At 33.3% G+C, this 72,089-nt stretch overlaps 1 pseudogene across 1 annotated transcript; it reads right to left on the bottom strand.

The window, feature by feature from the left end:
* Positions 1 to 35,171: 35,171 nt before the first annotated feature.
* Positions 35,172 to 37,548, bottom strand: LOC149559440 (L-type lectin-domain containing receptor kinase IX.1 pseudogene; annotated as a pseudogene). Its single transcript, XR_016365152.1, has one exon. The product of XR_016365152.1 is annotated as an L-type lectin-domain containing receptor kinase IX.1 pseudogene (transcript).
* Between the last annotated feature and the right edge of the window lie 34,541 nt (positions 37,549 to 72,089).

The raw sequence follows: 72,089 nt of genomic DNA, 5'->3' as shown, positions 1-72,089 counted from the left end.
AGGATGAACCTATATCTCTCCAATTTCTTCAAGAAGCTTTCTAAGCCATAAAGCTTGTGTACCAGCTAAAGTGACCGCAACATATTTTCCTTCTGTAGAAGAGAGAGCAACCATACTTTGCTTCTTTGAACTCCATGTGATTAAACCAAAACCCAAAGAAAAACAGTTACTAGATGTAGATTTTCAGTCATCCAAACTACCTCCCCAATTTGAATCACTAAAGCCAACAAGCTCAAACTTATTAGAAGAATAGTGAATGCCAAAATCTACTGTGCTTTTCACATACCTCAAAATTCTCTTGGTTGCCTTCATATGTTCCTCTGATGGATTTTTCATATACCTTGAAACCAATGAAACTGAATAAGCAATATCAAGCCTTGTGTGAGTTAAAAACATCAAACTCCCTACAATTCTCTTGTATGATGTCTCATCAATAATTTCAGCACCTCTCTACATAATGCAACTCCATGAGCAATTAGAGTGGATAGAGGTTTACAATCAACCATATGAAATTTCTTCAACATATCTTTTGCATACTTTTCTTAACAAATAAAAATTTCATCTTTACCTTGATAAACATCCATACCGAAGAAATACTTCATGAGACCTAAATATTTCATTTCAAACTCATTCATCATAGCAACTTTGAATTCATATTTCATCTTTGAACTACTACCCATATATAGAAAATCATCAACATACAAACTCACAATGAGAATATCATTACCTTCTTGTTTGTAGTAAAGGGTAGGTTCACTCTTACTTCTTTGAAAGCCATTTTGCTGAAAATATCCATCAATTCTTTCATACCATACACGTGGTACTTGCTTGAGGCCATAAAAATCATTCTTCAACTTGTAGACATGATCTCCTTTGCCTTGAATCTCAAAATCTTGTGGCTGTCTGTCCCACATATACCTCTTCTTCTAAGTACCCATTCAAGAAGGAACTTTTCACATCCATGTGACGAATACTCCATTTCTTTTGAGCAACAAGAGAGATTATCATCCTAATAGTTTCTTGTCTTGCTACTAGTGCAAAAGTTTCTTCATAATTAATGCCATACCTTTGAGTGAAACCTTTAGCAACCAATCTTTCCTTGCGTCTTTCAACACTCCCATCACTATTGTACTTGGTTTTGTACACCCATTTTGTACCAATATTCTTCTTATTATTTGGAAGATCGACAAGCTCCCATGTCTTATTCCTATGAATGGAATCCATCTCTTCATTCATTTCTTGCATCCAAACATCATTAGCACATGCATCTTCAAAACATGATGGCTCAAAATCAGCTTTAGCAAGTAATGCAAAATTTACTATCTCACTTATTGGATCTTCTTCATGTGCTTGATTTTGACACCTCTCATAGATATCACTCAATCTTCTTAGCATTCTTGGAGGACTTGAGGATGGACTTACTCTTGGGATTGGCGAGGGGTTTCTAAGTGGGCTTGGTGATCTTGAAATAGAACCATTAGCTAGCTATGCATTATCATTATCAGCAATAACATCATAATCCAAAACTGATTTTGGCTTTTCAACATGGTTTTTTTTGATGACCATAAACTCCCTCTTCATCAAAAATCACATCTCTTGAAACAAAAATCTTATTAGTAATAGGATTGAATAATATGTAAGGTTTTCTTTCCTCACTATAGCCCACAAAAATACATGATTCACTTTTAGCATCTAGCTTTTGTCTATTCTGATTAGGGATGCAAACATAAGCTAAACAACCAAAGACTTTAAAATGATTTACATTAGGCCTTTTCTCATACCATGCTTCATATTAAGTCATCTTGTCTAGGGCACTTGTAGGACTCCTATTGAGAATATATATAGCTGTAGCAACTGAATCAACCCAATAAGAATTGTTCAAACCCTTGGTTTGTAACATGCTCCTTGCCATTTCTACCATAGTATGGTTCTTCCTTTCAACCACTCCATTTTTTTGGGGTGTGTATGTAGTTGTGAGTTGTCTTTTGATCTCATTCATCTCACAAAAAAATTGAAAATCTTTTGAGCAAAACTCTCCTCCACGATCTGTTCTCAAATATTTGATTATGTTTCCTTTCTCATTCTCTAAATGAGCTTTAAATCTCTTGAATGTATTAAAGTCTTCATTCTTATTCTTCAAAAAATATACCCAACACATACATGAGTAATCATCAATAAAAGTAATGAAATATGATGACTTACCCAAGCTTTGTGTTTGCATTGGACCACAAATATCTAAATGAATAAGATGCAATGGGTGTTGGGCCCTTCATGCATTTCCTTTTGGAAATGATTCTCTTGTATGCTTCCCTTTTTCACATCCTTCAAAAATCTATTTATGCTCTTCAACCTTAGGCATTCCAAGAACCAATGCATTTGATGTTAGTATCTTCAAACTATTGAAATTCAAATGGCCATACCTGAGATGCCACAACCAACTTTTATCCTCATATGCCATATTAAAAAGCTGATTTTTATTTTCACCAAACTTCAAAGGAAACATCCTATTCTTTGTCATAGGAACAATTGCAATCACTTTATTTCTCTGATTCTTATCATAGATAGTACATTTCATGTTCTCAAATACCACTCTATAATTCTTCTCACATAGTTGCCCAACACTCAATAAATTATGCTTCAATTTTGGAGTATAATAAATATCTTGAACACTTTTTGTACCTTCCTTTGTTTGAACATCCATGGTTCTTTTGACCACAACATCCACTGTATTGTTATTACCAAGAATAATATTGGATCTATAACTATCGTCAAGCTTTGAAAATATTTCCTTGTTACCAGACATATGGTTAGAGCATCCAGAATCCAAATACCAAACATCATTCACATTACTTTGACCTTTTTCATAACACAAGAATAAATTACTTGAGGAAGGATTCTCATCTTTTTGAGCATAATTTGCATTGTTGTTACCTAATTTCAATCTACACTCTCTCTCAAAATGTCCATACTTATTGCAATGATAGCATTGGATGTTCCTTTTATCAAATCTGCCTCTACCTCTTTCTCCCTGAGTGCCTCCGTTGCCTCTAGATCCACTTGAATTTTTTTAATTTTGAACCCTTCCTAAGCCTTTGTTGTTGTTACTACTGCTTCTAGCACCATCATTCTTTGAAATTTGCAATTGGGAAGCAAAAGCCTTCTCATTAACACTGGTAGATGTGTCCCTTATTCTATCCTCATGTGATATGAGAGATCCAACCAACTCATCATACTCCATGGTAGCTAAATTTTTGCTTTCTTCCATGACAATTGCTATAGTATTCCATCTTGGGGTTAGAGATCTTAATATCATTTTACATGCTCTTGAGTCATAGGTTCACCTAAAGTGGAAATTTTATGAGTCGCGTCTTTCACTCTCACACAGAAATCTCCCACATTCTCTGTTTCCTTCATTTTCAAGTTCTCATATTCTCTTTTTAAGATTTGTAGCTGCACAACCTTGATCTGATCATTGCCATGACAAGCATCTTTTACAGTCCTCCAAGCCTCTTTTGCTATTTGTGCATCAACAATTCAGGGAAACAAGCTTTTCTCAAGAGCCATTTGAATGTGAAACAATGCCATTGCATTCTTCTTCTCAGCTTCTTTCTTCAATCTCCTATCATTAGGTTGAAGAGTATTCCAATTTGTAGGATCTTCATATCTAGATTCAACTATCTCCCAATAATCTTTCCCAATCAAAAAAGTTTTCATCTTGATTGACCAATATTGGTAATCAAATCCATCGAACTCTAGGATTTGCAAATTGTTTTCCATGCTGCTATCTTCCAAACACCTTGTGCTCTGATACCAAATGTAGAATATGAACACCTGCACAATCTGATTTATAATAGTAAAGAAGATAAACAAACAAATAAAAAAACCTTCAAATACAATTTGTATGAAGAAATAGAGTATGCTCTGTTTTAGAGCAAAATCAAACAAGTAACTTTTATTATAATATCAGCTCTTTCTAATATAACATACTAACCCATATATCAGATTAAATTGATTTTTAAAAGCATTACTAACACATGCTTCCCCTAAAACCTAATGTGAATAGACATGGAGTTAAAGAAAACTTAACATAGAGAATGACAACCTAAACTATAGGGAACAAAATTTCTTATTAAATAAAAACAAATACTGAGTTAGATGATCACATGCCATAATAGAGACTAGAGGAATCTAAGAAACTATATTATTCTATTGTAATATCCTACCATAAATCATGCATTGATACATGGATGTCAACATCTATTTCCTTATTCAAAGCAAATAAAACTAAGTCTAAAAAAATCTACCAAATGTGCCAAGAGACAGTGGAACTAATGATTGCAAAAATGGTGGAATCATGGAGCTGGTTGTTTAAATAGTGAGTTTGGAGTGAATCTTGGCATCAATCTTCAATATCAACCTTCGAGATTTTGGCATCTTGTACCTTTGGCCATGGAATTTTTTGAGCAACTGAATCTAAAGCCAAAATTAGTGAGTTTCTTTTTCCCTTCATGGAAGATTGAAATCCTTGCTGCATCTATTTCCTTAGGGCCCATTTGGCAAGTGGAATAGGTATACCTATTTCGGGTTTGTTATTCTAAGAATACAAAAATGGAATATGTATTTCCATTCTCTGTTTGGTTCACCCAAAATTTGATAGGGAATATGTATAACCTATGTTTGGTTGTGCAAAAGTGGAATTGGAATAAGGTTAATTTTTATTGTTATTTAATATTTTTTTAATTATACATTTGAATGAGTTAGATTACTTTTAAGATTTTTTTTAAATATGTTTTTCAATTTTAAGATTTAAGTCACAAAGATCACATATACTCTCCAACATGAGAACCTTATGGCCTTTTCATTTGTGAAATGGCTATGTAGCTGATGAAATGGTTGGTTAATGTCATTTTTAAATTATTTAAAAATTACTAGAACACTTCTATTGTAATTTTAAATAATAACAAATGGTAGATTTGGTTGGCTGCATAGGTGTTACCTATCATTTGTGCAAAACCTATAATATAATAAATATTATTAAGCTAATAAATAAATTATTTAAATGATTTTTTGAAAGATCATTAGTCATCATAATTTTTGTAAATAAGATTCAAACTTCATTAGCACATTATAGTAAGTAATTATATTAAAATAATGAAATCCTTAGCCAAATTCTTCTATTAATAAAATATTTTTAAAAACACCATTTTTCCATTAAATTTAACATGAAAACTTTTTGTTCCTTATGAAAAATAAAATCCTCCATTAAATTCTTTTAAATAAAAAATCATTCTTTCCAATGTAACAAATTCTTAATGAAAACTCAACTCTCCAAAATAAGGAAACATGAAGAAACAAGTTAAAATATGTAATTGTTTTTCTTAATTAGTCAGTCAATTGAAATAGTAATGAAACTAGTATAATTTATTCATCATTTTAATAGAATTAGTCACCACAATATGATAAAAAACAAGTTCCAAACAAGAAAATAGTGAAATCGTTATTAAATATGTCCACCATTTATATTCAAAATCATAAAATAAATTAGAATAGTTGCTTTGGATTTTAACTACAATTACGAATATGGTCCCAAAAGACTAGTACGATTGGAACAATTATAATTCCCAACATGCCTCAAAGAAACATGTTTTCACTCTCTTGGATCTTGTACAACTTGCAATCAGTACTTTCATGTGCTACGGATTTAGCTACGATAGATGTTGGGGGAACCTGATCGACCCACTAAAAGAAATTACAACCACTATCCCCCTACAGTACAAATTCTAAATTAGTAGTGTCCAGAACAATTAGTTGGTACAAAAATGTAAGTTCATACAACAAAAAATAGTAATAACCTTTCTTGCATTTGGACAACAATAGAATTTATGTGCGAGGTCTTCACTACTACATGGCCAGTGCCACACTCACACATTAGCAAATTTAAATCCATCAAACCTGTATAAAATATGAACAAATACAAATAAAATGAAATAGTCAATTAGCAAGATATATTATTTTATATACATTCATTATAGAAGAATCCAATTTATAAAATGATAATGACCTCAACTAAGTCTTTTATGTGATCATTTCAGCTAAATCCTTTCTAAATTATCATTCATCTTAAGGGAACTTCTCTTCACATTTCAATATTCAGAAAAAAACCATGTGGTCTTCAATCCTTTCCAATTGCTCGGCATAATCCGCATAATCCCACTCTTCAAATTTAGGCTATTTATTTAATAATTATTGGTGATCCAAGTAAAGCATTTGGGAAGCACATGTAGCCATTGGGGGAGTCCTTATGAATGTTGAATTAGAACACATTTAACTTGGAGTGCATAAAAGAAGAAACTACAAGAATGGCAAGAATCAAGAGAAAATGGAAATTGCAGGAAGTGAAGGTAGTTAGAAGAAAAAGATATGAGTCATAAGTATTATAATAAGGATAGTGAGGATAAATGGTTGAAGAATGAAATTTAGAGGAGATCCATAGCCATTACCATATGAGTAAATTATCTTGCGAAAACTTATAATCTCAAACAATCTCTATAGAACTGAAGGTTTCTTGTCTCAATTCAAATTATGTAAAACCCCAAAACTTGACCACTAAATTTTTTGTTCTATACAAATTTGTCCAAACTTGTTGACATGTCTTTAGATTTTAACCAAATTTTAAAAATATCTGCAATAGCCAAATAATGGCAGTCATGACCCAACATATAAGATCTCAAATCAAGAGAGTTAGACAAAAAAACTATTTATTTTTGAGCTAAACATCAGTGAGAACAATTATCTAAGATTCTAAATGAGTACATAAACTATGATATGTTCTAAGACCATTTAACACAACAATACAAAATCCGTATGCCTTATGGGATTGAGGTTGATCAGAACAAATGACTATTCAAGTAAAATATTATATGTAATTATGCAATTGTGAATGATATTATGTAGGAAGATGGATAAGGAATACTCATAGAGTTTTAACTTAATAAAAAATTCAATGCTTGCCAAACAAAAAAATAAAACTCTCGCTATACAAAAGGATTCTCAGCCAGATTATCCTGAAAGGTAGAAGAGAGAGGAATTTGAACTTGATGTATTCAAGGTTAAGAGCTATACTGCCTACATCTACAAAGGTAACTACAAAACAAAAACTCACTTTTATTACTTGGGGTTTAAATAAACTTTTTCTTTTCTTATATTCTGATGATAGAAGTGTAATATAGATGAAAAATATTTATACAATCAAATTCAAAACATTCATATAGATTATTAGAAATCTGATAGCTTTAAACTTGTTTTCCTTCTGCTATTATGATATATGGCTTATGTAGGCTACTGAGGATGATTCAAGATCTAAAGAGGTTTTAGATCAAAAGGGCTGCTGCAGTTCATCTTTAATGGCTGATATCAGTAAGTTGCAAAAAAGGTCTCTTCATCAAGTGTGCAATTGTAGTACTATACAATATTTCCCAATGCCCATTCAATTTTATAGATTGGAAATCAACCACTGACATGTTCTTTGTTCCTTCTTTGACGCTTTCAATGCTCCCAAATAAGCAACAAAAAGAGAAGGTGGTGAGGTTCTTTAATCTCTTCAATGCCCATCTTCTTCTCTAAAACATATCTTTTTTATTTAGGGTTTTAGCCATTTTGGGGCTCTAAATACTATCCAAAAACTATAGTAGAATACCAGAAGATATGGAAGAGACACTAGTACAAAAACAACAATATGTGACTAAAAAAACCACTAAAATTTGTATATATGTGACTGAAATCAGTCACGTGACTAATAGTAGTTGATATCTAGTCATTTATAACACTACTAAATGTACTACTAAACTATTTTAGTCACATATTTGATCTGTGATTTTGATCATCGATTTAGTCACATATTTAATGGTATACTTATTAGTATATTTAATCACATATTTAGTCATATATTTGATAGTTGATTTAGTCACATATATAGTAGTATATTTAGTAGCATATTTAATAACATATTTAGTATATTTATCATATATTTAGTAGTGTATTTAGTAGCATATTTAATAGTATATTTGGTCACATATTTCATAGCATACTCAATAGCATATTTAGTCACATATTTGGTAGTGTACTTAGTAGCATATTAAATAGTATATTTGCTAATATATTTAGTAGCATATTCAATAGCATATTTAATCACATATTTGGTAATGTATTTAGTAGCATATTCAATAGCATATTTAGTCACATATTTGGTAGTGTATTTGTTCATAATAGAGTATGATGGAATCGAACCACCATCCTCCTGCTTCTAAAGCAGGCACTCTTTCATTGAGCTAGCACCCTTTAAAGAAAACATAATAAATTATTATTTGTTTAATTTGATTCTCAATATAATACCCAAAGGTTATGGACCTATATTTCTTGAAATAGAGGCAATAAGTCAACATCCAATCAAGTTGATAGTTTAAAGGCTCCTTTCATTTAAAAAAATAATTCTAGTTTGTCAAACTTAAATCACGCAAAGGAAAAGGGAACTAGAGTAATGGGTTTTAAATTTAAAAATCTATTGTTTAAATTTTATTTAAATTCATATTTAAAAGTTGCTACATTACACAAGCACTTTAAACAAAAATAGAGAAACCACCAAGATGTATACACCAAACTTGTGGACAACCCTTTCTCTTAGAAAACCAAAACATATAATAGCTTTCATTAAAGAAATGGTTACCAACTTAAATTACATAAGTGAACACCAAATCCAATATACTAAGACACAAAACTAAAATTGAGCACCAACTCAACAATAAAACATTTATATATCAGACATGAGGTCCAACATCAAGTAAACATCATAAATATAGTAGAATTAGTATTCATTTACTCCCAGTTGATTGCTCCAATGGAATACATTTTTTTAATACTAGAGAGTTAAAACTAGAAAAAAAAAATGTCGAAAGTTTTACATCGTAAAAAGCTTTGATCTTTCATCCTTTTTTGTATGACCACCCTGTTTAACTCTCTTTTGTGACCCAACTAGCATTTCCCTTATATATTATTTCTTGAGAGGTTGTATTGGCCATTTGATTTGTTTTTCTATTCATTGGGCCTAATTATATACTTTTTTGAGCTTTCTTTATAATCAAAGCATCCCCATTGTCTTTGAGGAATTCTAGTTTCTTATTGTTTTCTATATATGCACAAACAATTATATATTAAAGTTTAAAATCTCATTCACAACTTCTTTGACTCAATTTCCCCCTTTGTTGTTGATATTTTATATCATTTTGAAAACCGGCCAATAATCCTACCAACTTAAAGGTAACAAAAGTTTGCGCACATGTGAGCTTTCGAGTTTAGACACATGAAATTTGGGGATGAGATCTCCTATTTGTAGCATCACCCACTCATAGCTCCATGTGAAAAGCTTTTCATGTAGAGCCAAAGTGCGTCTAATGTCAATACCAGCAGTCACATTAGAAAGTTTACCAACATTAATTTTAATAAAAATATTAAATTATTTTTAATAAATTTTTGTTTAAAAAAAAATACTACAAATTATTTTATTTTCCTCTACTATTTATATATTTTAAAAATTTGGGGTAACCCATCGAAAGCAATAGTTACAAAATGCTTTTGTTGATGAGGCAACCTCCAAGATGCCATTGGGTCATTATGCTTGTAAGATTTGTGCTAACAAGTTGTAGTTGTGGAGTGTTTGACAGCTTAAAAGGTTGTTTAGCAATCTAATAATTATGTGGATATGTTATTGTATTTGTAAAAAATTTAATTATATAAAGATTTGGTGTCATTAATTTTTTTGTCATTTTTTTCCCCTTGCTTAGCTTCATATAAATTTGTTAAGAACACACTTGAATTCAAACCTTGCGACTTATGGGAAATGCAAGGCTAAGCTAATGGGACCAATATTTAATTTGTTGTAAAAATAAGAATAATCTGACTGGCTTACATGGTCTGAAGCATTTAATCAATGAGATCTTCACAAATTCAGACATGTGACATGAAATAATAAAAAAAGGAAAGAAAAGTATAAGGTTTTTTATTGCTAGATAGCTTTTCTTTGTCCCATTTGTGTTCCTTTTTCTTGACCTTTTCTTGAAGGTGTGCAATATACTCATCAAATATCTCTCGATGGAAGCTTTCATCACTAATTGCCCTGAATATTCATTTCCAAAATTATTTATAACTAATTATAGTGGATTCACATAAAAACTAGCTTTTATCACTTGCACTAGATTATTCCTTAAATGGTTGCTCTTTTATCTGTACTCTTGGACAACTTCAAGCAAAAGTATACATTCCTCCCATTTTGAGGAAGCATCAATTTCTTGAAATGAAAAAAATATATAATCAATCATCAAAGAAGTAAATAAAAATTCAATCATGATACATATTTTTTATGTATAGATATTCTGAGAAAACTTCTACATGGAAAACATATGTGGAGATTGAATGAGTTTCCTTTCATTCCATAGAATATTTGGAACCTTCCAAAGGAAAAATATTATCTTAGAATCACAGATATTTGAAAACAAGGGAAGTCATAGAGAAAAATGGATAGTAAGGCCAATGCCTAAAAATTTTCCATGACAAACTCTAATCCAACAACACACTCAATATATTGGGGATCCTTTCAAAATATATAGTATGACCAAAAATGCATAGGATTCTAATATTGTAGGATTTGCAATGCTAAAGACAATTTAGATAGGTTATACTTGTAAATGATCATATTCATTAGCTATATGTGCACCACAATGCCTAGAACATGAAATGAAGGCCTATTTAGAACATTTTACTGCACTCACCAAGTATTAAACAAATACCTCACACAAGAGTTCTAATCCAAGTAGAAAAAAATGAAGCCTATTGGCGTATTCACTAGAATCGATGAGTTTTGTCCCAAACTTGTGAATTTGTTCTTGTTACCAATTCCACATAGATGTGTGACTCCAAATTTTAAGATTCACTACACAAAAAGCGCTCACTAAAAAGTAAAATTGGCATCAAGCAAAAAATTTGAAAACTTTTAAATTTCTTCAAAATGATCTACAAGCACCACAATGGAGATTTCGTAGGAAATGTTACACTTGCTATTTCTTTTCCTTCTTTTTCCTCTTTCTCTATTCTAACTGACTCCATACATATTTCCAATTTTATTTTTCTTTATTTAAAGAACAGATTCATAGAACAAGAGAACAAATGTGGCAAACATGGAGATGAGAATAAAATCTCTTATTATCCTCTTAAGTTTTCCCTCCTTTTCTGGTTCCATTTAATTATTTCTTTATCTTTAATCTCAAATATCCACCTTTCATTTTCTTCCCTCTTTTTTTAATGTTTAGTTTTCCTTTTTTTGATTTTCTAAAATACTTACTATCTTCAGCTTTTTTCCCCATCTATATTATGATGGTCGTAAACTTCCCTAGTGTGAACCACAATTGAAAGATCCAAGTTGTAAGCATGACATTCATGGTGATAGGGATAGAGGAAGTGGTCTATTATTATTGCAAAGCCAAACATAATGGAAGAGACATTAATTGTTGAAAGATTTGCATTGCCCATATCCTTGGCCAATATCTTTCTTTGTGTGTGCATGTTGGTGTAGGGGCACCAAGATCATCCTACGAAGACACCAAAACATACCATGAAGACCAGAGGAGTGAGTATGACAAGGAGATATCCAAGCAATAAAAATGGACTAGAATTAAAAGCTATAATGGTTTTCATTGCCGAACACTGTAATCAAATGTATTTATTTTCTAATGTCCTAAAAGGACTAAATTTAATGTTGGTCATGTCCTCAAAGGACTAAGAATTTAGTTATAATGGACTAATGTTGTCCAAGTTTCAATAATGTTTTAATAATGTTTCTAGGAGTCTAAGATAGGTATGGATGGGTCTAGGCAGTAGCTAACAATAAGAAAAGGATTATATATCCAAATGAAGCCATTTTTTTTTGTTTGAAAATTCAAAAATTCAAAAACAAATAGCTATGAATGTATGTGGGAGGGAGTTAGTGTTTAGAATGTTTTTAGGCTTAAAATAAGCCTCAAACCATTAAGAGTTGGTTATGATAGGTAGGGGAGGTCTATTACTAGACCAATACATCCATTGTATGGGCAGTGAAGCCTGGGGCATGTACAAACTGATAAAAAACAATAGCAAAGCATACATTTTTCTACAAAACTAAGTATTAGATCTCTGCAAACTGAACAAGTTTCATTTTGGAGGGATAGACATATATAAAAAGTTTATTCTATTCATTGTGATGATTTAGAAGTTCTCTATTATTTATTATTGCCTTGAATCCACTTTATATACCCTGTGTTAAGTATTTAGTTGCTTGGTGTTAATTCACAGGCAGGGGTTTTGTGTTTTTCTATAACAGTTTGAGCCTTTACAAGAAATGGCCTTCCCATGAAATCCAACGACCCAAAATTCATGGGAAGTAATATTCTAACATGTATTATATCACACTAACACGTTTTGTGTAGGAATAGTGCCAACAATAGTGACTATTGTGAAACAGAAAAATCATATTGAATTTGATGGGTCAAGTATAGCAGTTGATAAACTAATTGAACAAGGGGTGTCTGTTATGATATGGATCATCATATAATGATCAATTAATGGTGAAACATCTATCAGTTGGTTTTGGAAGTGATCAGATATAGTGGATTTGAGAAACCCTTGTACTGAGGGTTTGGGGAGTGAAAATTTGGGTTTTTAGGGTTCCTAAAGTGCTAAGGCTTATTTCTCTTAGGTTTATTCATTTTTTCCTATTATAAGTCTTCACTGATGATTTGGAGTGATAAGGGTATAAGGAAGATATAGATACTTTGATAATTCAAAGTTTTATGCCATTTTGAAGGTCACTGTGTTGGAATAGTCAAACCTAGCTCAAAGAAGTCTATATAATAGTTTTGATATGTTTTAGTACTTTGAAAAGGGTTTCCAAAAGTGCCATTACCTTGTCAAGTTATTTGGAAAAATGTCAAGTGTTTTAGGTTTTTATGTTGTTGCAGGGCTACTAGTTTGTCAATTAGGTCTCCTAAGGTGCATTGGATGAATTTGGCATTGGGAGTTGGGTCTAGCCAAGTGGATGGTTAAATCTAATTGAATACACATTATACAACTCATAAAAGTCTTGTTAACCCTTGGTTAAGTCTTTTTCATGTTTAGAGTCATTTGGAGTCATATGGGGTTTGCAGGTGCTTTGGGCAACTTGGGTAACTTGCTGCTTGAAGAAGTTGGAAGTGGAGTTAGTCTTGTGAATTCAAAGGTGTGGAGATCAGTGTGTTAAACCTTTTACAAGTTTATTCCTTGATAGAATATTGAGTGGGTTCGGTCTTTGTTTCAGTTAACCTTGAGGAAGATATAAGGGCATTATTACAAATAAAGGGAAAATCAATTCCTCATGCATCCAATCAATGGTTGACCATTGACTTCTACATCACATGTCCCTGCCTAAAGTTGGGTGAGAGGTGTAAGCTCAAGTGGAAAGCTTTTAGGAACAACATAATATTAGAAAGAGGTAAAGCGGGGCCATGTGGTAGGAAGGTATTTCTTAGACTTCAAATCCTATGAAGTTTGGAGTGATGTCTGAAGTCAAAAAACCCAAAATGTCTTTACAATTGAGACCTCCAAAACAACACAATGGGACCTCAGTAACACATAATCCATCAAAACCCTTCTTTTGTGCCACTTTATAAACTCTTCTAAAACCCTAGCACCTAAATCATGGTTTCTAACCCTCTTGAAGAAATTTTGACAGGCATTAGCATTTACAAAGAATGCTTTTTTAGAATTCCTTAGGGCCCATTTATTTCATGGAATTACAGAATGCTAAGAATCCCAAACATTGGAATTTTCCAACTCGTGAAGTTTTAAATATGGAAGATGGATTTTGGAATATGGTTGGAATAGTTTGATTCACTTGGAAGATGAGTGAGAAACATTTGGTTCACCTGGAAGATTGAGAAGCTCATCCTATCATCAACCAAAAAACTAACCCCCTGACATTCCTTCTCCAATCCCTTGGCATTCACATCCTGATTGGAGTGTCTTGTCTAATCATGGTGGGTAACAAAAATCTAGAACAAAAAATGGTTGTGTTTTAGACAGTTAACCCCCATATTTCTACCTCCTCAAAGGCCCCCACTGCCCTTGAGATACCCAAAAAATATGTCTCACCTTCACCCTCACCCTCTTTGAGGTCTACAAATGGTCATTCTTAGAAAAACATGCAAGTCCACTCTGTGATTCCTCTCCAAAAAAACTCAGCTTTATCTCCTTTTGTGGAGCTCACAAATGACATAAAATTTCAAGCCTTTTCTTGTATCCTTCTCCCCATGTTATCATCTCATCTAGCATTTATTGAAATTGGATCCTCCCAGAAGAATCCTAATCCCAAACCCCAGTACAACAATGAAGCAGAAGAGAACGATTCTGCCAAGGATCTATCGTTATTGATAGTGGCTGAAAATGGGAATTAATCAATCCCCAAATCACCTGTTCCTCCTCCAGTTTTGAAAATGGGAACTAAAATATTTTACGCAGTACTCCTATTCCCTCCCAATATGCCATGTCTTCATGCTTTCCTTGAATTTTCCTTGAACACACTTCTTTATCTACCTATTGATGCTTGGTAACTCTCTAATTCTAATACCCCACTTATTGAAGCATTTGATCTTTTGCTTCATCAATGTGTTCTTTCTTCTATCTAATTTCTCCCCTTTCCTCTATCTAATTTCTTCTCTACAACCAGTTTTGGGTAATAATGCAGCTCCATGTTCTTTAGTCTTCTTAAATAGATTAGCTTTTCGTACCTAGCTTCAGCTTCAATAAGTTGGTTTGAAATTAGTATGGCGATAAGTAAGTTAGTTTCTCTTTGATTTTCATTCTTCACACAGGACAGTAGAAGACCACTAGTAATTGACACATATTTTTATCAATGTACACAACAAAAAAAACATTAGAACAATGTCTAAGCCAAATGCTTCATAGTAAAATTAATATACATGGATACAACTCATTGCTTTCTTGCCTCAAAACCATTTACTAAGAGTGGGAAAGGGTGATAGAATTCTTTCCATCCTGATAATTCTTTCTTGGCCATAAATTCTCCATAAAGCTCAAGTGAAAAGAAGAGAAAACAAAGCTACAGAAAATTCAAAGTCTATGGAAAACTATAATATTCTATTTTTTTTAGATTCATCACATTCGTATAATTAATCTTAATCCTTGACATTTTGTAGTGGAGAACAATAGCATTACTTTGACTATCATTTTGTTTGTGGAGGTTCAATATCCAGGCCTCGTAAAATGCTCCAAGTTCAGTGGAAGAGTGCCCATGGGTTTTATATTTTAGACTGTCCCTATAAAATACATTTTATTATTATTAGAATGTTGTTCTTGACATAGATAATGTAGGACACATCAACAAAAAATTGATAAATGGCAAGAGGAGATACAACTACTTTGCATAATTGATTCCATTAATGAAGACATGAGTGCCCACCTCAATGATGCTCAATATCTTTTTCACGCTACATGTATGGACTGATCACTCCTTCCATTATCAAATTGGTAGTCAATAATGATGTTTTATAGTAATAGAGTTTCTCAATCCATGGTGGATCTATGATGCTAGATGTATTGGTACCACTGAGAAAACACACACAAGATATCTAGCAAAGGCTTTCACATCTCCATTTTTCCATGTTGCAGACCTTAAATTCTTGTAATTGTGCCTATACCAAGACGTGCCGAAACTAAAACTAGTTAATTTTACGGTAGCAAGACTTGGTATATTCAAAATGCTAGAGGGTATGTTTTGTGTTTCATTTTCTTATTAAAGAACTTTATACCCCACACATGTTTACTATATTATTGGTATTAAGCTATTGTATGATTGATGGATTCCTGTTGAATCACTATTCATGAAATAGAGATCAATGAATTTGATTCAAAAACCACACACTTAGAACTGTATGGTATAAATTAGGATAGAGTTGCAGATAATATAATAGAATAATAGAATTAGGCTCACCAGAGGTTCACTTTGATCCTGCAAACAATATGCTCATCCTCTTTTCTATTGTAATAAGCTTGATAATTCTATTTTGTGACTTGAAATCTTTGAATTAGCACTAACCAACATATTATTTTCAAGTTCACATCCATCAAAAAAACTAATATGTAAATCAAACTTTGACTTGCCTTTTGAAAGCTCAAAAGATAGTGCATGTATTACTGCATCTCCTTTGACTTGTGTTCTTCACATCTAACAAGTGTTGCCTTTTCCTCTTTGACTTTATTATTAACATCTAATGTGAAAATGTGATTGAATTTGTGGAAAAGCCACATATAGCAGTGAAAAATTGGACGAGGGCACAAATTCACAAATGCTAATGAAAATACTATTTATCATGACAATGATATGTGATATTAAAAGAGAGTGATATATGTCAAAGTTGAAAACAAATTGCTTGTATTAATGTAGGCCTTGTGTGGGCTCAATAAGAAAATGCAATTATTGACTAGTGTAAAAGATGAACCCTACAACCTTTGTCTGCTTTCTTGCAAGTTGTGGAGAATGAAAGCTTTGGAGCAGGGTATGGATGTGTTGTGCACCAATTGGTGCAATTGTGTGCTCAAATTGCTTGTATTAATGTAGCATTGTAGAATATATACCACAATTATAAGAATTATTTGTGTTCTATGTGTATGCAGCCATTCATGTTTAGAGGGTGAGGATTGTTATTTAAATCACATGAAATGGCCTTAATTGCAACCCTACAATGCATGACCTATATCCAACGACCTTTATTTAGCTTCTTGCCTATGCTGAGTAACTCAAAGGACATCCTCAGCTTAATCATCAAGATGCTAATCAAACCCATGGTAGTTGAGGTTGAGCTTCTTTCATATGCCGAGTATCTCATAGAACATCTTAAACTTAATCATTAAGATGCTAGTCAACTAGTGGTTAGTTGCATGGGTGTGTTTATATGTTTCTGAGTATTTGACATTGCCTTATTTGGCCAAGTGGTGTAAGGTTCAAATGATATATTATTACATTCGCAAGCACAAGAGGATTAGTGTTTAAAGGATGAGGGTTGCTATTTAAATAACACATGCAATGACCTCTTTTGCATGACCCCTATAACTGATCACTACGTGCATGGCTGAGCTTCTTGCTTATGCTGAGCAACTCAAAGGACATCCTAAACATAATCAGTAAGAAGCTAATCAAACCTATGTGGTAGTTGATGTGGTTGAGCTTCTTGCCTATGCTAAGTACTCAAAGGACATCCTAAGCTTAATCATTAAGATGCTAATCAAACCCATGGCAGTGGGGGTTGAGTTTCTTGCTTATGTAGAGTAACTCAAAGGACATCTTTAACTTAATCATTAAAATTCCATTCAAACCTGTGGTTGTTGCGCAACATGTTTTTTAGGTTTTCGAGTATTTGGCATTGCTTAATTGGGTAGGTGATGTAAGGTTCAAAGGCTAAATCATTACATCCACAAGCACAAGAGGATTCATGTTTAGAGGATGAGGGTTGATATTTAAATCAAACATGAAGTGACCTTTATTGCATGGCCCCTATGTCAAGTAACTCATTGTGTGCATGGTTGTGGATAGCCCCTATGCTAAGTAACTCATTATGTGCATGGTTGTGCTTTTTTCCTATGTTGAGTAACTCAAATGGACATCCTAAACTTCATCAGTAAGATGTGTGATCAAATCTGTCAAATCTGTGGTAGTTGTGGGGGTTGAGCTTCTTGTGTATGATGAGTAACTCAAATGACATCATAAAATTCTAATCAAATTCATGGTAGTTACGGGGGTTGAGCTTCTTGTGTATGCTGAGTAACTCAAATAACATCTTAAACTTAAATCATTAAGATGCTAATCAAATTTGTGGTATTTGTGGGGGTGTTTTTAGTTTTTTGAGTATTTTACCAACCTTAGTTGGGTAGCTGAGGTAAGGTTAAATGATATTATTACATCCATAAGCACAAGAGAGCTATGATATATTACCAAGAGATTGACTGGGTAGATGAAAGTAGGGTATTTCTAGATTGATGACATTTGCGTAGTAGTGCTGAGTAGGAAAAATGTTTTTTCCTCTGCTACCATAGAAGATGGCATTTTTTCACTTGATTATGCATCCATAAGCCGATTTCCATATTGCAATAAAAATATTCTCCATAACTTTTGCAAGAGGGTCTAGAAAAATGTATACACTTTCGTCATTTTAAAAAGGGAAAATGTTTTTTTAAAAATATTATTAGAGAATTAATGAGGTAACTCAAATTTCTAGAAAGCTAAATCTGGTTGTGTTTTTATTTTTGGTTTTGATAAGAGCAACATTTTTTCATAAACTTGTTGTAGGTAATTATGCTTAGGGTTGTTCATTTGAAATATAATTGTTTTTTTTTGGATTTGATTGTGTATTTTTTTAAGCGTCAACATTTTGGATCACACTCTGTGATCAATGTTTTGAATTAAAATCTTCAATTTGGAATTGTGAAGGTTATGCAATGCTTTCATCTATTGCAGAATGAAGAACCCAGGTTATATCATTCATATTACTAGCTATCTGGTAGTCTAAAACAAAACTTATCTTTTCAACAAACTCCACTATGCCAACCTTTCCTTGAAGAAGATCACTGCAAACCTTTGTAAGACCTTAAAGAAGAGAGTTCAACTTGCAATTTGGATAGAAGACAACCAAGGCATGATGGAATAAGGATTTTTGTTCATAGATAATCATGTATTTGAGTTGATTTTTCATTATAAGCATTAAATGGAATGTTGAATGGTGATCTTGATAAAGATGTTGATTAAAACTTAGATGAACAAAGAACCTAATGTAGATTGATAGAGTGATACCTCTATACTAATACTTCCCACCCTTAATGTCATGAATATTTTCCCAATGCATTTCAATTCATTTTATAATTTATGATTTCATTTCTTCTATCTAGAACTATAATATAATATGTTTTACTCCATTAACAATGTTATCATTATTTTCATGTTAAGTTTACTATTTGTGCATAATTTTTCTCTAATCTTTTTGTTGCATCACATGTTGTGGTTTTATGTTCAATATCATCTCAATACAAGTCATATATGGTTAAAAATATGGCTAAATCTAGTTTTGGTATTTTTTGGTTTTTTTTTGAAGGAGATAATGCTATTTTCCTAAAAATGGGTATGAAATCCTCCCAGGAAAAACAATGAACACATACAAATGCATATCCTTCGCTTTAACCATGGCACTAGATTGAAATTTAGTAGAGTGATACACATAGATATTTTCTTTGGTTCCTCCAATGTGCAGATCATTTGGTTAAGTTTTTCCAATGAAACATTGATGGCATAACACTGCTATAGCAGTGATGAGATTGTTAAAATATGGAGGAGTCTAACTTTGTGGATTTAGAGACTATTGAAATTTGTATTAAAAAGAGTAGAAACTATGTTAGAGGTAATCAGATTTATTTTTAGTCCCATTTTTTTTATACTCATGGCTTGATTAGGAGGTTGCATCATTGTAAATATTAATGAATTAGTCACATATTGAATGAATCACAAACACTAAGAAAATACACTATATAGCCCAGATAGGGCATCAATTTAAACCATTTAAACTAATATTAATCTGATCTGAAAGAGAAAAGGGAACCTAAGGCTAGTGCTTGAGAGAGAAATAGGAACATATTAATTACCTTGAAGATCCAATCAAAGAATAATGGAGATGAATGAAATCCCTGGCCAATATATCGTGAATCCTTCAGTCTTGAGAAAGAAAAGGGAATAAATTGATTACCTTGAAGATTGAATTGAAATGTAGTGTAGATAAATAGAATATGTTGCCTCCCAATACTTTAACTACTCTACCCACCGAGCAATATTAAGCCTTCCACTATTGCCTCTCATTGATGTATGTGTTGTTGTTGCAATATGTTGTATGTTTGGCTAAATTAAAGCTCTTTGCAAATTTTAAGCTTTGTTTTGTGTCTCAACAAACCCTTGATTGCACATGTAGGAAGAAAAATTAGGGAAATTTGGCTTGCGCAGGAGGAAAAATTGATTTTTTTTGGCTTTTGACATTATTGGGAAACCAAGATGAATATCATTTTTTTAATTTTTATTGGGATTTAATTAATTTAATAATAAGATTCATTATTTAATAACTTTTAATTGATTAATTTTTGCAATATTTCCATCAGGATTCAATTCTTTAGTTTTTGAGTCAAACTCAATTTTTTTTCATCAATTAGTTGATTAATTTTTTTCTCATCAATTATTTTTAATTTTGAATTAATTAGTAACTATGATAAATAATTTATTTAATTTTAGGTGATCTATTTTATATACAAATTGGTGCTTTTTTTTTAGTTTATAAAAAATATTAAATAAGTTTTTGCAATCACTTCTTTGTTGAGAATTTTGTTCACAAATAATATCATTCGTTAATTGACCTACTAATTATTCATCTCATGTATTATATAATTGCATGCAAAAACATCAAAATTTAGCCTAAATAAACTTCCAAAACTCTTCATGTGCACAATACATCATGGGATGATCTTATTCCTAATGTCATAGGGTCAACTATTATTTTTCTTAATTTACCTTGTCAACCTCCTAGACTATATAACCATTCTACACAAAGGTTTATATTAGGTATGATCTCTTATGTAAAGTACCCATTAATTACACACGTGTGCTAAAAGCTATTATATTTAAAGATATTGCGGAAATACATGTTTGATGAAAGCTATACAATTATAAGTATTGATCATGGTAGGTTAAATTTGACCATGTTCTACTTGAAAATTGATTCTTTAGACATTTAATCTTGTGATTTTAATAGGTGACCAAATTAGTCACTTTTTTGATCACCTATAACTACAAATTGCAAAGAAATAGTGATATGTGACCAAATTTGTCACTTGTTTGATCGCCTATTATAAAGAAATAGTGATGTGTGATCAATTTTAGTCACATGACTAAAATTTTAGTCGCGTGACCAGAATTTTCAATCACCTAGTCACATATCACCCAAAAATGTACTAGTGAGATACTAATATATTATAAGGATGATTTCTTTACTGCTATTTTTAAAATTATGATGTGTTGATTAACAGATACATTATTTCATTAATAGATTGCAAGTTGGAAGTGAATGAAATTATTGGAAAGTTCCACATTGTTGCTGAGAAATTAGAATGACTTTTCTTCCTCTAGTACTTCACATATGTTAGAGAAAATAAATTAAATGTAGATCAAACTTCTTGGTGTCTACATTCCAATTTAGGAAAAAAATTATTTCATTGTATTGTGAAATGTAAAATAATCGCTTTAGTCAGTCTTTAGCCTATCAGCTAGTCAAAGTTCAGATAGCATACAACATCATAAAAAAAATGTTGGAGAGCTGTGAATTGCCACTCAGGCATAAGAAGAGTACACATGCCACAAATGACAAGAAATACTCATTCTAGTACTTTTATAAACACAAAGGCCATCACAATTTTATATAGAAATCTAGGCCATCATCCCAAACACGAAGAATTCATGATAACTCTAAAAAGACCAATATAGAAAACCTCTAAACAAGGAAATATGTAGATCAATACAGAAATCAAACAAAAAGTTCATCATTCTGAAAACACAATACATAATAGATAATTTCTATTTACAAATTCTGAAATAGAGCAGAGTATTAAAACACGAACAAAACGTTGAAGTATAAATGTTACCAAAGTGCTCAAAAAAATGTGAACACTCAATATAGAGTGCTAAATAGTTCTAAAAAAGACTGAAGATAATATAAAATACTATTTTCCTTATCCTTGAGAATATTACAATCCTCCAAATTTATATCTAATATAATCTTCCCTCGCTGTGTCATCAATCTCTAAGAACCAAATAACCCTCATTGGTTCTTGCATAAAATTATCAAATGCGATAGTTATAGTTTGTTGACTGATTCCAAGGATGGCTTTCAAGGGAGCAAACAAATCTGCAACTTCTTTCGTAGTATCCTTTTTATCAAATTTGATGGTGTGCGGCTATTTGATTCCCTCCTATATCTCATGAATGCTTTCAGATATTACATCCAAAGAAGCGTCCATGCTTGCCTTCTGCCTCTTTGGCCTCCTTGTCATTGGTGTTGAAGGAATGCTTCTAGCAGATGTAGTGGACTGATTTGACTGAAGGAAATCTTCATCCAAATCAGTAGCACCATTCACAAATGTATTCAAATCATCATTATCATTTAGATCAATAGAATCATCATAAAGGTTACCATCTTCAACATCTTGTGGTGTTCCAGCTACACTTCCTTCCGCGATGTCATTTCCCACTGTGACAGCTAGATCATTAAAATAGTTGAATGGCTATCTCCTATACACTTTTACAGTTTTGAATTCTTTTCTCTATACACATTGCCAAAATTAAATAATTAGATATTTTTATGACATTAGTATTGAAAAAAACTTTGAAGAGGACATTACCTTTAGAAGTTTATCCCACACGCTATCCTTAGCATTCATACATTGAGTTACCTCATTCCAAGAAAAGCCACTAGTATTTCATAACTCATTCATTATTCTATACCCTATCTTCCATGTTTTCAACTTATTTCTAAAATTTTCCTTTCCAAGGTTCAATTTCAATTCTTGATTGAATCTCCTCTCGATAACACTCCATGCTTCTCTACAAAAACCTCCTTCACCTTTCCTTCCTAGGTTGACTTTCTCAAGGAGAAAATCCAATAGTTTTCTCTCCATTTCTTTAGTCCATACAACTTTTGGATTTCTACAAGAAGTAGAAGTAGGAGTAGAAATAGGTGTAGCAACAGGGGTAGCAATGGGGGGCATATTAACCTCCTCATGTATGCTTGTCAAAAGATTTGTGAAAGACATATTGTTGCAATAAGTAGCTATTATATTGCTGGAAAACATCTATAAAATAAAAGTGCACATTGTATATATTGTTTAAGTCATATTAGAAAATAAAATGTAATGAAAATGTAAACAAATAAACAACAAAATGCAAAAGCAGTTCACTGAAAATCACAGACAACTTTTCAAAAACAATGGCCGAGGAGAATAAAACTGGGTGTTGGACCATCTGACAATATTGCTGAAGCAGATACAAATGCAATAAGCTTTAGTAGCATGTGTTGACCAGGGTCCTACTATTTCCCACATTCTAATGTTTAAAGGACATTACAATTAAAAAATCCAGTGCTACCAAGAAATTCAGTGGTGCCAAAAAATTTAGTGCTGCCTAGAAAAGTTAAATCGAAATGAAGCTAAATATAAAAGGTACTTGGATGGACTAGGGTTGAAAATTGTGGAGACTGAACAAGATGGGAATTGTATGTTCAGGGCTCTTGTAGATCAGCTGCGTTTTGACCAAGAACTGCATATGGCATTCTATCAGATGGTGGTGAACTACATGATGACACATCCTAAGGATTTTCAATGTTTTAGTGAAGGAAACAATGGAGGTTTCCAAGAATATTGTCAAAAAATGTCACTTGATGGAGTATGGGGTGATAATTTGGAGCTTCATGCAACTTCACTTATGTTTAAGGTCAATATTCATATCTATGTGTTGAAAGATGGGAGAGCAGAGATCACCAAGATGGAAAATTTTCATGGTTCAAATGCATCTACCATACATTTATCATATCATAATGGCAACCATTACAATAGCCTGTGTTTCAAGACTAAAGAAGAAGATCTTGCTCAACATGTGACAACAGAGTTAGCATCTTACCCTACAATGGAGAAATATAATCAAAAAATTTTGAGGTTAGTTTTGAAAGAAATAATGGGAACTGCAACTGTTGAGGAAGCTATAGTTTCCCTACAACTACACAATTGGAATCCAAATGAATCAATAAAATATCTATTGCAGACTGCAGTAGAAAGACTTGCAAAAGGTCTTGTGAAAGAGAAGCTGAGTATAGATTGCCCACCATTGTTATCATCACTATATGAAGAGGAACATGATGAGGATATTGTAAGATTGGCTAAGGCCCAAGCTATAGAAATGGTGAAATCTCCAAGAATTCAAGATGCTTTGAAACTGCTTAATGGGGATTTAGATGGAGAATAGGAGACTGGTGAAGAGATATAAAAGGAAAGAAAAAAAGATGTGGAAAAGATATTTGAGAAATTCAAGCAACATTTTGACTTTGCAAGGGACAATTCAATAAAAGATATGTTCGATAATATGATGCCTGATCCCACAAGTGCCTTTTAGACAACAATGGGAGAAAATTAATTCAATTTAGAGTTCAAGGTTGTGGAAGATGATGAGGCCAAATAAGAATTGAAGGCCAATGAGTGTGGAGGATCTGCTCTCTATGTAATGAAGGCATCATAGCTAGTATTGTTCTTAATTTCTATATTTTGTTTTGATACTACATTACATGATCTTGGAAAGAGTTGAATGAGCTTGGTTTTGAAAAGACATCAAGACTTTGTATGATATTCAGTTACTCTTCAAACTTCTCTGGTGATAAAACAAGAGTGCTTATTCCTCCATTTTTCCATATATTTCTTAGCGACCTTTTAACTTAGATATAAGTTTACCTACATGTTCCTATTCCTTTTGTATAGATATAGTCAGAGGACCCCTCTTGGGTTTCCACTTTTCTTTTCATTTTGTTTTGGGCATATATTTTCATGGCTTTGTCAAGTTTATAATATATTACAATTAAAAACTTTAGTGCTACCAAAAAAATCATTTTCTTGGATTTACCTTTTCTTGTATTCTTCTAGCCTGGGCTAAACTTGAAGTAGGCATAGGCAAGGAGCTCTACTATGAAATAATTAGAAGAGGATGCATGGGATGTATTTGGTTTTAGAGAATGCCATGCATCTATCCCATCTCTTGGATTTTGAACAAGCTTTCGACCAGAGGTACTTAAGCTTCATGGCATGACTATTTTGGATTGATTAGGGCTACCTAACAACTTCAACTTATATGATGGGCACCCCATCAAAAACTTATATTTTCATGCATTAAACTCACTACCAAGGTTTTCCAAGTTGGACATGGGTATTTTGCAAATCCCAATGCCTACTTTTCGAGTTGATAAAGAGTTCCTAAGATGAGATTGTGTGTGTAGTATAGGAGATGATAATTGGTTTCATCAGTTTTCTTAGCTGGGTAATTGCACAAGTGCCTCACATTATCACAAATTTCAAGGAGAAGTCTATAGAAGGTAGGTCCCTTATGTTTCTAATAACATGGGTTACAGGGAAAGCAATTCTTTCAATTTCCACTTGATTTTCTTTCTTCTTGCTAGAAGAAAATAATAGAATTTGGTTGGTGTTGTTTTTCAAATTATGAGTACAACATAAATAAATAAATAAATCAAAATACTTTGTACCACCAAAAAAATGTAGGTGTAAGGATAGGAAAGAGTCTAGGTTGGCCATACAATTGTGGACTATGGTTGCTTTGGATGTAACAACTAAGGCAATATCCAAGCAAAACATCACTAATTCAAGATTTATTGGATATTATAAAGCTTTGAGCATAGAATTGCGCATAGATTTTCAAATACAAAATAAATTAGATATCTCAAATTATTGTGAATGCCTTAGAGATGGATGATGTCACAAGATAGTGTGCAACATACAATTTAGGGGTGGAAAAATAACAACCATGATTGGATTAGTTGCCAAATATGTTTGGTTGTCCTATAGATATGTCCAATGGTCCCTGATTTTAACACATTGTAAATTGCATGCCCAAGGTTAATGAAGTTTGACTTGACTAGTCCCTATGAGGCATTCTTTGCTATGCAATTATCATGGAGAAAATTTTGAGTCTGAAGGTCATATATGCCAACTTGTGAAATCTTAAAATTCTTAGCAATAGATGGACTTACAAAAATATTTTTATAATTAACGTTACCAAATTCAAGATAAACCTGCAAATAAAAAATTACAGCCTAGAAATTATCGCTCTCCCTTAATTGGACAATTGGAGTAGGTATTATAGGGAGGATAAGAAACAGATCTGAAAAGGATAGTTGTTTGCAGTGATTGAATGACAGGCTGGTTAAGTAGAAAAGTAGATTTGATTTGCGTTGTTGGGCTAGTTAAGTGATTGAATAACTTATTATGCTTAACATGATCTATGGTTTTTTTGTTACAAAACTTAATAGCTTGATATAGTAAACAATGGAGATTCAAAGTCCTTGGATTGATTTACAATGACAAAGTTTCTAAACAAAACAATCGGTAACTAAGATTAGAAATAAAAACTAAATAATAAACTGAAGACTAATTAAGCTGGCCATTAAAGAAACAATACACATCATACAAATAAGTGAACCATATGCAGTACTGCAATAAGAAATCAATATTGAAATAGCTTTATAGAATGTTGAATCACTGTCATAGTTTTGCATAATGCTGAATCACATATCAAAATGAATGAACGTTGTATAGAAAGTGTCAATGCAGTTTTCTAGCTATTCAAAATTGAAGTAGAATGTATCAATGCAAGTAAAATGATCAACTAATGTCGATATCTATAGTCCTCCCACATCTTTTCTGCTATTTCATCTTGAAATTTATTTCAATCATCTCTATCTCTTTGAGTCATCCCAAAAGTCTCAAGAATTGGGACATTTATCCCTCTATGATCAACATCCTCTTTAATTTCCACATCGGGTGGAACACTGTCCTCTATCGTAATGAAATTGAGTAGTATGCAACATGCTAACACGATCTTTGTTTGAGTCATGATACTATAAGATGTCACATGCCTCAAGATAGGACAACATTGCTTCAAAATACCAAATGTGTGCTCAATCACATTCCTAAGAGAGGAGTGTCGATGGTTAAATAGCTCATGGGCATTGTTGATCGGGTTTTCTCTGGAAAAATATTTTAGGTGGTATCGTGTACACTTATAAGGGGCAAGAAATCTAGGAACATTTGGATAGCTAGCATCAACTAAATAGAATTTTCCTATACAAAAGAACAATAAGTATTATGATTGAAATAACATAAACAATATGGTTTATAATAATGACTATATAATCATTAGAAATATGATTTAATATACCAGGGGGTGCTATTAGTGGATCTTCTCTTGATAGAGCTGAAGCAAGAACACGACTATATGCAACTAAACCTTCCCAACCAGCAAGAACATATTAAAACTTGTAGCCAAAGGAACAAACACCCATTACATTTTGTGATAGCTTGCCTTTTCTATTGTAGTATTTTGCTTGGTTGTCCACATCAATGGTAACTGGTATATGGGTCCCATCAATTGCTCCAACACAATCCTAGAACACCCAAAATATTATAGTCAAATATGTAACGATATACTCAAGCAACAAAGTAAATGTCAGTAGGAGATTTACCTTAAAGTACAGATCAAAACGGTCCTTCTGAAGAATTTATGGAGGGGTAGTTGAAGAAGGGGGAAAAAGTAATCACCATGGAGAAATATTATTACCTTCAAGACCTTGTGGAAGTGGCGACTCACAGTGTCTCCTGAGTGACCAAAGTTATGGCCAATCTTACAATTCCTTAGATTGTGGCCAAGGGTATGTAGGAACATGACTAGTTGTTCAAGTCCAATTTCATGTTTATCATATCTTTAATGATCCCTCTCTCCCTTAGAATATTGGCGAGTTTGGAGAAAGCTCCTCTAGTCATGTGTATTTGGGCATGGAAATTCATGTCATTAGAATATATAATACATTAAAGAAAGGAGAAGCAACTCTTCTTCACTTGCATCGTTGTCTTCTAGCATCTTCGTAAGATGCTACTGTGAGTACTACATCTTCCTAACAATGCTTCCGTAAACTTTTTTATCAATAGTAGGATCCATTGAATGCCCTATAAACACATATATAGATTTAATTTAGATTGAAACACATTCTTTGTGAGTAATAAATCTGATACACAACTAGTTTGGTGATATAATTCATATTATTGAAATGTATGAGGATTGGACTATGCATAGGATGTTTTGGAGAGACAACTTTCTTCACCATCGAATATTCATATTGTAAAAAAACCTTTAGAGGAGTAAGAAGACCCTATAAAAGTTCAAACCCTTGTTGAGACTGCAAACATGGAGAAAGAAATGACCCACATAACTGTTTGTCACTAATTGGACAGTAAAATAGAGTATGGAGACTAAGGCATTCATAAGACAATCTTGGAACATTAACCAATGGAAGGTAAATGATGAAAAGGTCAGTGAAAAATAATTCCAACTCCAAGTGACAACACCCAGTGGATTAAAGTGGCAAATGCAACCCCAAACAGAATCTAACGGTCGAGAATTAACAAGTAAAGTGATCAAAAAATGGCAATAGGGCATTCTAATAACAATGAGAACTTTAGGGTGATAGAGGACATTCTAATAGCAAGGATCCAAACTTAGAGAGGTTTGATTATGATGAAAATAAATTCCAACTAGAGCCAAAAACCTTAACTCCATGATTATGGGATTACATCCAACAAACTAACTAGATTAAAAAAATTCAACGAAAACTATAGGTTTTACTTTAGCAGAAAACTCATAAGGAGGGACTAATGAGTGACACAATAAATAGGATTATTACCTCTTAAAATAATTAGTAATTCTCAAGTCTTGACCAATAGAATAAATATCTTGTTAATTTTTGGAATTCCTAGTTTACAAGTCTTAAAGTTAGTTAAGTATGAGATGCATGGTCTGCATAATTCACTGACTGATGATTTTGAAGAATTCTAAATTTAAGAGCTATAATTTTAATTTGAGTTTTCAAATCTCAATAGTAAATGGAAGGAACAAGTTTAGTTCGGTCTACTTTTAGGGACTATTATTTCTATATAGCGAGGTGCAAAATATAATACATTTTTGAATAAAAGATATATTCGTGTTAATAGGTCGTGTTTCAAGAATCTACACAAGAAAAGTTAACATAAAACTCTTTTGAATAGAAAACAAAAATACATAAAAATCAATGTCTAAAAACTATTTGATATTTTAACAGGACTGAATCTTACCATTAGGGGATCTAAAAAGCTCATAACCAGACTTATGTTTATAATCCAAATATACACCAACAAAGATTGGAGTAACACACTTTTCATGTGAGGAAGGTTTACAGACTCTTGGTCTTATGTTTACAATTAAATGACTAATGCTTTTTTCAAAATTAGATCTACATCTCTTCATGAAATACAGGTAAATGTATACATCACTAATGTGTTAAGGATTAAAATGATGCTTTTTGCATATATTTAATTACTTGGGTATTTCTGCTTATTTGGGGATTCTATACTAGTATTTGCATTGATTTAGTTTTTTTTGCTTTATCCATGGCTCGTGCTATGAGGTAGTAAAAGGATGAACCATGTGGGCAAGTCCTTATGAAAATACTTGGATGGATTTAATTTATAATCCTTGCATATTTTATCCTATTTTTCAATGCAAATATACAACTATATGCTATAAGTTTGTGAGATTGTGTAACATGTCTAGCATTTGTGATATAGTGTAAGGTGTGGTTTTGGAGAGTTTTCTTCTACAATCTCACATATAGAATACTTCAATATTGATAAAAGAAACTTCTCACATATGATAGGCATTGTGAGAATAAGTCCTATGATCTGTAGATTGACTGCAAATAGAGAAGGTTAAAAAGATACTGGAATTGCAATCAGAAGGAAGGAGATAAAAATTGTTAGAGGGAGGTCGCATTGAAAACATAATGGAACATGAAAAAGAGCAACGTATAGTCTTCCTCGTACTGATTCATAGAAGGGCTTTGACAAATAAGAACATAGGCACTCTCTAGCATGTATGTCAAATATATTGAATAATGATAGTATGAGAGTAATGATAGTCATTAAAACACATGTAAGGTAGAGGGAAATGTATAAAGCTTTTGACCATTCAAAAATGTAGGTGGCTTATAAATGAAAAAGATATTGATAAGAATTCAAAGGGGTAGCATTGCATAGGTTAACAAAGGCAGCCATTATAAGAAAACAAAATATAAGACAATGCTCCAAAGAGTATGAATAGAACAGTACTTAATAAAGCTTATGAATTGTTCCATGAGGCAAGGAAAGGAAAGTATAAAAAACCCTAAACCAAGCTGCATACCTATGCCATTTTGTTAGTCTCCTTGCTTGATTACAAAGGCCAAGATAACACCTTATTATTCAATAGCCTTAGGTTGCCAAACAAATACTTTTAAAGTTTCGTATCTTTAAGCCCAACGTTACAGGAAAGATATTGCACTTTAATCAAACCTTATTCTTGATGTGACTCCTTTACCAGAGGGTAAACAGTCAGCAAAAGGTAGCCAGTCAGCAATTGCAAATGCAACAAATCCCATAACTTCAATGATATGGCCATCTACTAAGTCAATTGTATGTAGTAATATAAGAAAAAAATGAGTAAGAATGGATTAGATATGTGTCCAGATTCTCTGTTCACCAGAATATTTTGTTGGATTTATTCCCCAAAATTTTTCTTGTATCATAGCCAGAGACTTATATTAAAAGAATGGCATTAAGAAACATTTTCAATAGCAGTTAAGTTTCCTGGAAGTAATCTTCAATTCTAAGGACAAGCACAATGATCTGTGATATTCACTAACAAAAGTTGAAGAGACATATCAAGCAAGAGACAATTGAAATAACATGGAATAAGTGTGAGACAAGAAGTTTTATGGAGAACCTTCTTACAAGTTAATGACATAGGAGAGAATGAAGAACAAAGTGTTTAACATTGAAGGAGACATGAAGACGTTCAAGTTATTCCCTCTCTCTGCTAGTGCCAACCTTTTTCAGTTTTTGGGTATTTTTTATATTGTTAACCAACCTACAATGCAACCTACGCCCAACCAAAATAGTTAGTACAAAAAGGAAGCATGCATAATACATGGACAGGGGTGGGGATTGATTTTTCAGGAATATATATCGAATTGGGCATTGTGGATGAATGGGGTGCACAGCAAGAAATTGGTGGATATAATATGGCGATGGGGCCAAAGTTATTGGTATTTTTGTGGGCCATTGAAGTCATTGATGGTTTGGATTCTTCCTAAAACATTAAAAAACATTACTACACCAGATGCTTTCATATACAAAATTCAACAAAACCCCAACTCAGTCCTATTGTCACTACTTGATACTCAAACCCAAGCTTTCTCCTCAACTTGAATAACTTGAGGATTCTAGGTACTCTATGAACCTCTGGAGCAGAATTCTATGACACCTAAATGCTGGATAAATCTTAGAAACAAAATGTGAAAATTTGAGGAAGCCTAGATAAGTAACAAATCCTTATGACCAAATGCAGAATGCGGGGCTAGATGAAGATTGAATTGAAAAACCCCAATTCACAGAAACCTTGTCGATGAGTGAACCTCTATAACAAAGTGATGCCCACACGAGCAATCAAAGAATTGAAGTCCTCACAAGGAAGATATAATTGTAACAATGGAGGTGCTAAGGTATTATATTAAACCTCACTCCAGGACCAAAATATAATGTTACAAACTTGAGTAGAGAAAATGTTGCACAGAGACCTAGAAGTAGGGAGAGTGAAAAAGCCCTAAATCACTTACGACCGTTTCAAATCCACCAGAAATATCACTTGCGACTGTTTCAAATCCACCTCCTGCGACCATTTCAAATTCACCGTTGTCAAACAAACAAAAAATGGCACCGAAACTAACAAAAATCTGCAGAACAAAGAACAAATAAAACCAGACAAAAACTCTACTCCTGGCTATCGACAAAGCCGGGCAACAAAGAATGCATTTGAGCGCCCAAAAGATGAGCGGCCTTCATGGACGGACCCAAAATTTTGTAGTTTTTAGCAAATAAAAATGTGGAATAGGCATAAGTATTCCAATTCCACCTCTTTGGGTGGAATTGAAATACCCCCTTTTTTTGGCACAAAATGGAATACGTATTCCAATCATATGCCTATTCCTTATTCCTACCTGCCGCACCCAAAAAGAGAATTCGATGATTTTAGGAATAGGAAAATTCCTATTCTAGTCGTATTCCGCTTGCCAAACAGACTCTTAACATCTATTTCCTTATTCAAAGCAAATAAAACTAAGACTAAAAAAATCTATCAAATGTGCTAAGAGACGGTGGAACTGGTGATTGCAAAAACGGTGGAATCGTGGAGCTGGTTGTTTAAACAGTGAGTCTGGGGTGAATCTCGGCATCAATCTTCAATATCAACCTTTGAGATTTTGGCATCTTGTACCTTGGCCACGGAAATTTTTGAGCGACTGACTCTAAAGCCGAAACTCGTGAGTTTCTTTTGTTGGAATAAGTCACTAGTTTGTTGCACCAAATCTGCTATTCTGTTTAACAGTTGACATTAGATGATCCACATGTAAGCTCTAAACAACTGGAAGTCCTCTATTTATAGAGGTTATGTAATTGGTTGTTGGTGTGCAGTCAGATTAATGAAATAATTTTGTTATTTGCTGTCACCATGTTTTTTTATAGTTTTAATTTTCAATATGGTATCAGAACCAGGTTCAGCTGGAGATTCATTTAGAAGTTCAGCTAGAAATATTGCTAAAGGGTTTTGTTGAAGGAAAATATATTGCTGGAAATGATGTGTTTGCAATTTTGGGCTGTGATTTTTTAAGAAGCTGTTGTTTTAAATGTGATTTAGAAGATATGTTGTTGTCAAATGAAAAGAAAGGCTGATCATTGAAGTCAATGTTTGCAATATGAAGATCAAAATAGTGATGGTTGTAGCAAGAGGTGCACTATCGGTTGTACCCGACACCTCAAAAGTTTTTACTATATTGATGAACCATGTATCTGAAAAAATTCTTAGAGAACTAGCGAGCATAGCAGCTGGGTACCCATGTGACTCGGTAGATGGATTATTTTTCATATGGACTCAATATTAGTATGCAAGAGAAAAGTTTAGAGTTGGTTTACCTATCATTGGATCAATAGTTTTGTGAAGTTTGAAGGGTTTGTGGTAATCCAAAACCATTTGTTTAAGTAAATCTATTGAACGGTTTGTGGTAAGCCAAAACCACTTATTTAAGTGAAAAACCTAAAAGTCTTGAAGGGTTTGTGGTAAACCAAAACCACTTGTTTGGGTGAAAGATCCTAAAGCATTTTTTTTTCCGAAGAGTTTGTGGTAAGCTAAAACCATTTAACAAGAAAAATGATTTTTTCATAGTGATAGTGATAGTGATAGGGGAAACTAAAAAATTTCTATGTTGTAAATGGGTACCTCAAAAGGCTTAATGCTAGGACCTATTATGTTTAAATTTCTTATTGTAATTTCTCCCACTGAAAGAGTCTTTAGTGGTAGAAATTAAGGGAGGATGTTGGAATAAGTCACTAATTTGTTGCACCAAATCTGCTATTCTGTTTAACAGTTGACTGCTGCTCCCTATTCTCTAGCCATCAGTTTTGTATGACTGTAGTTAACTCCACCACATGTATGCACAATTGAATTTGTCTCCAAACACATGGCAAGGTTGTTAAGTGAAGTGTTAGTGCTGTCACATTAGATGATCCACATGTAAGCTCTAAACAGCTGGAAGTCCTCTATTTATAGAGGTTATGTAATTGGTTGTTGGTGTGCAGTCAGATTAATGAAATAATTTTGTTATCTGCTGTCACCATGTTTTTTTATAGTTTTAATTTTCAATATCTTTTTCCCTCTGTGGAAGATTGAAATCCTTGCTGTACTCTATTCTCGTACACTTTAGGCCCTGTTTGGTTGCTGGAATATGAGTGGAATAGGAAAACGAAATTAAAATATGTTTTATATTCGTTGTTTGGTAAGCTCAATCAGAATTGGGAATAGGAAGACATATTCCAATTTTGCCCCAAAAATGAGCATATGTCTATGCCAAAAAATATATGTTATTGGAATAGGCCATTTCCATTCCCATTCCGATTTTCCATTAAAAAAAATATATATTTAAAAAAAAAAAAAAAAAAATTTTGAAAATTTTTCTTTTTGAATTTTTTTTTTTTACTTTTACTTTTTGAATTTTTTTTTATTAATTAAAAAAAAAAATTTTTGTAATAACATTTTTAAAAATTATATCTATTTGTTTAAAAAAATGAAAATGAAAATGAATTAACTAAAAAAATAATAAATTAAATTTTTTTTTAAGAAAAATGTTTTTAAAAATACAAAACTTAACCTTATTCCTATTCTATTTTTGTACAACCAAACAATAGATTAACATATTTTTAGTCGAATTTCAAGTGCACCAAACATGATTGAAATTGCCTATTTCTATTCTCATTCTTCATTTCCATTCCCATTCCATTTTTCTATTCTAATTTTTTATTCCTATGCCAGCAACCAAACGGGACCTTAATTCATGGCATGATATGCTACCAGACGTATTCTCAATGCAAATTGACTCGTGTTATTTGACTCGACTCTACACAGTCGTTGCTGACCGAAGTCGTGAAAGTTGTTGGCCTTCAGCGAGTTAACAAAAGAAGCAGTAATTTTCCAAATTTATGTGGAAATTACAATGTCTTTTCCATTTTCGTGCCATACACGATGAGCTTTAGCCTATATAGCGTAAAAAATACGACTAAGTTTTGAACAATATGCTTACTTAATCTGAGAAGAAACCATAAATTTTGATGTCCACCGGCCACTGCGAGACTACTAATTAAATAGACAAGACAGTGTACAGGAACTATTAAAATAGTTACATTTAATATTAACCCTAAAGAGATTAGTTTCTTGGGTGTGAACATCATCCAATACTTTTGAGAATTCATGGAGATTTGAGTGATTGCTTGACTAAGTTGTATACAGAAAAAAAAGGTCTATGCGCGTACGTATGCCCATCTTCCATATACAAAGAAAGAAAGAAGGTAGCCCTGGTCTCCTCGGCCAGCTGGCTAAATAGAGTGCTGATCCAGATCGACATTCCATCAAACATCGGAGGAAATTTGTTACAGGTCCAGAAATCCAGTTCACAGAAGCAATTATCATAAAAAAATTGAAGCTAAATTACTAATTAAACCTCACAAGAAATTTGTTACAGGTGCAGATCATCGAAAGCAATATGCTGCCCATATCTGTGAAAACACACAGTACCAGCTTTACACCAATTTCCTCGTTATCTTTTTCATCAACATTACAAATGAGCCCAAATACATTTATTCCGAAAAAAGACTGCTACAAAACAGCTACTTTTAACTTTAACCAATGGCTGCATGTCCAATTATATTAACAATAAGCACATGAAGTTATAAGAATTGAGCTCAATGAAAACCCAGATGGTGCATTGAACTGCTGGGCTTATGATCTGCAGAAGTAGAGCAAGGGGACACAATCATCTCCTGTGAATTATTGGTGAGGGGTGGAGGACAATCTGAGCTTGAAACCATCATCTCAGAAAAGACACCCTGTTGAAGAGGAGAATAAATTGGCACAGGCATTGTGGGAGGAAGATGAGGCAGGGGGGCTTCAAAGTTTAATATCTGAAGCACTTGCCTCATTTTAGGCCTTGTCCCCGGATCGGGATGAGAACACAAGAGTCCAATTAACAACAGCTGCTCCATTTCCTCTCTATTAAATTCTCCATTCAAACAACCATCTGCTGCATCCATTAATCTCCCTTTCCCAAACAAATCCCACACCCACTCCACAAGCCGCAGGTTGCAATCCCCCCAGATGAAATGAATCACCTTCTTTCCACAGGCAATTTCAAGAGCAACTGCACCGAAGCTGTACACATCCGACTCCGCACTTGCTCTTCCCGTGACTGCACATTCAGGAGCAATGTATCCCAATGTCCCTGCCAGTGTTGTGGTCTGTGACAATCTATCATCCTTCATCAGCCGAGCCAGTCCGAAATCTCCCAACTTTGCATTGAAATGAGAATCCAGCATAACATTACTGCACTTGACATCTCTGTGCACAACGCATTGGTCCCATAGCTCGTGGAGATAAAACAGCGCAGAGGCAATGTCACAAGCAATATTATGTCTCCGTGCCCAACCGAGCTCTCCTCTTCTTTTCCCAAAGAGAAAATTATCCAGACTTCCATTGGGCATGTACTCATATACCAAGAGGAGCTCTCCTTTCTCATGACACCACCCCAACAGCGGCACCAAATTCTTATGCCTCAGACGAGTAATCGTGTTTATTTCTGAGATGTATTCCTTCTTCCCCTGGTTGGATCCCTCTGACATGCGTTTCACTGCCACAATCTCATTTGTTTTCGACAGCACCCCTTTGTAAACATCACCGAAACCTCCATGCCCGAGTTTCCTCTTTCCGCTGAACTTCATCGTGGCTGCTCTGAGCTCTCTGTACGTAAACCTGCGGTGGCCCTGAACATCATCACAGTGACTTCTTACATGCCGATCCATCTGCTTTGTTCCTCGCTTCCTCCTGATCATCATGTATGCCCAATAGGAAAGAGCGCACAAGACAATAAAAGAAATAGAAACAGCTATTGCAACCACCCATGTCAGCCAATTCCTCTTCTTCCGGGCAGAAAGACATACGCTAGTGAAGCTCCATGAAATCAACTGATGAGTCTCGGTTGACTTATAAGAGACAGCCGAGAAGCCAATGACGACATCTCGAGGCAGAAATGCCCTCAAATCTATATCACATGACAAAAGAGGAATCTTGTCCTCCTGATCATCTGGTTTTAGGCGCCCATTTGAATTATTCGAGAGAAATACAAGCAATTTCTTTTGTTCGGCATTGTAGTCTATCCGGGCATCCCTTATTCGCCCATCATTCATGGGTGGATTCACTGGGACACTCTTGGCAGAAACAATGGTGTGGACGTCGATACCCACATGGGTATCCCGAGTTGTATCCCAATGATTTCTAAACGTGTCGAATTCAACGGCCACAACTTTATTACAGGATGTGCCCTCGCTGAGAGCAGTGCCGTCAGATTTGTTGTGACTGAAAAGCCCGAGCCCTCCTCCGTCAGATTTGTCGAGAACATATTCGCCACAGTCTGGAGATGCCAAGAAAAAAGCGAACCCCTCGCCGTGCGGACGATCGCCACGGTTCATGAGGAATCGAAAGCCTGTGCTGAAATTGGCATTCCACATAGAAATTCTTCGCTTGTAAACAACTCTTCCTAGGCTCGATGAAATGTTGTAACCGTTTAATTTGCTTGCGTTGGTGAGCGCGATTTCATTTCCAGAAACAGCGGCGCTGTCCTGTAAATAGAGTAGATTTCCACAGGACTCGTTGAATTTGTTGAAATTAATGTAAACATCTTCTGCTGGCGCATGACCTGAAACATACAATGTCAGATAATATATCACCGCGTATGATAAAGGAACGGGAGAAGCTCTTCTATTATTGATGTCCATTATGCAGAATATCAAACAAACAGTTTTCGCAGCAATCTAATCAATAAATCCATTCCCTCAAGAGAATAAGGAAGCTGTTTCCGTGGTATCGTAAATCTCATGTTTGGTTCTTCTCCAATTTTAAATCGCAGTCAAATCAATTTTCTTTGAAGTTCCCCATTCACTGTTTAAGCAGATTGTGATCTCCAACATGTCCATATTTGCAATGGATGGATGTATTGTATTGCACTGCTCATGATTGGAGTGTCCTATACGCAACTGTTTAATTATAATGTAATTTAATTTGGGGAGTGTCTAATCGTTCTTCAATCAAATTCAAGGTCTTAGACTTATCCGAGTTTAAAATCATTAAATATTAAAATGTAAAATTGTCAACATTTTAATATTTAATGAATTTATAATCTAATATAAAATATGTTATACTAGCTTATATATTCTATTTATATAAAATAAGTTGAGCCGTTTATTGCACTTAAACAATTTATGAAAATAGGCGCCTCGAGAAGGATCTCTCAAATTATTTTATATGTATTGAATATATATAAGCTAGTAGCACTCGTAGCATAACATGAAAGACATTATTATTATTTTAAATTATAGTTAGTTTATAATGGTAAATTTAATTATTAATTATTTAATATTTTTATAATATATTATACATTTTATATGTATTTTTTAATATATCTACTTTGGATAACTCTACCTTTCTTCCATCTCTCTCCGGGTCATCTAGCCATTGCTTCTCCTTAATTACCATATCTATATATAGGTTCAAATCAACCTTTAGTTAGCATTAAAATTAGGGTTTGGTAATCATTATGTCAAAGTTAAAATAGGGATATAGTAGTTTAATTAATATTATGTTTCAAGGAAGACTAAGGTTAGAGTTCACATTAGGTTAGGGTTGAGGTAAAATTTAGAGTGAAATTTTATATTTATAATTAGGGTTAAAAAAACCTTAAAAGTTAGAGTTTGGTTATGGTTATATTTTATTTATTATTAGGGTTTTATTAAAGTTAGGTAGAGTATTAGATTTTTACTAGTTCTATAACTAGGGTAATAAATTAATTATATTACATTAGGTTTAAGTTGAGGCTTAGGTTTCAAATTGTATTAGATTAAAGTTATATTTAAGACACACACACACACACACGTATACATGTATACATGTATACATGTATACATATGTACATACATACATATATATATATATATACATATACATACATATACATATATATATATATATATATATATATATATATATATATATATATATATATATATATATATACATATACATATATATATGTATATGTATATGTATATACATATATATATGTATATGTATATGTATATATATCTATGTATATATGTACATATATGTATATATATATGTATATATGTATGTATGTATGTATGTACATATGTATACATGTATATACATACATACATACATACATATATATGTATGTATGTATGTATGTATGTACATATGTATACATGTATATACATACATACATACATACATATATATGTATGTATGTATGTATGTATGTATGTATGTATGTATGTATACATACATACATACATACATACATATATATATATACATGTATGTATGTATGTATGTATGTATACATGTATATACATATGTATACATGTATACATATGTATATATACATATATGTATATGTGTATACACACACACAAACATATATATTTATGTATATACATATATACATATATGTACACACACTAGTATAGATGTATATATGTATATGTATATCTATATCTATATTTATATATGTATATGTATATGTGTATGTATGTATGTATCTGAAACTTAATATTATAATTTAGCATTAGGGTCAACTTATTTAAATTTTATGTAACTTCATATTCCATTACATTGTGAATTAGGGTTTTAGTGTAAGAATTATAGTTAGGCTCAAGTTTAGGTTTAATCTATTGACTGACTCTTTTATTTATCTTAGGTTGGAGTGGATTTGTGAAGTGAGAATTATTAACCATGCTTAGGATTTAAAGATTGAGATTGAAATTAAGGATGGTACTATGGTATGGTTTCATGTATAAATTGGGTTAGCCAACCAAGGGTGAAGGATATGATATATTTTTTCTTTAGATCTATCAAAAAACTGTAATCTAAATTTGAATCTTAACATGTTTGGAAGTTAAAAAAGCATTATCATATTCCTAACAATTCTAAAATAAATTTAAAACTAAAATTTATATGTTAATTTATTCTTTCTATTTTTAAATATATTTAAACAATATTTTAGTTGCTTTGAAATCAATAAAAAAAAAATTGAATTGATTTTTTTTTCATTTTGTAAGTGACTTTTAAAGTAAAATCTTGATTTGGTAGTTTTTTCTATAATTTTTTAAATATTTCAAAAATAAAATTACTAAATAGGAAATAGAAACATAAATGATTTTATAAGTAGATATGGATTTATAAAAATGCATGTTTAAATAATGATCATAATCAAACTTTAAAAAAAATTAAATTAAGTAATCATAAAATCTAGATTTTAACAGAATCTTTGTACACTTTTATGCACATTAATTTAATTTAAGAATTGTGATTTATTTTTTCATTTTAAAGTGACTTTTAAAATAAAATCTTGATTTAGTAGATTATATCTGTGTGTGTGTGTGTGTTGAATCAAAGATCTACAAGAGAAAAATAGAGGACCAAGAATCACCAATAGTTACTTTGTTTCAAAAATGAAATAGAAGCAAACAATAATAAATGACTAGACATAATGTATTGTACAGATTCCTTTATAAGATAACTATTTATCTTTTTTTTTCTAAAATAAAAAATATCCATAGCATCATAATGTAGTTTTTACTGAGCAAAAAGAGGGGTAAAAATTTATAAAGACAGAAAGGAATACAACAAGGAGAGCTCAACAAGGAGCTCGATCCTGAGCAACAAGATCATCAAATTCTTGCACCATCTCAAAGGACAGTTGCCCCCTATCCCTAATATTCCAACCCGGATCATGACTAGAAGCCCATTTGGCTAAACAATCAGCAAGTCTATTCCATTCTCGCGGAATATACTTGAACCTAATGAACTGAAAAGAGGAAGAGAAGAAAAGAATCTGCTTAACAACAGTGGCCAGCTGCCAACTAACATCCTCAAGCTCTTGCGAAGAAAGCATGTTCACCAACACCTGGGAATCAGACTCACAAATAATCTTACTCCATCCCCACAAGCAACACTGTTCCATAGCATATAAAATAGCCTGAGCTTCCATGAGATTGTTAGTATAATCACCCTTATGAATTGAGAAGAAAAATTTAACATTCCCAGAACTACAACGAGCCACTCCGCCAATACCAGCCGGACCGGGATTCCCATGAGAAGAACCATCAGTGTTAATTTTCAGAACTCCATAGGGAGGAGGAGTCCAGTGCCCATCCCGGTTAACCCGACCCTTCCTCTGATGGTGAAGCTTCCTGGACATAGAAGGAAACCTATGAGCCGCAACCCCATCCTGCAGATGAAAATTGAGGCGATTACAGATAGCAAGATCAACCGGATCCATACCCTCATCAAGCTCACACTTCACAAGAATAGTTTCCTGGAGAGAATGTGATATTTTCCACCAAAGATGCAAAACACCAAGTCGAACATCTTGGAATATGCGACGATTCCTCTCCAACCAGATATGCCAAAGCATGAAAGATGGGCCAACAATCCAAGCAACCTGGAGAGAAGAAGACTTGGAGGGAGCACTACCCAAGAGAGCCCGGAACTCAGGCAAAGAGGAAGCATGCCAACAAGAGCAACCCCAAGCGCTCCACCAAAGGTGCCATATTTGAGTAGAATAAGAGCAATGGAAGAACAGATGGGAGACAGACTCCTCTCCATTACCACACAAAACACAATAAGAGGGGCCCTGAAATCCACGTTTACAAAGATTATCCCAGGTAAGACAACGGTTGTGAGCCACTAGCCACATGAAAAAATTGCACTTGGACCAAGAAACTTTATTCCAGACTTGCTTCCACCAAGGGACCTTAGCATCCCCAAATAATTGTCTAGTTATCTCCTGATACCCAGCAGAGACATGATATTTATTAGACAAGGTACCGTCCCAAGCCAATACATCTGGACCAAGCAAAGAGGAACACTCTCTAGAGGCCAGAATTTGAGAAAGCTCTTGATGATCCATGTCTGTACCTCCAGGAGGCCAATAAGAGGAATGCTTCCATCTATAACCAACAACAGGTCCCAATTGATATGGAGTCTTGTAATGAGCCACTTTATCCCATCCAGCGGCAAGAAAAGAGTCACAAAGAGGCTGAAGATGAGGGTATATGGATAAAATGGAAGGGAATCCATCCCAAGCATCAGACCAAAACAAAGCCTGAGAACCTCCTTTACATATCCAGAACATACCCCTCTTCACCAACATCGCACCTGTCTTCAAAGTATGCCAAACCATTGAGCCACGACCTTCAAGAGGAAGTGCAGAAACAGAGCAAGGATCAACACCATGAAAATATTTATGAGTGATAATAGGAGCCCAAAGTTGATGCTGTCCAGAGCACCATCGCCAATAAAGTTTAGCAGCCAAAGCTTGTCTACTTAATAGAGCAGAACGAAGACCAAGACCACCCTCCTTTTTAGGCCTACAAATAGTTTCCCAATTAACCAAGCTCCATTTAGTACTACGCAAATTACCACTCCAAAGGAATTGTCGAGAAAGAGCATCAAACTCCTTGAGAAAGTAAATAGGTGCAGCATGAACCATGCTTCTATAAGTAGGAAGAGCTTGGATAATAGCTTGAAGAAGAGTAACCCGGGCAGCAGTAGAAAACCATCTATGAGTCCAATGATTTACCTTATCCTGAAGCATGGTAATCAAATTTTTCTAGAAGAGATGTGGCTGCCTAGAAATAGCAATAGGAATGCCAAGATAAGTCAAAGGAAGTGAACCTATCTGAAACCGTAGGATACCAACAATCCTGTGCTGAATAGAATCAGGAGTGTTAAAAAAGTAAATGAAAGATTTGTGCTCATTAACTTTCTGGCCTAAAGCTGCCAAATAAACGTCCAAAGCATGTCGAAAGGCTTCAGCTTCCTTGATCCTAGCAAGACCGGCAAGAGCAGAATCATCAACAAATTGAAGATGGGAAAGAGAAGGTAAGCCATTACGCCACCGCCAGCCTTGAATAGAATTCTGGGACACCTGATGCTTAATGAATATGCCCAAGCCTTCAGCCATGATGATGAATAGATATGGGGAGCGAGGGTCACCTTGGCGGAGGCCTCTAGAAGCACCAAATAGTTGTGAAGGTTGACCATTAATAAGAATAGAAAAAGAGGCAGAAGTAACGCAACTCATAATCCAACTCACCCAGTCAGAGCTAAATCCAAAAGAAAGAAGAATACTCCTTAGGAAGCTCCATTTAACTCTATCGTAGGCCTTAGCCATATCCAGCTTAACAAACATGGCTCTCTCCCTTGAAGTAGCCATAGAGTGAATAGCCTCAGTAGCAATAACCACCCCATCCAAAATTTGTCTTCCAGCAACAAAACCACCTTGTTCTTCTGAGATAATAATGGGAAGCCACCTTTTTAGTCTCTCAGCAATTAGCTTAGTAATAACTTTGTAGACCACATTACATAAGGCAATTGGTCTAAAAAACTCCAATTGATTAGCACCCTCTCTCTTAGGAATAAGAGTCAAGAATGTAGAGTTCAAAGCTCGAAGCATCTGCTTGCTAGCATAGGATTCTTTAACCACCTCCAACAAATCATGATTAATGATGTCCCAAAATTCTTGAAAGAATTCAACTGGAAAACCATCAGGACTAGGAGCCTTCCCCTTAGGCATGCCAAAGACCACCGCCTCCAGCTCTTCCAAAGAGATAGGACGCATGAGATAATCATTCATTTCCTGAGTGATAAGGGAAGGAATACAGGACAAAATAATATTTTCTTCATTATCAACAGGAGGAGAGTCCTCAGAGAAGAGGGTAGAGAAGTACGAAATAGCCTCCTGGAACAAAGCTAGCAAGGAATTCAGTTGGATACCTTGAGAATTAACCAAAGAAGAGATAGTGCTCTGATTCTGGCGGGATTGCACTATTTTATGGAAAAAGGCAGTGTTTCAATCACCTTCCTGGAGCCAATCAACTCGAGCCTTTTGCTTCCAAAAAATTTCCTCTTGAAGTTCCCATTCTTCTAGAGCTCTAATAGCAAGGGATTCAGCCTGGCCAAGATCCTCCGAGAAACCTCGATCTCTAATCTCCCTTGTGATGACATCAAGATTTTCTTGAGCAAGCCTCTTCATAAAGTGAAGAATCATAATGTAGTTTTTAAACATTAAACAAATCATGCAATTCATTTTTTCCTTAAAACTGTGAATGAGGAACACTAATGGGATATGTTTTAGAGGTATTTTAAACTACTTGAAGCAATTGAAATCAACAGATAATTTTTAAGGATAAGGCATTAGAAATATAATTGACAACAACAAGTAGATTTGCATAATGGGAACAATTTATAGCTATAGAATTGAAGCCTAGTGTTTAGCTGAGTTAGTGAATTTGAAAACCCATAGAACTAGAAAAATCAATAACATATTAGGTGGGCATTTAACAACTAATCGATTGACATGAATATATAATGAAAAAGATAGATGCCATACAATAATAATCAAGAAAATAATTGTTTTGAAATACTAAAAATGATTGTGAGAGAAATTGAGTTACACTTTAAGAATTAAGACCAAAATATAGTGCTCTAGTGGAAATAATGAATACAACAGAGAAGAGATACGGAAGGTATAAAACAAATTTTTTCAATATTGAATTACAGTGAAAGAAATAGCTTTTGAAGGGAAAATTTTTAATTTTATTTTTTTATCACTCTAGTAGAATTACTTGAATGTAAGATAATAATATAATATTTTACTATTTTGTGCTGAGTCTAGGGTCCAAGGCTTTACATATAAGATTTTTTAGTATAATCTCATTCCTAATCTACAGAGGAATCTTATATTACATAAGAAAGTAGTGAGGTTTGAGCTAACTGGTTAATTTGCGATAAAAGTTTGAGAGTTTATCAATGTTGACCAGGTTCGATCCATGCTCTAGCTCTTAAAAAGTGGATTCTAGGTTCCTTTTTAAAAGCTACTTTTCTTCTACACCTCTCACTTGGACTTTAAAACAAGATTTAAACTAGGTCCAATTTAGAAAAAAATAAAAATTAAAAGAGATTGAACTTTTCAGCTAGGGCAAAGGCACTCACCAAGGCCTCAATAAACAGGTTGTGTACCTTAAAGGTCAAAGTAACACTCAAATCAGACGATATTGAAAAGACTAATTTGTAGGGATCCAAATATTGAAGCGGCCAAAACTATAGATGGGGAAATATCAATTATAAACAACAATTGGGCATTGTATAGGTGATCAAGAGTATCATAAACTTGAGATTAGAATGAATATAGATAAGATCCTTACCTTGCATGCCATGATTGTTGAGTAGGGGAAAGGATTTTCATAAACAAAACTTCATGAGCAAAAATTGGTTATCTTCTAATGAACAATCCATCTCTATTTTTGATTGAATTTGTGAGAGATTGGAGGAACATTCTCTCTTCCACTAAAGTGTATTTAATGGAAAGCTTTTGTCATTATGAAAGTTGCATGAATTTCAATCTTTGCAGTCATGATATTGTCAGTTATTCTATCTATTTTAAGCTTCCTTTGAAACATTTTCTTTTTGCATGGCTTTAATTTTGTCTATAACTATACTTTCAGTTACACATCAAATTTATTGAAAAAGTAAAAAAGTTTACATTGATGAATGCTTCCACTGTAGAAAGTTTCTTGGCTTAATTAATGACTATTATCATTTATTTAAATTATATATACGTTATCATTAAGAATGTTGATGTTCTAGTACTCTAGAGTCTTGTCCTATGAAAAAAAGAATAAGTATACTAGAAGAAGGAGAATATATGGTATTAACAATCAATGGTACACTAATTAGTGTATATGTTTTTGTAATATTACTTGTATTATTTGATTTTTCATAATATGTTTCAACATTATGTACACTTTTCCTCACAAGTATGCAAAGATTATCCGGATCTCTCCAATAGATATAAATATAAATAGAGTTTTTGACTATTTTGATCTATGACTTTCAAAAATCATGCTTGCTTCTTATGAGCCTATGTTTTTAGAAGCTTGCAAAATTGGCAAAAAATGTGATTCTTTATTGTTTGTTTAAAATAAAATGGACGTTGATTGTATTTATTATTTATTAAGTTCAACTATAAAAAAATGGAGAAAATCTCAAACAAATTTGAATAAAATATCATAGTTTAGAGCAAGTAAATGGATTAATTGTAAACCCAACCCTAAATCCCACACCATTATTATACTTATTCTTGATTTCAAAGTAGTTAAATTCTCCTAGTCCTTCTTATAAATCATTTTTCAAGATAAAATTGTAATATATATTTTTGATTACACCATTCTAATGTATATTTTGAAACTTTTATTTTAAATAGACTTTTGGCAAAGAGATTAAATTTTTTGCAACAAGAATAGATAATTCAAGATTTCTTATATTTAGAAGACAATTAATTGACAAGAATTAAAAGATTACTATTTTTCATAAATTTAAATTATAACATTTCATACATCATTTAAGTCATTTTCTATTTGTGAGAATCTACCTTGAAAGTGATGAAACATGAAGCTTAAATTACAAAAATAATAGGGAATCATGACTTCTCATGAGACCATCAAGATGACCAAAAAAGTGATTGGCATACATATCAATGAAGCTGACTAGACATCTCTTAGGAAACACCTCTACTTAATTAATTAACCAGAGAATTTAAATCTACATGTAAACAAATAATTTTTTAATTTTAATATAGATGTGATAACTGTTGACTATTTTCCCCCCCATTTGACCCATCAAAGATAATCGATCTGAGAAAATTTCAATGGGCTAGATTTTTTGCAATGGGTAACATGTCATATGTGTGGTTAAAATTTTGTGTTATCCACATTTCACTATTTCACAAAGGAAATTTTTGGCTACCTACAAACTAGCAAAGCATTTTTCTACTTCTTCCATTGTTCATTGGGAATTGTGCTAGTTGTTATATTTTAAAATTTCTTCATCAACAGTTGTGTTTTAATCACTTATTGGAGTTTCTTTTATTGCATCTAGGTTGTCCATTTCAAATAGAAAGACCTTCATCGGCGGTTCCCCCTTTTTTGTGGTAGATCTAAACTTTTTCACATGGGTCAAATCTAGAGTTGTACGCAAGTAGGTTAACACTTTTGTTATCCCTTCTCACATTTTTTTATCACAGTGTGATTTGATCTTATGGCCACCACATACTTCCAAAGCTAGTTCTTTATTGTTGAGTGAATTTTTGGGCCTTGTAACATGATGCCAATGCATCTCCATGCATCTTTATTGCTTCTAAGAATAAAATCTATTAGATATATCCTTTCATTTGTTGGGAGCATCTCCTTTTGGTTTTCCTATCACTTCTATGAGAAAGTTGCACTACTAGATCAAATTTCTTTTTGATGTTTCTTTATTTCTCCTCAGTAATCTATAACTATATCATGGTTTGGGTTTGAACTATAAGTTTTATTTGAGTTATGCTTGAACTCTATAAAAAGAAAGTTTGTACAAATTTTCTGGGTTCTTCTCTATTTGTATTTTGCAATAATAATATGCTTTGTAAATATTTTCCTTTGCCTTATGTTAATAAAATTCTTAGTTTTACCTTTTTTTTTCCAATATGATATGTTGTGTAGTTCTTTCCTTGTATGGATAATTTATTAGTTTATGTGTCATGTTTAATTTATTAGTAATTTTTACATATTAATATTTAATATATATTGTATGTGCAAGATCATGGTGTGCCAAATAGTGGCGATTTGAAAATTATGTAGTTCTTGTTGGAATATGATTGAAAACATCACTATTGAATAAGAGAGATTGTTTACAAAGAGGGAGATTGTTGATAAAGAATATTTTCAATCATTGTTTTGTCACTGATGTCAAACCTGCTATTTTTTGGAATGACAATTGCTTATAAGATCCAAGTACTATCACTTAGTTGATTGATGAAGAAGATTTAATCAATAAGATGTAACAAAAGTACCTAAGGGAAAAGTTGACTTATGGTTTTGTAATGAATTACAAGGATCAGTTAAGAAAATGGTAAAATGATGTATTGATGATATACTTGAAGATACGAATGTTGGCCACACTTAGAAACTCTGGAAGAATAAGTTGTAACAAAGTTGTCTGCAAAGCTTGACTAAGTTCATTAGTGGGTGCTGAGCAAGCTAGTTCATGTTGAGTAGATTTTTAGTAAGTGCTGAGAAAATGCAAAATCTAGTGTGTGCCGAGTGAAATAGAAGGAGCTGAGCAAACTCAGGTGCCGAGCAAGTAATAGGCGCCGAGCATAAGAAAAACTTAGTTGATGTCGAGTGAATCGACAATAGGTGCCAAGCCTCAGTAAAACATAGTTGGTGCTGAGTAACATAGTATGTGCTTAGCATCAGGATTTCAATAGTGTTAAGCTGTTGTATTATTTGAAAAGTCAAAGATTTGCTAGATTTGAGCCGACAAGTTTGTTACCTTGAATTTTGTGAACTAGATGGAGGATAAGGATGATGAGTTGGTGGCATAGAATTTTAGATAAACCATTTTTGGGAAAATTTAGGAGGATTCTTCATGATGTTTCTAGAAGGAACAAGATAGGGGTAGATTCATTAAATCTTACCTAATCAATTCAAACTAAAAGTAAAAGTAGGAAGAACAAGAGTTGGAAAAGTATTCTAGACTTCTATTTAAGGAGTTATAGGTCAAGAAGCAAGAGTTGCTGAGTTTCCAAGTTGTTGAAGTGGTGGTAGGATGTCAAGGTGAAGAAATCAAGAGAGAGATGGAAGAATAGAGTAAAGAGACTTTGCTTCAATAGGTGACCACAGAAGAGGTTGCACTAGTACATTGAGCATGAAGACTCAAGAAGATGAAGCTTGAAAGGAGGACAAGCTGTCAGAGCTATAGAGACTAGAAGCTAGGAAAATTTGAGAGTTGAATTGAGATTTGAAATTAGCAACTTAAGTTGTGAGTTGTATCAGATTGAAAGCCCTTGTTGTTATTCTCGAACAATTGTATTAGTTAGGGTAAAATCCTATGGACTTAGGTTAGTTTAACAACCATTTGTAAATTCTTTAATAGGGTGGCATTCCAAGTGAATGTTCTAAAGTCCTCTAACTAGGCCCACTTCTAATAGCGTGGTTGAAATCCTTTAACTAGGTCACATTTAACAGTGTGTTGTAACCTTTAACAGGGCAGGCCTTTCACAGGGCATCACTTCAGAAGAGTGAGAATTGAGTAGCATGTTACTAGTGGTTTTTTCCCAAATTGGGTTTTCACATTAATCACTATGTTATGTGTTGATTCTTCATGTGTTGTTCTTGCATGTCGATTTTACAATAACTTGCTAAGCAGGAAAGTTTAAGCTTGGATGCACGATTAGTTAATGGGCTCACTTTACATGGTGAAAAAGTTTTATTAGAACATTTGGACCTTGAATAAATGATTCACCCCCCCTCTTAGTTATTCTAAAGCATTTCTAATCATTTTGAAATGCCTCAAAGCATTTCAAAATCTATTCCAACTTTTTTCCCACCCATCCTAATACCAAACTCAAAAACTAATACTTTTATAAGGTCTATTATATCTTTGTATAGCAACCCTACATGGTCAACTTTAAAAATGTTTTGAAATGTGTTTTTGGCCTGTTCTTGTGTGTTTTTTATTTCAAACATGTAGCTATGACAACTTTTTTTTCACCAAAATTTGATGAAATGAAAAGGGTTTCCTAATAATGTTCTTAGCTTTCCATAAATGTAATGTCTGTCAAATTATGAGTTTAGTAAGTAATTATTACTTATTTTCTAATGGAGTTACGTATAAAGTGCTGATTGACACATTGATTTAAAAACAACTATAACTTTCTAATGGTACAACATTTTTAAAATCTAAAAGATGCACCACATTCTATGCTTCTTCTACTATAAGGAAAAAAAAGAAAATTTAAATTTTGTAGAGTTTTGAATTAGTTAAGGTGGTCAGACATACGTCTACTTCTTATTTTTGTCTTGAAATTTTTGCACTATTGCATTAAAATTAAAAATTTTGACCAATCAGTTTTTTTTTTTCAAGATAAGGCCCAGTAGTTTAGAAACTAAATTCAATTTCCTAGAGATTATTTTCTATCAACTTTTTGATAGAAAGTTCATAACAAGGTGAAAATTGCACGTCAAGTTGACATAACCCTGATTTGTTGATTTTTCATTGCCTCTTAAGGGCATAGTTTGGTTGACCATGATCTTGCATAGTGAAAATATATTTCTTTTCAGTGTTTGATTAGTTCCAACCTACGTGCAAGTTATTGTAAGGTAGAACAGAGTCGAGATCTATGTATTTGGGCATTTTATAATTGATGTTTAGTGCATTCATGGGAAGGGGTAGTAATCATAGGTTTAATTTGGTGCATCGCTCCCTTTCATCTCAAAATTTAATTTTCATGCAATCCTTCTCCCTTTTCCCTCAAAATTAGTAGTTATGTACATCTTGATTGTAAGGAAGCCAACCTTCTCTAGAGACTCAACCTTTGAGTGCAAGTCCCACACTTGGAGGTTGTTTCCATGTTACATGAGGCCTTTGGGGGGTAATACATTAGGCAAGGGTGCATACTTTTTTGTCAATATTTTTTGGCATGTCCAGTGGGACACATAGATTTAGTTACATAAGTCTGCCAGTAGCCAATTCAATCTTTATTCACTGAGAATTTGGGTGTTATTTTTAGTGCTATCAATCTTTGGAGGAAATGACATCAAACACCATGGCTATTCTAAGTGAAAATCTAATGGTTTCAATAAGAAATTGTGTTGGTATGTAAAGATCATTCTTGATCTTTTGTGATTTTCAATATTTTCCATAAATTTGCAACTTCTATATGTTATAACCATGGATCCATTTCATAGAAATGACTACTATTCCCCCCATATAATGAAAAAATTATTACCCATCCCTCATATTATCAATTCTAATCTCAACCTCAAGCTTATTTTGGCAAAAATTCAGTTTCATCACCATATGGCTAATATGTTCAAAATTCTTACCACCATTCTACCCCTGCTCCACAAGTACCACCTGTGCACTCGAAAGTGTCACACTCTAAACCCTTCTATCCAAACGATTCCATGAGTTTGGAATGTTCGAATGCCGGCTTAGAGCTCCCTATCCACGGAGTGCAAGAGAGTGTATTTCAAGTTCAAGGGCTCTCAGATGAGCCTTAGAGATACTCTTCTTGCTAGTAAACCATGCAATGGGAGGTTCCAAAGACAAGATGCAAGAATGCAAATGTCCCAAGGAGTTCCTCAAGGATGCAATGCAAATGAAGATTAATCTAGAATGAGAATGTCAAATGCAGCTATGCTAAAACATGTATGAGAGTGTTACAATACCATTATTAAGCTATGTGAGATTAAGCTACATGTAAAAATGAAAGCTAAGCTAAGATGCTATGGTATGAGAGAATGTAGACAAGAAATAGAAGTTCTCCACAAAGCTCCAAAGAAACCTGTTAGAAAACCTGCAGCATAACAATATTCAAAATATGGATTGATTGAAGGGGAAAGCTCTCTCCCTTTTAAAGATGTATGGACGGTGGAGATCAAGATGAAGATGGTGGATGATCAACGGTGGAATTCGAAAATAGGAGTGATCCATGTGCACACACAAATCAACCAATAGAATATAAATTGACTTGTCATATAAGACAAAAGTCACAAAGCCTTTTCTTTTAATTGCAAAATAGAAAAAGGACTTTATGTGTGCACTTTAAGTGGGTTATAAGAATGGGGTCTTTTATTTAATTAAAAGGGGACATGTTCTTTTAATCAAATAATGAACTTAGGATAGCATAGTCAAACTATAGGTTATAATCAAATAAATTGATTATTAGCAATTTGGTCTAGGTAAATGATTAAATTAATTTAGCCAAAATGTTGAAAAGGGGGCTAATAGTCTAGATGACCATTTTTAGGTGATTACATTTGCCCCTCTTTGACTAATGTGTGATCGATCTGGGAACACATTATGTCAAAGAAAATCGAAGCCAAGTAGGCGATGATAGATATAGATGTCTAATTCTGAAGAGTGAAATGCAGAAATAGATAGCAAGTCCTAAATGCACAGCCTGATAGCAGTAGTACTGAACACTAGGAAGAGATGATGTTAGAATTCAATAAGAATACTAACACCTAGCAAAATGAATATATTGAGAGCAAGTGATAAGATCAAACAAATGCTCCTAAGAAATAGATAGCTGTAACAATCAGCAATAGAGTATTTTTGCCCCCTCGGGATCGAAATTGAAATGAGGTAAGGGGATGCAAAAAATTGGCTAGAAATGAGAAAATTAGAATATAGCAATGTCCAAGATGACAGATAGATGATTAGAACCCAAGAATGACTATATTAAAAAATTGATAAAATGCCCCAGTTTGACTAGAGTTGACCTTGAAGGACATAGCATAAAAATTAGGTCAAAACGAGTAGAAAGGTGATTTTAGACATGAAATAGTGAATTTAAGTAGATATGAAGTATGGAAATGATGAAGACATGAAGAAATGAAGATGCCCCAGTGATGATTCAGAGATTAGACCTCAAAAGGTCAGCTAACTGCTCAGAAGAAAGTAGAATTTCAAAAGACAATTTTGACCATCAAGGTGAACTCGAATTTGGATTTCGATCCCGAAAATGAATCTAGGATGTTGAAATTATTTAAGAGGTCAAAAATTTTATATAATGTGATGATAAGATAGAAAAGAGATGAAGCGAAAGATTAAGAAGGTGAAAAGACATGAACAAGAAGAAAGTAAAGAAATATATGAAAGGAGTTAGCTGATATGTCCACAAAAAGATGAAGAGAGAGCTCTCCCCATATGCAAGAATGCAAGACTAAGCTAGAAAATGAACCTAAAATGCAAGCTAATATGCAAAGTGGTTTACCAGCAAGAAGCGCATAACATTTAGACTCTTAATTTCATCATTGAGCATTTATTAGGGACATCATGAGATCATACAACCATCACTAGTACAACTATGAGGATATGAATATGATCAATATTAGATAGGTATGTGGAAATCCAATCTAAGCATCAGAGACATGTAAGTCAAGATAACTACACGATTAGATTCCCTAAGTTTAATTTAGCAAGATTACACCTGTATCAAGGCATAAGCACCAGGATAAACCCTGAGTGTGGTCTTGCAAAAACAATCAAGGATGATACATTTATAAGTCAAAGTGTTGAATAGGACAAGCATGAATGCTTACAACACTATAGACAAACAAAAGTATACCCACAAGCAGAAATCAAGAAAATATGTCCCATGCCCCCAGTCTTCTAGTCAATGACATCCTTGAAAGACTATTAGGGAGGGAACACCTGGCAAAGAAATCATCATAGACAGCACACAAAGTAGATAAAGATCAGCATAGCTCATTCGTTTAAGTGTTAAAGTGTGTGTGTGTAAGTCACTTGGCCATTTCTTCCAGACTTGATTCTGATAGTGAGATATCGCGACATCGGAGACCATAGGTAAACTATCTGTAAAGTGTTAAAAAACACTTGATGTCAAAGTGGGGGAAGTGTTGAGAAACACTATTTTGTGAGTTGTCAAAGAAACCCTAATCCACAAGAATACCTCAATAGGCTAAGTAGCTATGCCCCCAAGATGAGGACAAGAAACAATTCCAAGCTAGGAGATGTGTAGCAAAGTGGATGATTGAGATTGATAGACATAGGTGCAAGGGTTTCAAGTAGTGCTTGTTTCCAGGTTTTCACCACTTGACAGATTTTTTTTTTTTTTTTTTGGTGATACATCAAAGTGCCTATTGCTAGGTTTTCACTAAGAAGATCTTTTTTTCAGGACATTTTCTAATTTTTAGAATTTTTTCAGCATCATATATGATTTTTTGGATTTTTTAGAAGGTTTTAGAGATCACTAGTTCTCAAGCAAGATCACATCATTTTCTCCCAATGTCTAGCAAGGTATAGGATATGATGGAGCAACAAGCCAGTGGATAAGCAAAGATGGATGAAAAAAGAGTATGAAGCAAGTGAAAGTGATCCTCAAGGACTGACTCCTCAAGAGTACCCAAGCTAGGGAAAGACGTGAAATAGTCATATGAAGCATATTTTGGATAAGCAATGGAAGTAATGAGAAAGATAGCATGTAGGATAAGCAATGAAGCCAACAAGTGTGATAGCATATAAGATAAGGGATGAAAGCTAATGAGTAAGATAGCATGTAGGATAAGCAATGGAAGAAATGAGCAAGATAGCATGTAGGATAAGCAGTGAAGCCAACAAGTGAGATAGCATGAAGCATGTAGTCCAAAAGAGTAGACATGTCAAGAGACCTAAGAACCATTTTTCATTTATTATGATCAAGACAAAGGGGTCAACTATATAGTATAGCAATGGGATAGAGAAATAAGAATAAAGCTCAAGATAGAGGCTATGAATGAATGAGAAAGCACAAATAGAGAATCTCATGGATAAGATAGCCAATATGCAAAGATAGCTCAACATTGTCAAGATCAAAGAGAGAAGAAGGGATAAATGGATGATGGAAGAATTACGCATGATGCCTGTTTGCCAAGTTTTCATCATGGTACTTATCTAAGGTGCCACAAGAAGTAGTTTTCACCATAGAATAAATTTATTTCTCTTTACTTTTGCTACCCAGGTGCCACAAGAAGTGGTTTTCACCAAGGCACATTTTCATTTTTTTTCATTTTTTTTTTTCTTTGAATTTTTAGAAAGAGCTCAAGCTGTTTGTAGATAGATAGTGCTCTTATAGGAAAGATAAGCCATGATAAGCCAAGACCATAGAAAGGTATGCTCAAAGATGTTGATAGGGTGATGAAAGAGAAATGGTAGTAGGAAGAATATATGGAGGATAAGAGTTCATGTATAGAAATGAGGTGTAACCTTTAGAGGATTTCATGTGGTTAGCTAAAATTTTGGACAAGATCAACATTGACACACACCTTGAAGGGTATTGGAACAATGGAGGAATCATGGATGAAATAGCTTGAGGTTTAGATGTATGAGGTGGTAGAAGATATTTGGAAAAAAGTGGAGTGGAAGGCTTTGGAATATTTTTAGACAGATTTTTGAAAGAAGATGGAATGGAAGCCTTTGGAAGCTTGAATGTCAACTTTGAAGTATTTTCAATATTCAAGTCTTTTAAAAGAGACTTGGAAATCCACATAGCTTTAAATTTTCCTTGTTCTTTGGGTGCTTGAGAGTGCATTTCTTCAATGATGGATTTAGGAACCCACATTTGCTTTGATTTAGCTCTCTTAACAGTGGACCTTTGTAGTCTCTTTTGTGCATTTTCCTTCTTAGCATTCATATGTCGATTAGATGGGACATAGTGATATTTCTTTTTCAATGGATTCTTATGTTTATTCTCACTTCCAAAGGAATTGGGATTTGTGGATGAATAAGGATGATATGACTTGTTTAGATGTATAGATGGGTGAAAAGTCATCAAGGATGAGTGTCTTTGTTGATCTTGAGGTATTATAGGAGAGATAGGGAATGAGCTATGAGTGAATGTAGGAGATGGAGGAACATAAGGCCCCAAAATGGATGGAAGGTTTGAATGCTTTAGCTTAGATGGATATGGACCAAGGATAGATTTAGAAGATGCAAAGGGATAGTGGGAAGGGATATCAACATCTTTAGAGTGAGCAACATGGTCAAAGCCATCAATAGACTCATGAGTACCTTTGATAGGAACAAAATTTTTAATAGAAGCACTTGAAGCTTGAGAACAATTTTGAAGTGGATGTGGAGAAGTAGAACATGAGGGGATGCTTTGATCTTGACAAGTAGCTTTGGATAGCATATGAAGAGAACTTTTCTCATAATTTTCAGTAAGCTCAAGGGAGATAATGGAAGTGGTATCTTCATCATACTTAGGAGGTGGACAAGATATAGGATATGGAGGGGGAAAATCTTGAAAGAGATGAAAGGGTGCTTGTTCTTGATCTTTCTTGACATTTATAGCTTTTTCTTTTTGAGAGTCCTCTTGACGTGGAGCCACTTCTAAGGAAAAGGGAGAATGAAGAGTGAATGGAGTAGTGCTTGGATTAGGCATATTAGTGCATGAAGGTTGAGGATGTTTAGGATTAGTAGCATGGAAAAGGTTTGCAGTGAAGTGAAGGTTAGCTTGAGTTTCTTTTAGAGGTAGCCCTTGAGGATACACATAGTCAATGTGGAAAGCATTAGGTTCTTTATTTGATGGAGGCATGTTGGAAAGATTTGAAGTGTTGGGAGATGCATGAGTGTTGGAAGAAGTGGAAGATGTAATGGAGCCACTACTAGACATAGGTTCATCAACATAATCTTGCTCAAGAGAAGTATCCTCAGCACATGAGTCACTAGAGGTTCCAAGATCAACAATCTCATCATCAATGAGATCTTGGATTTTATGTTTCAGCTCTATACAATTAGAAGTAGCATGGTCATTAGATTGATGATAAGCACAATAGTTATCCAAGAATGGGTTTCCATATGAGCTAGACTTAGGTAACATGATGATCTTATTGCCAAGAAGTTTTCGCAAAGTGTCATCATAAGAATCTTCCAAGGGAGCAAAAGTTCTATCAAAATTATGTCTAGAGTCCTTTTGTTGTTTCTCAAGTGAATGGTATGTATCCATATATTCATCAGTATCTTGGTCAAAGATAGGTCCATCATGAAATTTTATCATAGGCTCAAAGGAGGTATCACTTGCTTGTTCTCTAAAGAGGTCTTTAGATCTAGAAGATGAAGACATTTGAAGTCTTGAAGTAGAGCATGTAGACCTAAAAGAAGACGATGACCTCAAAGAAGGTGACTCACATGCATGTAAAGAACTTAAGGAAGATTCATGTAATGATGCAATCTTCTCCTCCAACCTTTTCTCAAGTTTAGACTTCATTTCTATCATGCGCTTAGAGAGATGAAGGTAAGAAAGATCATTTGTCTCTTCTAGTTCTTTGTATTGTGCATATAGATCTTGAAACTCTTTAGTGACATGGAGGATATCATGATCATCTAGATTCAGTTGAAGTTTGGTAGCACAAGATTTGAATTCCATAGTGGTAGATGCAAAGCCAAGCATAAAAGAGCCTAGAAGATAACTTGATGTTGAAACTATAGGAGGTAGAGTGTTTACTTGCCAAGATAGTAGAGAGAGATTAAAGTGACTTGTCAAACAATATGTCCAAGAAACTTATGACATGAATGACTCAAGTCAATAGCTAGGCAAGATGCCCAAATAGCCAAATAGATAGAGCAAGCGGGGTGACAAGTGAACAACTCTCCAACCCAAGAGTGTAGTCAAGAAATCAAGGTAACCATTTTAGCAAAAGGATAACTAGCAAGCAAACATAGACCATGAAGATAGGAAGACCATGAGCACTAAGACCAAAGATTCACTTTAAGCATGTTCAAGCACTAGAGACATATAAAATAAAAGTCAAATAATGAGACTTCTCTTAGCAAGCAACACAAGAAAATGTTTGCATTTGATGTTTTGACTTGGTTGATAAAGTTTGACAATAGTTGATAGCATAGCAAGTTTGATGTTCAAAAGCAATTTCTTTCCAAGCAAGATAGTGACACATGGAGTAGTCTTCAAACAATCAAGCAAGGGACAAAGCAACCTTGCATGATACAAGCATATGTGACGTCTCAAAAGAATTCCCTAGAATTATCGTCATGTGTATGTTCAAAAGATTTTCACAAGTATACCACATTCGAGAACACATCAAGCAATATCTACCTAGAAGTCATAGTTCATTACTCAACAACTTGGCCCACGCTTGATGCTCCTTTGCCTCACACCAAGTGGTTTCCCACAAGAGATATTGGCTTTGTCATGGAAATGCCATAAGCATAACCAAGGGAACACATATGGTGAGTGTAAATCTTGGGGTGATCCGGGTAGTCCACTAGGATCAATCCTTGCACCAAGAAGTTGAGCGGCTAAAAAAGGTAGTTACTAACTTAGGGTTTTTAGATAGGGCTTCCGTTCATAGTGTTCCTCTTGCTCCCAATTACGGGACACCTCACCTTGCGATGAGTAACCGATCTCGCGATCACAAGAGTACCTTAAGCATTCTTGCCTAGTGATCTCCCTATGGTCGAAATCCCATAAGCGATCACACTAGACGAAGATAAACACTATGTCTACCAAGGTTTTGTGTCCTTGATAGCCTTGAGTTTATAGTGGGTTGGAAGAGCCAGGTAATCGGCTTGTTCCCACTTGGGTCGTTCCTCTCAGGTTGTCCGAGAGCAGGCCCTCTAAAGGATTCGAACTACACAAAGTGGATCAAATTTTGGAAGTCAAGATTTCTGGTTCACCACAAGGGTGAAGAGCATACTCTCCTATTCCAATCATTTTCTCCCAAACATGCCAAGAAGATTCAATTGCCTCTTACTCTTGAAACCAAATGGTAAGTCAAGATTTCTGATTCACCACAAGGGTGAAGAGCATACTCTCCTATTACCAAAAGACTCCAATCACAAGTTTTATGTGCCTATGAAAAATGAACAATTATTCAATGCCACACATGAAAACAAAAAAGTAAGAAATTTGGGTTTTTATGCTTTGGGCAGCCTTGCAAACAATCGTTAGTAGCCCTTGTGCATTTGAAGCTTTGACATGCGTTCTTTTTATGCAATGTTTCAATTTTTTTCACAAGGATGGCAACCTGAAATCACAACTTGTTAGCAACAAAAATTAGTGTGAAATAACATAAAAATCTGCAATAAAAAGTGGTGAGTTGCTTCAAAAATCTAATTTATCCTCCAACCAAGTACATGCAAAGAAAGTGCAAGTTAATCACAAATGCTTTCATTTTTACTCTTTGGTTTTGACCTAGTCAACAAGATTGAACTTTTTTGCTATGATTTTGTATCCAAAAATGAAAATGAAAAAAAAGAGACCCCTGTTAAAAATTAGAGAGCTTTCCAAAAATGCAAGAAATTTTAAAAAATCTCTTCATTTGCTCCCTAGAGATTGATTTTGTCAAAACAGGCCAAATTTATCAAATTGAATTTTTTATTCTTAATACGATCTCAAAATTAAAAACACAAAGAAAGAACCCCCATTAGAATTCAAAAAGCTTTCTGAAAATGTAAGTTTTTTCAAAAAATGCGCTGATTTGCGATCAAAAACGGCTTTTTATGAAAAATAAAGAAAATATCATAACTTCCAAAAATCATGTCAAAATGCTCTGAAAATTGGACTGAGACATTTTGAGCATATACGCAACCTGCAAACAAAATTTCAGAACCAAATTCTAAGCGGTTTAAAAGATATGATCAAATCTTTAAACCAACTAAGTTTTTGGCCTTCAAACCAATTTACTTATGGCTTGGCCTTAAAACCAAAGTGAAAATTCTACAAAAGCATTTGATTAGACCCAATATGCTGCTGTAAAAAACCAAAGATAAGAAATGAAAGCAAATGGAGCTGAAAATTTGATTCAAGCCCCACGGTGGGCGCCAAAAATGTGCACTCGAAAGTGTCACACTCTAAACCCTTCTATCCAAACGATTCCATGAGTTTGGAATGTTCGAATGCCGGCTTAGAGCTCCCTATCCACGGAGTGCAAGAGAGTGTATTTCAAGTTCAAGGGCTCTCAGATGAGCCTTAGAGATACTCTTCTTGCTAGTAAACCATGCAATGGGAGGTTCCAAAGACAAGATGCAAGAATGCAAATGTCCCAAGGAGTTCCTCAAGGATGCAATGCAAATGAAGATTAATCTAGAATGAGAATGTCAAATGCAGCTATGCTAAAACATGTATGAGAGTGTTACAATACCATTATTAAGCTATGTGAGATTAAGCTACATGTAAAAATGAAAGCTAAGCTAAGATGCTATGGTATGAGAGAATGTAGACAAGAAATAGAAGTTCTCCACAAAGCTCCAAAGAAACCTGTTAGAAAACCTGCAGCATAACAATATTCAAAATATGGATTGATTGAAGGGGAAAGCTCTCTCCCTTTTAAAGATGTATGGACGGTGGAGATCAAGATGAAGATGGTGGATGATCAACGGTGGAATTCGAAAATAGGAGTGATCCATGTGCACACACAAATCAACCAATAGAATATAAATTGACTTGTCATATAAGACAAAAGTCACAAAGCCTTTTCTTTTAATTGCAAAATAGAAAAAGGACTTTATGTGTGCACTTTAAGTGGGTTATAAGAATGGGGTCTTTTATTTAATTAAAAGGGGACATGTTCTTTTAATCAAATAATGAACTTAGGATAGCATAGTCAAACTATAGGTTATAATCAAATAAATTGATTATTAGCAATTTGGTCTAGGTAAATGATTAAATTAATTTAGCCAAAATGTTGAAAAGGGGGCTAATAGTCTAGATGACCATTTTTAGGTGATTACACCACCATCCCCATATAAAAGGATTAAAGTTATGATGTTGGAATTCCAAAGGAATATTGACTAGAAGTTTCATTAAAGTAGAAGGAAAATGGACGTTAGGTTTCATGAGAAAATTGAGCAACTTTTGGCCTGTATGAATATTAATATTGTTGTTTAATGAAATAAATGATCATGCAACTCCAATATTAATTGGTGATTTCATTGTTAACTTGGAAGACTTTAACTTTAGATATAATAAATAGATTGCACATGTTTGTGATTCATGTAGGGCCATCAATTATGGATGCTAATAGAAGGTTTCTAGGTAGATGTCAATTGTACCTTATCAATAAACAATAGTTAGCTATTAGAGCTGAAGTACTTTGTTATAGCCCTCATTTTTATTGTACTCAATTTTGATTTTCATTGTGAAAATGATCTAAAATTATTTGAAATTGCTAGGGTTTCGTGTCTCATTTATTTTTAGTTTTCAAAAGTACCCTAGCCAAATTATTTTACCTAAGTTCAAATAGTGAAAATCTTGCCCTACCAGATTATTTTGGTATCCTAACGTTGTGTCTTTATCTTGCCATTAAATGAAATTTGTCAAATTTGCAACCTTTTCCCCTTATCCTAAGTATTCTTTCAAGTGGGAGATTGTGTATCTTTTAAATCATAGAACTCCGATCTTACGATCATGACTTTGGCATCTAGTCACAAGCTCACATTTTCTTTCTTCCAATGTTATAGCATAAGGGTTGGTGGAGGATCATAGTGGTGTTTAAGTTCCCCAACCTTAAAATTTGTTTGTGTCATATGATTGTACTTGTGCTGATGAAAGGATTTCTAAACCAAGGTGTAAGATGTTATGACATATGGGTAATCAAAGGATTGTAGAGGCAAAAAAGAAAGGTCACAACCTTGCGATAACTAGCTTATCGTAAGATCATAGAAGTGTGAAATAAAAAGGAGCAGAGGTTCTTCCATGTTACATTAAGGCCCCAATCATAGAATCATGGGAGAAATTTTTGAAGTGTCCGATGGCACGATAAAGTGACTATCATAAGATTGTATGGGTTAGTTTGATAAAGCAATGTGGGGCCAAATGATGAAGTAGAATGATTTTGTGAGACATGGCTGGTCATCCCCTTTGATCTTATGATAAATAGTAGGTCGCAAGATCTCAAAAGTAGTTTCAAGGCTTTACAATGCTACAAGGGCTTATGATCATAAGATCATAAGGTAACAAATGACAAGAGATGGTAGTTCAATGTCAGAAACGTGATGTGTGTCCTATTTTGATTGGTCAACCATGCAACATATACAAGGTGGATGCCAAGTTGGACCGGTGGGGCCAAGAGCTTATTTTGCATATAAGTTTATGTTAATATAACATATTGCGATCTCTGATCTTACAATGAGCATTGTATCGTAAAATCTCAAGGGAAGAGATAAAGTGTTATGATGCTATGAGGCTAGTGTGTTGTGAGATCATAAAGTTGAAAGATAATGCTAGAAATGCTATGATGTAAAAGGGTAATAGTTTCTCATAGTATCGCAAGGGCTTGAAGGGTAATTGCCAAAGTTACGAAATGATAGATAAACCACAATTGTAGTATCATGAGGTGAGGCAAATTGAAATAATATGCTACAATGTTTAGTATAAACCACTTGTTGTGAGATCATAAAGGCTTTTTCTCAAGGTTTATGATTTTCCAATAAGGGTTTGATTTCAAGTTAGCTTAAGATCATAGATCCTCTCTTTACATTATAAGATAATACAAGAGATCTCTTTCTTCAATAATGATCATAAGATTGTAGAGACATTGATCTTTGCCTAAGATACTATGAAGGGTGTTGACTTCTATGATGATCGTAAAATCATAAACCCTACTTGTTTGACATGAAAATATGTTTTCCATTTTCTGAGTTGGAAATAACTAAGGGCTCTCCACCAATGAGAATCAAGCAATGTATAGAAAGTGTAACATTAGATATTAATGATGACGCTCCTTTGAGGTGACATAATAAGCTGAGTTTTAAGACTCAAGCATGCTAAAAATCAATGCAAAGGGATGTTGATGATGTACATTGAGTTATAAAGACATTCTTTTGAGCACTTATAGTTTACTGCTCACAAAGAGAATAAAATCTAAGCAGTTGTAGAGTTTCTAGTGCGTGCAAATTATTACTTTCAGTGCCTAGATATAGTTTTTCCCAATGCTTTCAAGCCATTTTAGAATGTATAACAAGGAGGTTGAAGAGATTTAGGCATCAGACATAGAAGTTACAAAGACCTCCACTTCTAAGGGAGGGAAAAAAAGATAGAAGAAGCCTAACCGGTTTGTTAAATAAGGAAGTGGTTGGTTTGAATTAAGTCGTGCAATAAAACTAATGTTGCTATAGGAGGTCAAAGAAGTTCATGTTGCATGTCAGCTTGTGAATTAGTATTAAGTAAGTTAGTTGAATAACAATTTGAGACAAGTTAAAATTGATCCTAAAGGTGTATGTGCCCCTTGATGCAACTTGGTCAAGTGATTAATTTCCTTCTAAATTTTCCAAGGTGAGGCTCTGCATCATTTTTGGTATTAGAGAAAAAGAGTCTTCAAATTATGTGAAGTTACATGTTGTATATTCCTAATCAAGAGTTTTTAGTGGGGTCAAGCAAGATGGTGACCAATAAAGATTTAGCTAAGAATGTTGAGGAACAAGAAGAGCTCTATAAGAAAGAGAATAGAGAAGTGAAAAAGAAAATGAAAGAAGAAGAAGAAGAAACCCTAGATGATGATGAGGATGAGTTATCTAAAATTGAGAAGCCATTCATTAAAGCTTGAAGGCTTTGGGAGGTAAATCCATCGAGTTACCTATATTTATAAGAAAGATGGATACTGAAGTAGTTTTGGAATGAATTGAAGCTTTAGAGAATCACTTTAAATGTGAGAATATTTTAGAATCACAACAAGTCAAGATGGATAAGTCTAGGATGAAGGTAGCAACCCTTACATGGTGGAATTTTCTACAAGAAGAAAGAGTAAAGGAAGACAACAAGAATATTTTTTCATGAAAGAAGATGGTGTCTATGGTAAAAGAGACTTATCTTCCTAAAGATTATGAAGTACAATTACACTAGAAGAGGTGGAATCTTAGACAAAGAGATATGTATATTTGTAATTATATAGAGGAATTCCAAAAGATGAGTCTAAGATCAAAATTGGCATAACTTGAGAGTGTCAAGGTAGAAAGATACTTATATGGTCGAAGAATGAACATACAAGAGGAGTTGTAGTTATTGAGTCCTAACACAATAGCTAGGTGTTATCAAATAGCTTTGAAAGTGGAGGAGAAAATCAAGAGAAGGAAAGAGAATAAAAAAAGAAGTAGAGGGAGATATTCATTCAGAGGAAGAGGCACATTTAGAGGAAGAAGCCCAAATTTTTAGCCACAAATAATGACATATAATGAAGCAACCAGGTTTGATAATTCTAGAGGAAGTTTTAGAGGTAGAAGACCAAAATTTAGAGGAAGATCACTAGGAAGAATGAATGGAATAATAAGATGTCATAATTTTAACCAATAGGGTCACGTGGCACACAAATGTCCAGAAAGAAAATCTCTAATACTCATGGAGAAAGGAGAATACACCTTGCATAGGAAGCTGATTCATAAAATGGTTTCGACACTTATGGGTATCCATAAAGAGGAGAAGCCCTTATGATGAGAAGAACACTATTGAAGATGTTTGTAAAAGAAGAACCAACACAGAGGAAGTCTATTTTTAGAACTACTTGTAAGTCTAGAGGAAAAATTTGTAAAGTATTGGTAGACTTTAGTTCCACAGAAAATTTCGTAGCTCTTGAAATGGTGGAGAAGTTAAAGTTACCAAGAACACCTCATCCATATCCTTAGAAAGTGTCTTGGTTGAATAAAGGACAACAAACCATAGTGGAAGAACAAGCTTGGGCTAAATTTTAGATTGGAACAGACAAAGACACATTGTTGTTTGACATTGTTAATATGGATGCATGTCACTTACTTTTTGGAAGACCATGGAAATACAATCTCAAGGCACAACATGATGGAGTAAAGAACATGTAAACCATTACAAGGAGTGGAAAGGGGATTGAATTAATATCTCTAACCAAACCAAGTCAAGAAGAAGCAAAAGATACAGAAGCTAAGATCATGGTAATGGGTAGGAAATAATTCTTAAAGGAAGTTAAAGGAAAGAAGTGTCCTATTTTTTCATTGATTATAGTACGTAAAGATAAATTAAAAAATGTTACAAAAAATTAGATTGAGGAAGAAAAATTAGAAATGGGAAACTGTTCAAATTTGAAGTTGGAAGTGGTAGAAAAGAAGACACAAAAGGTGGTGGAAGAAGTTAAACCAATTTTAAATAAGTACAAGGAAATCATAGCTAATGGAATACTGAGAAGTCTCCCACCTATGTGAGAAATCAATCATTACATTGATCTTATACCAGGTTCAACATTACCCAACAAAGTTGCATACAAGCTAACACCCCAATAGAATGAAGAAATGACAAGACAAATTGAAGAATTACTTGAAGCCAATTTGATTGGAAAGAGTCTAAGCCCAAGTGCAGTACTTGTAGTCCTAGCACCAAAGAAAGAAGGAACATGGAGGCTTTGCACATATTTGAGAACACTCAATAAAATCACCATAAGGTACAAATTTCCAATGCCTAGGATAGAAGATTTACTTGATTGTTTGGGTAAAGCAAGATAATTTTCAAAAATTTATTTAAAAAGTGGATATCATCAAATAAGATTTAGGCTAGGAGATGAATGGAAAAAAACATTAAAAAAAGGAGGGATTATATGAATGGAAGGTAATGCCATTTGGATTGTCTAACACTCCTAGTACATTTATGAGACTCATGAATGAAGTTCTCAAATATTTTGTTGGAAAGTTTGTGATAGTATATCTAGATGACATCTTAGTTTTCAGCAACACAACAGAGGAGCATTTGAAACATATAGACTTGGTGTTGAGGAGGCTACAAAAAGAAAAGTTGATGATTAATTTGGAGAGATATAGTTTCATGCAACAAAAAATGACATACCTTGGATTTGTAATCTTAAAAGGAACACTCAAGATGGATCAAGATAAGGTAAGTGTAATTCTTTCATGGCCAACTTCTAAGACTATTACAGTAGTTAGAAGTTTTAATGGTTTAACCACTTTCTATAGAAATTTTATTAGGAATTTCAGCTTGATTTGTGCACCTATTTTGAATACTATAAAAGGAGGACAAAAATGTAAATTTTTTTGGACAATAGAAGCTAATGAATCCTTTGAACTTCTTAAGAAGAAACTAGCTCAACAACTAGTCCTCACATTTCCTAGTTTTAGTAAAGTCTTTCAAATAGAATGTGATGCAAGAAACATAGCAATAGGAGGTGCTTAGTCAAGAAGGTAGAGCTATAGCCTTCTTTAGTGAGAAACTCAATGAAGCTAAATAGAAATATTCTTATTATGATTTGGAAATGTATGCCCTTATCCAATCCCTTAAGAAATGGAGAAACTATTTGCTACCCAAAGAATTCATTGTATTGTAGATAACCAGGCTCTTAGTTTCATAAACAAACAAGAGAAATAAAATCATAGACATATGAAATGGGTGGAGACATTGCAAGCATTTACTTTTTCTATAAAGCATAAAAAGGGAGTTGCAAATAAATTTGCTGATGCTTTAAGCAGAATAACTTTGACTACATCACAAATTCAGTTGGAAACTACAAGAATTTCAAATCTAAAAGATATGCATGCTAATGATGTGGATTTTAAAGAAATTATCAAGCATGTATTAATCTAGATGATAGGTACAATCATGAATATCCAAATTTTCTAATTCAAGAAGGGTTACTATTCAAAGGAGGACAACTATGCATACCAAAATGCTTAATGAGAGATAACATCATATAAGAGAAACATAGTGGAGCATTATTTGATCACTTTGGACTAGATAAGACTTTAGGTTTGGTTTGTAAACATTACTTTTGGCCAAAATTACAAAAATATGTGAAATTTTTTATGGAAGAATGCACCATTTATCAGAAAAGCAAAGGGAAAAATACTAATGGAGGATTGTATTAGGCCCTACAAATTCCTTCAAGACCATGGGAAAGTATCAGTATGTATTTTTTTATGGGATTACCAAGAACTCAAAAAGGATATGATAGTGTTTTTGTTGTTGTAGACATATTTAGTAAAATGACACATTTCTTACCATGCAAGTATACTAAAGATGCTTCATACATAGTAGATTTATTCTTCAAAGAGATAGTTCGAATTCATGTATTACCATTGAGTATTGTATCAGATAGAGATGGCAGATTTGTAGGTCATTTTTGGAAGACCCTTTGGAAGAAACTTGGCACAAACTTATCTTTCTCATCTGCATATCATCCACAAACCGATGGTCAAACATAAGTTGTTAATAGATCTTTGGGAAATTTGTTAAGATGCCTTACAAAACAACATGGAGAAAATTGAGATTCTATACTTGCTCAAGCTAAATTCTCATACAATGACATAGTGAATAGAAGTACATGAAAATCTTCATTTCAGATTGTGTATGGTACACATCCAAGAGGAATTCTTAAGCTTAGAGAACTTCCAAACACTTTTCCTAGTAGTTCACATGGTGAAGAATTTCGTAAAGCTACCAAAGAGGTCCAAGATCAAGTCAAGTTATAGCTATAGAATTCAAATCAGAAATACAAAGAATTTTTTCATCAAAAATGAAGAGAACTATAGTTTAATGTTGGTGATTTAGTGTAGGCATATTTGAAGAAAGAGAGACTACCTCAAACACAACATACTAAATTATTGCCTAAGAAGGTTGGTCCTTGTCAAATCTTGGAAAAGTATGGACATAATCGATACAAGGTTCAATTACCTCTAGAAATTAGCATTTCATCGATATTTAATGTTTGTGATCTCACACCATACAAAGGTTTAGAAACACAACTAGCACAAAAAGATTCAGTAAAAATAGATTTGTAGCAAGTACCCAAATCAACAACACCTCAATTGGAGAAGATACTCGATATAAAGATAAAGAAGACTTGAAGGAGACAATACACTCAATATTTAGTCAAATGGAAGAACATACCAACAATATAAGCTATTTGGATGGATAAAAAACATATCAACAAACATGGTTCATCACTACAACATCTCATCTCAATTGGATTTGGGATTCATTCTATAGGGGAGTGTGCTATAGTGGTAGACCAAACATATTATGCTATAGGAACTAACATGGTTAAAGATGCTACAAGAAGTGCAAAAACTGTGAAGAAAGTTAATGTCATGTTTTAAGTGTTTTAAGTTTTAATGTTTGTAATAAATTCCTATGATGCGATGGCATAAAAGGAGTAGTGATTTGATAAAATCTCCAGGTATTGTCACTTAGAACAAAGTTGTTTTCATGTTAAGTTGAGTCAATTTTCTTTAAGATTTTTTGTGTGTATTTAATAACTAGGCCAACTATGTAATTGATGACTACAAGAAGTTGGCAGCAAACTCTAATGTCTGATTCATCATGATTCAAAAATTATTTTCCTTTCTTGCTTTTGGGTTGACATTTCATCGTCATAATAGGAAGGAAGGGAAAGTATTGAAAAGGCAGATTTGATGTAACAAAGAGCGATTAGATACAAAAAAGAATAAAAAGATTTCAGTTTTGTTTTGATTTTGAGTTTTTGTGATTTGGATATGTGTGTTCTACTTATTTTTCCTTTTCCTAAATTGATATTTTGAATTTTAAGATCATGTCGATGATTTTGTTTTAGAACAACAACACATTGATTGGTTTTGAACTTAAATTAAATTTTCTATTTTGAAAGTTGTTATAGGACACACAATTTTTGATTAGTTGAATGTAAGCATTTTCTATTTTGAAGGTCACATTCATAGATGGGAATTTTGTAAATTCTCTATGATCTATTTCTCAGATTATAAAGGAGTTATGTATCATATTCTTTTTATTTTATTTTATTTTACTATTTCATTTAACCCTGCTTGTGCTCGCGTAGAAGATAATCTTTGAATTCGGTGAATATCTTCATGTATTCGTCGAAATACTGAAATTACATAATTGATATGTGATGTTGGTAAAGGTTGGTTCGAACCATAAATTTGCAGATTTGGGAATGATAGAGGATGTCATATTTGATGATTTGTCTATTATCAAATTTTAAAATAATGCATGCAGAAAAGGTGGTGTAGTTTCGAACATAGGGAAATGTTGTTTGATGGTCAGTTTGTAGTTGGATAGAGGTTTAATTTTTTGTATTAAAAAATGATCAAGTCACCTATGTATTTCAATTTAAATAAGGAAGTGGTTGGTTTGAATTAAGTAATGCAGTAAAACTAATGTTGCTACAGGAAGTCAAAGAAGTTCCTATCACATGTTAGTTTATGAATTGGTATTAAGCGAGTTAGCTGAATAGCAATCTAAGACGAGTTAAAATCGATCCTGAAGGTGAATGTGCCCCTCGATGCAACTTAGTAAAATGATTAATTTCCTCTCGAGTTTTCCATTTGCATCAACGTGGAAGCATACCAGTGCTATTGTGAAGAAAATTGGCTTGGTTTTGCCTCCTCTCTTATGTGAACAATGTTTAATGATTTTTGTGTGTGTTCATCTCCATCTCCATCTATAGCTCCAGTGCTACCCAATGACGCAAAGGGTGAGATAGCAGCCAAGATCAACACAAAACTATCAAAGATGAATGACCCAACTTTTAGATGGAGTTTCAAAAGATGACCCAATTTTTATAGGGATCATTCCAGGTAGCTTTAGCTATGTCCAGAAGAATGAACAATGTGGTAAGTGACAATCTTGAACTCCTAAACTATGAGATGTTGCATGCTTGATGGTTTTTCACATTGAAAACGTTCAATAATATGTTAGGCCACTTTTTATAATGCTACTTTTATTCTAACTAGAGATTCCATTTTTTTTTTTGTTTTGGGTAAGTTTCTTAAATACATGTTTGAATTATTTTCTATACAATATTTTCTTATTCATTTAAAAAACAATTTCATATGTAAAATACTCAATAATTCTTATTGATTTTTAAAGAAAATGAATACAAGTTATAGTACAATATATTTTATTCAATAGCTTTTATTCATTTTCCATGTTTTAATTATATTTTGTATTGCAATATATATATATATAATCAAATTTGTCAATTTTTTTTTTCCTGATGAAGAGTCCCTTCTCTATTAATTAAATATTAAAGTTACATATTCACAAAAAAGGGGCCGTGTATACAAGATCCCCCTACGTATGTTCAAATGGTCCAAGACTGAAAACTCATCTACTAATAAAAATAAATATCTAAAACCTGGAGGCTGAAATTTAAACATCAAAATATAACACTTTTTGAGAGTGCTATTTGTTTTTAATCTAATTCCAAATTTTGTTTGTATGTTTCTTAATTTGATGGCATAAATATTTTTCTATGTTTTGTATTACAGTATTTTATTCATAATTAAAGGTAATTTTTCAAATGGAAAATGTTCAATGATTTGTCGGCCACTTTTTTTGAATGCTATTTGTGTTTTAATCTTATTTCAAATTGGATATTCTCCAATTTGATAAGTAGGAGATTTTTTCATAGTAAGTCAAATATGTTTCTAAGTTTCTCAATTTGACGCTCTCACAAAAGTAAAGACTCCCCATGAGTTCACCCACCCCAGTACTAGTCCAACTTGAGAGCACTTTAACTACACTTTTGAATTCCCAAATTTGTTATTAAGTTTCTCAATTTGACAACATAAACATTTTGTAACTATATTTTGTATGATAGATTTTTATTCATCATTTAAGATAATTTTTCACATGAAAATCGTTCAATAAGTTATCTAGCTTCAATAAAATATTTTAGATGATAGCCTTGGAATGCTTTGACACATTCCTATAATGCTTCTCTTAGAATTTTTCTATTAGAATTTTGTGATGATATTTAATGCAATTTATTCCTAGCATCAATTTATCATTTTGAAATCCTCATTCATGTCCCCCCTTTTTTTATCAAGTGATTGAAATGGATTCTTATCGTCTATTTTACTTGGAATGTTATTGTGTTGACATCATCCAAGTGTTTGTGTTTTATGTTATCAAATCTCCTTTCCTAAATTGTGCAGTAAATTATATTGCTTATCCAAAAAATAATTTTTATCACACATCATTGATCCTGATGAATAATTTTACTATTTTGTATCTTTCCTATGACTAGTTTGGGTTTATATTTACACACACACACACCTAGACACACACACACACACACACACACACACACACACACACACACACACACACACACACACACACACACACACACACACACACACACACACACACACACACACACACACACACACACACACACACACACAGAGTTTTAGATTAGAATAGGAGGACATATGTTTTGCATGCTCTTTACTATAATTACACCAAAGTTAAATGTGAAAAGAAACTCAATATGTGGAATGCACACTTATTCAAATTTATATGAATTTCCAAATGTGAAAATTGTAAATTTAATAGTTTACATTAACTATAAATGTAGTATATTACAATTAAAAATATAATTGACAAGATTTAGAATTTCTCATTGAAAATTTGATGTGCCATATACATTATTGTTTGCTTAGGTGACAAAATAAATTATTTTTCCTATATTCTTACTTAGCATAATTTTCTAAGACAACTATTTCAAACTCCTATAAATGTCCACACATATATGTTAGATTCCATTACATCTATAAGAATAGGGAATCACTTCTAACCAAAATCAATAATAATAACATGTTTTCTTCTCCCCTAGTGACAATTGAGGAAGGCAACATTGTAAGTATTATAGTCATGGAATACGTTAATAGTATATTTTTCTTCATTCATTATTGAAGGTTAGAATCTTGGATTTTGATATGCAAAAAGAAATTTATAGGTTATAAAATCTACATGTTCAATTAATTAGTAATATATTGTTTATCTTTTTGTTTTGAAATTTTTTCCCATTTTAGATTATATTTATAAAATTACTTCTATTATTATTATCAGTAAATGACCAAAGCCTTGTAAACTATTTATAAGAAATTTCACTTCATATTAATGTGAAAATAAAAATTGTATATAGGATGACCTAGATCATGGTATAATAAATGGAGAGAGAATATTAACTTACAAATTATAGTAACACATTGAGTTTATTATGTAATAGTATTTGTGGAGTAAAGGCATTAGTTGATCCTTGGGATATATGGAGTGTCATTAGTCCAACAAGGCCCTTTCTCAATATCAATTTTTTGTTGAATCAATTCTTTCTTTTCTAGAATTTGGCAAGTGTTTCTTTATAGACATATACAAATGTAAACTCAAAATACATACATATTTATAATTCCTAGGTGCTATGACACACTTAGTTAATGACCTAGCTTAACCAATCCACTTGAACGATTGACTTTGAGTTTGAGGTGTGATATTGGTCCTATTTCATAAAGGATTTTTGTTTCCTCTAAATGTCTTCCTATTTGACCGTACCATTTTAGTAATTTTTTAAATTTGTTTTTGGTTTTTTTCTCTTCTCATTTGCCTTGAGCATTTGATAAGTTTTTTTTTGGTTCTTCCATTGTGGCTTAAGAGTCCCTTGGGAAATTGTGGAAGCTAGCATATTTTTTATAAGAACGAGAAGAATTTGTACATTGAGTAAGAAATAACCAAATTTGGGTTATTGATGTGCAACTTGAAAGACAAAATGTTTGGTTTCCAACATGTTTTATGTCAAATGCATTCAGTGAGAGAACAAATGGAGAAGGGGATTATAAATAGAGGTTTAATATGCATCAAAAATTTAAAAAATGTGAAAAAATAATCTCCATAACTTATTTGAGTGCATCCTATGATGTCTATTTAATGTGATTAGAGTTGATATGTGATAATGCAAATATACATTGGTTTAAATTTAATATATAATCATACTCATTTGTATTATATATATTTATTGGTATGTGCATAATGATGGGGGACCAAGAGGGGGCTTATGAT

Source organism: Cupressus sempervirens, chromosome 5 (assembly GCF_028749045.1).
Source record: "Cupressus sempervirens isolate cs-2001-9-10 chromosome 5, ASM2874904v1, whole genome shotgun sequence".
Lineage (NCBI taxonomy): Eukaryota > Viridiplantae > Streptophyta > Pinopsida > Cupressales > Cupressaceae > Cupressus > Cupressus sempervirens.
This window is presented reverse-complemented; position numbering and strand designations above follow the sequence as displayed.